The 72089-nt window shown below is 39.7% G+C and overlaps 1 pseudogene; it reads right to left on the reverse strand.

Moving 5' to 3' along the window:
- Nucleotides 1–1901: 1901 nt before the first annotated feature.
- LOC140831437 (uncharacterized) lies at nt 1902–44310 on the reverse strand (annotated as a pseudogene).
- Between the last annotated feature and the right edge of the window lie 27779 nt (nt 44311–72089).

Consider the following 72089-nt stretch of genomic DNA (forward strand, 5'->3'; position numbering starts at 1 on the left):
CAAGTACACATGCTCGTGCATATGCGCGCATACCCTTCACGCATATGTGCCAGGTTCTCTCCCATCTCGCACATATGCGCGCCTCCTGGTCGCATATATGGGTGAGGGGTTCTGTCCTCGAACATAACTCGTGTCTTCTCTATACTTTTCCGGTCTGATCCTTTCCGTCTATAATCACATCAATTATCAATAAATCATTTCAGATTACAAGAACAAAACTCTCTGGCATTACAGACATAAATGATTCGTTGATATTTCTTCATGGGTGACGTCTCCTTATTAGTAAGGCCCCGCCCTTTATCAATGGAGGACCGAAGCCCTTCAATTTTTGTCCAGACTGCCAGCGTCTTCTCAAACACAATCTCTTCTACATGTATTTATAGATGAAAGGATCTCTCGCATATGGACAGTCACTAGGAGTTAAAGAGGCTCTCTGTCCAAGCTTTCAACGGTTCATTATCCTAGATTAGTCTTTAATCCACATGCTTAGGGGGAAAAATGGTTAAGTCATTAATTAAATAGATTTCTCAACCGTTTCCTTCTAACTAAATTATTCATGCGGTTCATTTTACTTGGGCACGATACCTCCACGTCATCTCATAAATAGTTACGCAAAACTTTTTAACTGCCTCTGATTGACGTGACAGCTTTCACTTTTTGAAAATTAAAATAAATTATTTTACCGCCGCCCACGTTGTTCAAAATTTACAAAACACTCTCCACTAACAGTCCTCCACGTGGACTGACTAGTGATAATCTGAACCGCAAATACATACTCTTCATTTGCAACCATACTGAGCTTACCTTGCTATTACAAACTCTATCGCACATTCATCTAACCTACAGGTACTTAGTTCGAACACTAGAGATAAATCAAGAAAATGGCTGCCTCAATTGCTCAGAATACAATCGCTGTTAACTTCGCATCTGTATTTGCCATGCCCAACAAAGAAATGAAAGCCATGTTTCGCACAATTGAACAATCTGGGCTTCGCTCTTTTACGGGCTGCAGCTTCAAATACTCAGACACACTACTCAAGGAATTCTTCGAGTCTGCGCACATGAAGAACGGCGAAATTATTTGCGTCTTCCAAAACAAAAAAATTCTGTTCACACAGAAGATGTTTGCTGAATTTTTCAGTCTAACAGCGGAAGGAGTAACTGATTTCTCTACACTACCTAATGGATATATTGATATCTGGCGTAGTGCCTTCTTAGACACCGACTCTCCAATCTCTCATCCAACCTGTCAAAAACGAGACTTAAAGATCGCATTCAGATTGCTGGAAGATATTGTTGCCAAAGGATTGCTTGCCAAAGCTGGTTCTTATGATAAAATCACTTTGGAGAAATTTCTGTTTATGGGCCACTATCTCATCCAACCTGAAAGTTAACTGGTCTGACGTTCTCTTCAGTATATTGGTGGCCATGATCAATAAAGAAAATCAATCCCAAGGCTTTGCGGTTCCCATCTGCCATATGCTACTTGATGCTGGGGTTCAACCGGTTCACATGATTGAAGTTGGCAAAACTAAGCTCTTCACCTGTGTATCGGTTGAAAAATTTATCAAAAAGAATCGATCTGCCGAGGAGATAGTCTCATTCAAAACTAAAATCGGAGAAGAGTTTGTCAAACAAAAGAAATCATTCACAACCGCTTCGACTGCCAAGGAAACAAAGAGGAAGCTGGTTCTGAAAACAAGCTCTGATGATGAATCCAAAGATAATGTTCCAGTTGCCCAAGTCTTTAGAAAGAAGAGAACTGGAAAACCAGCAAAGATCAAACTGGTCAAGCATCTTTCTGTCCCTCTGATCCCTTCTCCAAACCCTGCAATCTCTGTTACTATAAGGGATTAAAATTAGAGAGACAGCAATTGAGTCCTTTTATTCTGGACTTCCCATCATTCTCTCCTCAGATATAGGAAAACAGGTGATGATTGAGAACCCATCTTGAAACAACGCACTTCGTACGGCCATCGTACTCGCAAGCGAACGCGTGAATGAGGCTGTTCAGAAAAAGATCAAATTGTGTGTAATGCCCGAGATTTATTTCATGTTAATTTGCGATTATTGATTTATGATTTGATATGATTATGAAGGATCATTCCGAGACACGAATTGAGGTAACATGTAAGATTCAATGTGCGAGGACAGTACCCCTCGCGCATATGCACGGCACTGATGCGCGAAGCAGGCAGAGGACCTCGCACATATGCGCGAAGGAGGTGCGTACATATGCTCGAGCTGTGCAGGAACTGTAAGGGCTTGAGATTTATTAGTCTTCATTGATGTGAGACTCGGAATATATGAGTATGCATGATATAAAAAGAGAAGCACTAAGTGATTATAGATGAATCGGGTCGGACCGTTAGAGACGAGGAAAGAGATAAAAAACGAGTGTGCGAGATGAACTCTCGCGCATATCCGCTACTTTTCCCGGCGCATATGCGCGAAAAGTACAGAGGGGTTGGTGCACATGCGCGAACAGATCCGCGCACATGCGCGAAGGGTCCAGAGGGCTTCGCGCATATGCGCGAAGTGTTGATGCCAAGACATTATGTCTCGCGCATATGCTCGAGAAGTCCAGCAAGCACATTAAGTTGACACATGGCTTGGACCTATATAATGTACAAAATCTTCATTCTTCATGCATCAGAGACCACCGAGAGAAGGGAAAATGCAGAAGAAACTCCTCACTCTATTTAATCTTAGCTAGAACCACTCTAATTTTGCACTAGAAAAATTAGAGCATTTTTCTTTGAGAAGTGTATTGTTTCTTCAACAATTGAAGAACAAAAATTGGAGGAGAATAATGAATAGTATTTTCGACACTATTCATCCCTTGGAGAGAGGGAGAGACATTTTCGAAAAAGTTGAGTCTAGAATGAGGAAGGATGACTAGTCTTGGTTGTGGGAAAAGCTAAAACACTTTTTAGCATCCCAAGCCTAGAACCTTGAAAAAGTTGTCTCCCAACATTTCATCTCCCCATGCACATTCTATATGGGCTTGTAACATTTACAAGGCCCATGGACTTTTATTTAAATGTCTCAAACATATTTCAGCCCATTTAAAGTTTACTTGATTTTACTCAAGTCCACTAGTTTAATAATTATTTTTAATTGGGCTCTACTAGACCCAATGTTATTTAATTAATCCAACACTTGAATTAATTTAATTACTTGGACTCTACTAGGCCCACTAGTGTTTAATTAATTCAACACTTGAATTAATTTAATTTAGTCCATAATAATGTTTATGAAAATCACAATTTTCAAATACATTATTTATTTGGCCAACTTTTAATTTAAGAACACATTCATAAATTAAAAGTTACATTTCTCTCATAGAAGTCATACTTCTATTTTTCTTTACACTTATAAACTCATTTATAAGTCGTTCAACACATTGAACTAGTTTCTCCTTTATAGAAGTCATACTTCTAATTTTCCTTACGCTTATAAACTCCTTTATAAGCCGTTCAACACATTGAACTATTTTTACTTCTCAACGGGTTCTAGAAAGCCAGCACTTGTGTGGCTCTCAATGGTTCATTGATACAACTAGCCGTGGGTTCACATCTCCATGTGATTCGGACTAAACATGTCCTTATATGAGCATACCCCAATTGCTCCATTCTTACTTATCAACCCTTTGATAACAAGAACGTCAGAACTCAAGTCTGATAGTACCCAACCAACCATGTTAAACGCCTAGCAACATCGCTTACATGATTCCCTAGGTATCAAATGATAGTGCCTGCAAGAACCATTCAATTATGGTTAGCGTACAGTACGGTCCCTTCAACTCATATATCCCGACCGATTCGACAACCATTGGTTTATCGAGAGTTGTCAATGAATCGATACTATGTGTCATGTCGTAGTTGCATCAATGGTGTAATCTATGAAACCCCTTTCATAATTACCACCATACTCTGGCCAGAGATTTCAACCTACATACACATGATAACACATAGGATATCCATACCCGAAGGTAAGCGGTGAATCCCCGACTACAATACATCGACTCCTATGTGTTTCGACAGAACACCCAACCTTGCCACCTGATGACCCCATGAGAGTCGGCAAACAAGTCAAAGTGTAATTCTAGCACATAGAGTCTCAATGTTGTCCCGGGTCATAAGGACTAATGGTGTACAACCATAAACTAGGACGTTTCCACTAGATAAGTGAGAACCACTTGGAAAGTCCTTTTATGGAGGGTTGTTCAGTGCACTCAACAAGGAGCACCTATCTGCATGTTCGGACATCACAATGTCCCCTACCAATGAAACATGGTACTCACATCGCAGATACTAGTCTCGAACTCGAGCGGCCTATATCCTTCTTAGTGGCGGCTGAATCGACTAGGAACCGTTTAGAATATACAGTATTCCAAATATGAGTTTCATGATACTCATCATATGAGCATCTCATATTCTTTCTACTATTTGTATATTCAAGGGCTTTATTTATGCAACTAGCATGGGTATACAGATAAAGATGTGCCAAAATAATAATTTCAAATATTACTAAAATAAATATTGCTTATACATAGAGTTTCATTGTGAACACTCGGCCAACACTTGGCTCGACGGGCACCTACTCGAACAATCTCCCACTTGCACTAGAGCCAACTACCCATATGCTTTAAACCCATTGATTCACGATGCTTGTCGAATAATGGTCCAGGTAAAGCTTAGCTAGTGGATCAACAACATTATCTGCGGAGCCGACTATGTCAAAAGACACTTCTCTACTTTCCACAATCTCTCCGAGGATGTGGTACTTTCTCAATACATGTTTGGACTTCTGATGAGACCTGGGCTCCTTTGCTTGAGCTAAAGCTCCCGTGTTGTCAAACAACACCGGGACAGGAGCAACTCAATTAGGAATGACGTCCAACTCTTTGACAAAATTCCTTATCCAAACAGCCTCCCTTGCTGCATCTGATGCAGCAATGTATTCGGCCTCTGTGCTGGAATCCGCAGTATTGTCTTGCTTGGAACTCTTCCAAGAGACAGCAGCACCATTGAGCATGAATACAAAACTAGAGGTAGACTTCGAGTCATCGATATCGCTTTGGAAGCTAGAGTCGGTATAGCCTTCCAATTTCAGTTCTCCACCCCATAGACCAAGAACAATTTATTGGTCCTTCTCAACTACTTGAGGATGTCTTTCACAGCTTTCCAGTGTGGAAGACCAGGGTTCGATTGATATCTACTCACTACACTTAGTGCAAAAGCCACGTCAGGACGTGTAGATATCATCTCATACATGATGCTACCAATCGCAGATGCATAAGGAATGCTTTGTCATCGCCGCTATCTCTGCATCGGTCTTGAAAGACAGACTTGGATAGGGACACGCCATGACACATTGGTAGATGTCCTCTCTTGGACTTATCCATCGAGAACCGCTTCACGATGGTATCAATGTATGTGGACTGGGTGAGACCAAGCAATCTTTTCGATCTATCTCTAATAGATCTGTATCCCAATACAAAAGATGCTTCACCCAAGTCCTGCATCGAGAACTTACTCGCTAACCATATCTTAGTTGATTTCAACATTCCTACATCATTCCCAATGAGTAGAATGTCATCAACATAAAGCACCAGGAATGTCACAACACTCCCACTGACCTTCTTATACACACAGGGTTCCTCAGGATTCTTAGTAAATCAAACTCTTTGATTGTACTATATAATCTAAGGTTCCAACTCCCAGATGCCTTCTTTATACCATAAATAGATCTCTGAAGTTTGCATACCATATGCTCACTTCCGACAGATGTAAACCCTTCAGGTTGAGACATGTAAATCACTTTCTTAATATCCCCATTAAGAAAGGATGTCTTGACATCCATCTGCCATATCTCATAGTCATACTATGCAGCTATGGCTAGCAATATCCTTATAGACTTGAACATTGCAACTGATGAAAAAAGGTTTCCTCAAAGTCAACTCCTTGTCTTTGAGTATATCCGTTTGCCACCAATCGCGCCTTGAAGGTCAATACCTTCCCATCCGCCCCAAGTCCCTATGGGAACCGTTCCCTCAGGTGGATCTATAAGATCCCACACTTGGTTCGAATGCATGGAATTCATCTCAGATTCCACAGATTCAAGCCATTTGGATGAATCGGCATCAGATAACGCTTCCTTGAATGTCCTTGGATCACATCCATGGTTAGTGTGGGGACCCGGGCTCTAATTCTTGATCTTGGGATTAATTGGATCTATGTTATAAAAAGTGGGTCAAATTTTTGCTTTTTACATTAAATCAACTGTAACTAAACAAACATAAGTTCTTAATTTAATTTACAATGTGAAACATAAAATACATGTCTTGGTCTATATACAACTAGTGTTCACTATCATCTAAACTCAAATTATAGTACAAGTCTAACAAAAGAACCACTAGTCCTCTGCTGCGCCCGAGATCACCACGCTATCACGATCATCGTTGTCTCGACCCAGATCCTGCCCCACCTGTTGTTAGGCACACATACAGACATAACAACAGCCGGAAAACCGGTGAGAACAAATCCCAGTATAAACATGTATACATGCATTAAAACAGTCTAAACACATGAAACATGCTAATATGAATATCATTCATATATAATTATGCAATGCGAATCTAATCATGTCTAAACTCGACTCGACTAGAACTCTAGGGATCTCGGTGTGAATAAGACGATCTATCACCTACCCACCCAATCGGGGTGACGGTATGTCTTATTCCTAGACTTCGGCCTGATCTGTATCCGCGTCTACAATAGGGGCGGTGATCTTCCCCTAAGCTGTGATATCGCCGAACGTCTAGAAGTCTGGATGATCTCTCAGACTTTCCTATCTTAATGCATGAATACAAAATCTGTAAACAAGCATGATCATCTTAATGCAATGCAACATGATCTGTAAACAAAGCATAGCAAGATTTGCATACAAGTTCTAGAAACAATTCTATAACAATCATAATCATATCAAGATATAGATAATAAAACAAGTATGTGATTTTGGTTGGGAAACTCAAATGTGATCTCCTTTGAGTCGTGATTCCCCAAATAAAACATGTACTATACCTTCTTGTCGCTCGTAGGGAATGAAGTCTCGTATTCTCGATATTGAATCTGTCAAACCAAATCTGAAATGACATAAATACAATGCACCATATCAACTTTTAACTCAAACGAATACACCTATTGATCAATATTCAATCCCGGTATAAATCAATGGCGTAACGGCGGATTTTCGACACACCGATCACTCCAACTCTCGCATATATTCACAATCCATAGTCTCAACTCATAATCATCATCATAAGCACATGAGAGTATTCAAAATCTGCATACTTAATTCTAAATATGCTGGAAGAATAGTAACGATATCGTATGACATCCGATAATCGATCCGTTTACGGTTCTACAACATCTACCATCTCAAGAACATAGTATGAAGTTCAATTCATCATTTTCCCATCACATAAATATCAAAACATGCTGGAATTGAATGAAACTTACATTACTTTGTAGCTAATAATGAGAGGAGCTCAAAACCGCAATCGGATTAAAGTTTGGATGTATAAATCTTACAAAATCACAATTTTAAGTGAAGGAGAAACTTTGGGAGCTTTTTCTGAATCCTTCCCCTTTCTCTCGGTGGTTGCTACTGAAATGAGGAGAAAAGAGGACACCTCTATTTATACCTAGCATGTCTAAGTATACATGGCATGTTCTTTGAAGTACACGTCTCGTGCATATGCGCGACATCACCCGCGCATATGCGCGAGACCTACTGGTCTCGGCAATGCAGAATTTAACACTTCGCGCATATGCGCCACTTTTCTCGCGCATATGCGCCATTGTCACTGGAGGTGTCGTGCATATGCGCCGCTTCTTTCCGCGCATATGCGCCAATGCTACTGTAGATGTCGCGCATATGCACCACTTCTTTCCGCGCATATGCGCCAACTGTTCTGTCCAAATTTTAAGATTTTCTCCTTTTTTTCCATGTATTTCTTATTCTCATCTTACTTAACACTCCTCATTATATATATATGCATACTCATATATTCCGAGTATTATGTCAATGAGAACTATTAATCTCGAGCCTTACATTTCTCCCCCTCTAATAAATGATTTCGCCCTCGAAATCGCAGGCAAATTATCGAACATACATGACAAGTAATATAATAAATACTGAAAATTTACTTACATCATGTAAATAATTCAGGATGTTTCTGTTGCATATCCGCTTCTGTTTCCCAAGTCGCTTCTTCTATGCCATGACGACTCCATTGGACTTTCACTAGCGGAATAGTCTTCGTCCTGAGCTTCTTTTCTTTCCGATCAAGAATTTGTATAGGTTGCTCGACATAGCTCAAGGTCTGATCAAGTTCAGCTTCTTCAAGTTGAATGACATGAGAAGCATCTGGCATATATCTTCGCAACATTGATACATGGAACACGTCATGTATTCCGGATAGAGAAGGAGGAAGAGCAAGTCTATAAGCTCGATCGCCAATCTTCTCAAGAATTTCGTAAGGACCAATGTATCGAGGAGATAATTTTCCGCGTTTGCCAAATCTTACAACGCCTCTGAAAGGAGAAATCTTTAAGAATACTCTATCTCCTGCCTCAAATACAAACGGTCTACGTCGGATATTGGCGTACTTTGCTTGTCTATCCTGTGCTGTCTTCACTCTTTTCTGAATAACTTTCACCTTCTCAGTCATGTCACGAATCATGTCTGGCCCCAGTTCTGGTACTTCTGAGATATCATACCAATATAGCGGAGATCTGCACTTCTTGTCATACAAAGCTTCAAACGGTGCCATCTCGATACTCGTCTGGTAGCTATTATTGTAAGAAAATTCGCAAAGAGGTAGGGAATCTTGCCAACTAATGCCAAAATCTAGCACAACGGCTCTCAACATATCCTCTAGTGTCTGGATAGTCCTTTCTGACTGTACGTCTGTCTGAGGGTGATAAGCAGTACTCAGGTGTAATGTCGTACCCAAAGCCTGCAGTAAGCTGTGCCAAAAGTGAGAAGTGAATCGTGGATCACGATCTGATACGATAGACTTCGGCACTCCATGCAATCTGACTACCTCTCGAATATATATCTCCGCCATCTGATCTTGTCTATATGTCATTCTGTACGGATTGAAACAAGCAGATTTGGTCAGTCGATCAATGACGACACAAATCGCATCACAGTCTCTAGATGATCGAGGTAACTTCGTCACAAAATCCATGGAAATGTGGTCCCATTTCCATTCTGGAATAGATAAACTCTGAAGTAAACCTCCTGGCTTCTTTATACCTAGCATGTCTAAGTACAAAAATCAAATATTTATACCTAGCATGTCTAAGTACACATGGCTTGTTGTAGAACTAAATTATTAATACCTAGATAGTCGGAGTGGCTTACTATCTGTATCAAATTTTAACCCAGACAAGCAGCATTTCTCAACTAAATTATTAACACCTATCGTCGATAAGGACAAGGCACCTACCTTTCGACTTAAGGCATCTGCTGCTGCATTCGACTTTCCTGGATAATATTTGATTTCACAATCAAAATCTTTTAGTAGATCAAGCCATCTACGCTGCCTCATGTTCAGTTCTGACTGAGAAAATAGATACTTCAGGCTTTTGTGATCGGAGTAAATCTCAAATTTTTCGCCGTAGAGATAATGACGCCAGATCTTTAATGCAAATACGATAGCCGCCAATTCCAGATCATGAATGGGGTATCGTACTTCATGTGGCTTCAGTTGTCTCGAGGCGTATGCGATCACATGACCTCGCTGCATAAGTACACATCCCAAAGCTCTGTGAGAGGCATCACAATAGACAACGAAATCACCCGTACCTGAAGGTATCGTCAACACTGGAGCACTAGTCAGCCTTTTCTTCAGTTATAAGAAGCTAGACTCACACTCCTCTGACCAAACGAAGGGCATATTCTTCTGTGTCAATTGTGTGATTGACTTTGCAATACTGGAGAAATCTTGAATAAATCTTCGGTAGTATCCTGCCAGACCCATGAAACTGCGTATTTCTGGTACCGAAGCCGGTCTTGGCCAATTGATCACAGCTTCTACTTTACTCGGATCAACAGAAATACCATCTCCAGAAATGATATGCCCCAAGAATACAACTCGATTCAGCCAAAACTCACACTTTGACAATTTCGCATACAGTTGCTCGTTTCTCAACGTTTGCAAGACAATTCTGAGATGCTCTGCATGCTCATTTCTGTTCTTCGAATACACCAAAATATCATCAATGAAGACAATCACAAATTCATCCAAATATCTCTGAAACACTTGGTTCATCAAGCCCATAAATACCGCAGGAGCATTTGTTAAACCTAAAAGGCATGACAATAAATTCGTAATGTCCATACCTGGTTCGAAATGTTGTCTTCGGTATATCTACATCTCGAGCTCTGAGCTGATGATATCCGGATCGCAAATCAATCTTAGAATAAACAGAAGATCCCTGTAATTGATCAAAGAGATCGTCAATTCTAGGCAAAGGATATTTGTTCTTGATCGTTGCCTTATTCAATTGCCGGTAGTCTATACACAATCGCATCGAACCGTCTTTCTTTCGTACAAACAGCACCGGAGCGCCCCAAGGAGATACACTAGGTCTGATATATCCCTTGGCCAGAAGATCTTCTAACTGTACTTTCAATTCTTTTAGTTCGATGGGTGCCATCCTATACGGAGCTCTCGAAATAGGGACGGTACCTGGTACAAGATCAATACTAAAATCTACCTCTCGCACCGGAGGTAATCTTGGGATCTCATCTGGAGAAATATCTGCAAATTCCCGTACTACTGGCAGATCCGCCAATGCCGGGCTCGACTTCGGCATATCTACAGCATAAATAAAGAAACCATCTGCTCCTTTTTGTAACAATCTGTTCATAGTAAGAGCCGAAATCAAGGGTAATCCGAGATCTGGAACCCTTCCCGTAGAATTTCACTCGTCTGTCATCTCGGGTCTGAATCCTGACAATCTTATGGAAACAATCTACAGTGGCTCTGTACTTCGTTAGCATGTCAATACCGACTATACAATCAAAATCAGCTAGACCCAACACTATACAATTTAGGTCAATCTCATGCCCCTCAAACTCTAGAATGCAATGTCTAACTGTAGTTACAGATATCAATCCACTTCCAACGGAGAATTAATAGACACAACATCTAGCAAAGACTCAACAGGCAAGGAATGCAATAATGCAAATCGTTCTGAGATGAATGTATGCGATGCACCTGTATCTATCAAGATATAAGCAGGATAACCATAAAGAGAGCAGTTACCTGCTATAACATCATCTGGTGCATCTTGTGCTTGCTCTTCTGTCAATGCAAACACTTGAGCCTGTTGCCTCGGAGGTTGACTCACTGTCTGACTACCTCGAGCTCTGGGTTGAGTCTGTATCTGCGGTGGCTGAAAGGAGTGAACAGATGAAGCTTGCCTCTCAGGCTGAGCTACGGATGCAGATGACCCTGCACCTTGAAATCTCTGTGAGCTTCTCTGGGAACACACTTTGGCGAAGTGCCCCTGTTGTCTACATATGTTACATCTCCCTGTCACTCCCTGGCACTGTTCAGTCGCATGTCTACCCCCACAAGAACTGCAGTAGACACCTGTATACCTGGTACTCTGATCAAAACTACTCTGTCTGGATCCACTGGAGCTTGACGAACTGCTCCCTAGGTCTTTTGAACTGCTTCCCTTTTGCTTTCAACTGATCATTTCGCCCGCTGCTACTACCGCCACTATCAAATCTAAGAGGAGGTTGTGCTGGAGGTAGTGGTGGTCTCGGACTCGGAGCAACATACGGAGCACTCCGTTGCCTAAGCAATCCTGCTTCTGCTCCTTTGGCACGGTTCAATGCCTCAGCGAAATTGTTGGGTCTTCCAGTATTTACCAACGTAAAGATATCGGGATTTAAGCCATTTATGAACTGATCTGCCACGGCTTCATCACTACCTGAAACATGAGGTGCAAAACGAAGCAAGGAAGAAAATTTAGCGACGTACTCTTCGATGTTCAGTTGCCCTTGCCTCAAATTTGCAAATTCAGCGCCTTTATCTTTACGGTAGGATATAGGAAAGAATCGCAGATAGAACTCTGTCTTGAACGTTTTCCATGTAATCTCCGTGCCACGCTGTTCCAATGCTCTTTTTATGTTCAACCACCAATTCTTAGCCACATCTTGCAGTTGATGGCCAATGAGTTTCACTCTTTTCTCATCATTGTATTCTAAAGATTCGAACAACATCTCGATATCCTCCAACCAGCTTTCACATTCGATGGCGTTTTCTGTACCCCTTAAGGTAGGTGGTCTGAAGGACTGAAATTGTTTTAACAGAGTCTCCATGGGTGTAGCAGTAATGTCCATCGGATCCCCGGATGTGCTACCCTGTTCTGGTGCTGTGGGTCGTAGAGGCACTGCTGCTCTTCTAGGAGGCATGTATCTGCTATTCAACAAATTAGTATACAAGCTATACAAACTGTCTCAGCCCTCCTCTGATCATTTACCTCTGATCCAGAATCGGTTCTGAATTCAGTTTATTACACGCTGTAATCAATCAGATAACAAACAACATGTAATAAAGAAAGCAATAAACATGCTAGCACATCATAAGCAAGGAAGAAGACTCGATCTACCCCGCTCATTCTATCTTATCTCAATCTAAAGGATCTATCGCTCTGATACCACCTGTTGTGGGGACCCGGGCTCTAATTCTTGTTCCTGGGATTAATTGGATCTATGTTATAAAAAGTGGGTCAAATTTTTGCTTTTTACATTAAATCAACTGTAACTAAACAAACATAAGTTCTTAATTTAATTAACAATATGAAACATAAAATACATGTCTTGGTCTATATACAACTAGTGTTCACTATCATCTAAACTCAAATGATAGTACAAGTCTAACAAAAGAACCACTAGTCCTCTGCTGCGCCCGAGATCACCACGCTATCACGATCATCTTTGTCTCGACCCAGATCCTGCCCCACCTGTTGTTAGGCACACATACAGACATAACAACAGCCGGAAAATCGGTGAGAACAAATCCCAGTATAAACATGTATACATGCATTAAAACAGTCTAAACACATGAAACATGCTAATATGAATATCATTCATATATAATTATGCAATGCGAATCTAATCATGTCTAAACTCGACTTGACTAGAACTCTAGGGATCCCGGTGTGAATAAGACGATCTATCACCTACCCTCCCAATCGGGGTGACGGTATGTCTTATTCCTTGACTTCGGCCTGATCTGTATCCGCGTCTACAATAGGGGCGGTGATCTTCCCTTAAGCTGTGATATCGCCGAACGTCTAGAAGTCTGGATGATCTCTCAGACTTTCCTATCTTAATGCATGAATACAAAATCTGTAAACAAGCATGATCATCTTAATGCAATGCAACATGATCTGTAAACAAAGCATAGCAAGATTTGCATACAAGTTCTAGAAACAATTCTATAACAATCATAATCATATCAAGATATAGATAATAAAACAAGTATGTGATTTTCGTTGGGAAACTCAAATGTGATCTCCTTTGAGTCGTGATTCCCCAAACAAAACATGTATTATACCTTCTTGTCGCTCGTTGGGAATGAAGTCTCGTATTCTCGATATTGAATCTGTCAAACCAAATCTGAAATGACATAAATACAATGCACCATATCAACTTCTAACTCAAACGAATACACCTATTGATCAATATTCAATCTCGGTATAAATCAACGGCGTAACGGCGGATTTTCGACACACCGATCACTCCAACTCTCGCATATATTCACAATCCATAGTCTCAACTCATAATCATCATCATAAGCACATGAGAGTATTCAAAAGCTGCATACTTAATTCTAAATATGCTGGAAGAATAGTAACGATATCGTATGACATCCGATAATCGATCCGTTTACGGTTCTACAACATCTACCATCTCAAGAACATAGTATGAAGTTCAATTCATCATTTTCCCATCACATAAATATCAAAACATGCTGGAATTGAATGAAACTTACATTACTTTGTAGCTAATAATGAGAGGAGCTCAAAACCGCAATCGGATTAAAGTTTGGATGTATAAATCTTATAAAATTACAATTTTAAGTGAAGGAGAAACTTTGGGAGCTTTTTCTGAATCCTTCCCCTTTCTCTCGGTGGTTGCTACTGAAATGAGGAGAAAAGAGGACACCTCTATTTATACCTAGCATGTCTAAGTACACATGGCTTGTTCTTTGAAGTACACGTCTCGCGCATATGCGCGACATCACCCGCGCATATGCGCGAGACCTACTGGTCTCGGCAATGCATAATTTAACACTTCGCGCATATGCGCCACTTTTCTCGCGCATATGCGCCATTGTCACTGGAGGTGTCGCGCATATGCGCCGCTTCTTTCCGCGCATATGCGCCAATGCTACTGTAGATGTCGCGCATATGCGCCACTTCTTTCCGCGCATATGCGCCAACTGTTCTGTCCAAATTTTAAGATTTTCTCCTTTTTTTCCATGTATTTCTTATTCTCATCTCACTTAACACTCCTCATTATATATATATATGCATACTCATATATTCCGAGTATTATGTCCATGAGAACTATTAATCTCGAGCCTTACAGTTAGGCTCATCATGGCCCTCTTCAAGAAGCTGACCATACCTCATAGGTGGTCTCGAGACTTTCTCGGATCTTTTAGGAGCTTGTATCTCCTCTCTTGGTTCTTCGGGTGTGGGTTCTACAATTGTGGGTGTCTCTCGAACCTCTTCGAGTTCTATTATCTCCCCTTTTCTATCCAATAGAAATTCCTTTTCCAAAAAGGTTGAATTCCTAGAAACAAACACTTTTGTTTCTTGGAGATGATAGAAATGATATCCAACTTAATTCCTCTGATATCCCACAAAGTAACATAAAATGGATCAACTATCCAATTTATCTCCCACTACCTGCTTCACATAAGCAGGGCTCCCCATATTCTAAGATAAGAATATTTGGGAGGCTTACCCATCCATATCTCATATGGTGTTTGCCTTTGAATGGACATTTAGTGGAATATCTTTCAATTTTAAGTTATAGAGATCGTTTTCAAGTTCACCAGTACCAATCAAACATTCATTCATGTAAATGTTGCAAACACCTTTGCAAAATAAACAAGAATATCCATTTTTATCACAATAGAAATGGAAATAATGTTTTCGCCAAAAAGGTACAAACAAAACATCTCTTAAAATTAACTTAAAATCATTGTTCAACAATAAGTAAACATTTCTTAAGGTCTTGGCAGCAACTCTTGCTCCATAGCCATTCTCTAGAAGGTCACACCTTCCTTGAGCTTTCTACTTCTTCCCATCACCTGTAACTCATTACAGATATGTGAGTCACAACCGGTATCTAATACCGAAGAAGTAGAGTTAATTGAAATGTTTACTTCAATATAGAACATACCAGTTTCCAGAACTCTTCTGGGCCAGATATTCCTTGCAATTTCGCCTCCAATGTCCAGGCTTCTTGCAGTGATGTCAAACATCAACAGTCTTGTCAGCCTTAACTGGTGTGGCTGCCTCAACGGGATTCAGAGATTGCCTCATCAAGGGCACGTTCTTCTTGGGACGTTGGAAAGAACTCTTCTTTCCCTTCCCATGTAGATCAATCTTCGTACCAGATGAAGAACCCACATAAAGAACCAACTTCTCTTTCTTGATGGTGGATTCAAACGTAACAAGCATGTTCACCAACTCCTCAAGGGTCGGTTCCATCTTGTTCATGTTGAAGTTCACCACAAAAGGATCAAATGAGCTAGGCAGCGATAAGAGCAACACGTCGGTGGTCAACTCCGAAGGCAAGATCAGATCCATGCCAACGAGATTGTCCACGAGCCCGATCATCTTTAGGCCATGCTCATGGGCCGAGGCCCCATCTCGCATGCGCATAGTGATCAGCTCCTTGACGGTAGCATGTCTAAGAGGCCGTTTTTGCTCACCAAAGAGCTCCTTGAGATGCAAATGAATGTCTGCAGCACTCTTTGCATCCTCAAAATGCCTCTGCAGCTCATTATTCATAGAAGTCAGCATATAACACCTGGCTATCAAGTCATGGTCACACCATTCCTTGTAAGCTTGCAATTCCTCAGGAGTGCAGTCAGTCGGAGCCTCGACAGGGGGCGACTCAGTCAGTGTATATGCTACCCTTTCCGAATTCAAGACGGTTTTTATGTTTCTTAGCCAAGTGAGGTAATTAGGTCCAGTTAATATGTGTTTGTCGAGTATTATGGATATCGGATTGCGAATCGAAGACATTGTCAATTTGTACTGAAAAGTGAAAACAGATAAATGTTGGTGACTATTTTAAAATATTTAGTAAGATATCAAGTATGGACTTTTACTTCATAAATATTTGCTCCCACTGTTTTGACATCTTTCACTACCCTCTAGTGAAAACGGGAAACTCATTTTCTCAGTAGGTACGTAAGGTCCAATTAGCGAATTATGATCCCGAATAATATCAGCCAATCACAATTCCTAAAAGGTAGTTTCCAATTGCATCACAATGCAATCCTCTACGTAAACTTTTGTCTCACGTTTGATTAGGACCCAATATTGACGTCGTTCATCTTTACGTGTCAAGCCTTACCCATCGATGTTGAACCTTAATGGACGGTCGCCATGAGTTCCCTCAATTATCTGAGCCGAAGTCATGAGAGTTCCACGTAGTTCACATCACCATGTCAAATGGATGTCACAGCTTTCCGGTACTAAGGGCCCCCCCCAATAATATGAGCCGAGCCCCGAGTACGGGTAGCGATTCGTCATGCACCCATTTGTCGATGGAAGACATGGAAATTATAAACAAATTTATAATTCCCCTTTTCGGGCTTGATATTAATTTTGAATCTTATTCAAAATGAGGGTTTTTAATTTTGAAAGGTCTCATCATTAATTTTATTTTAAAAGCTCGCCATGTTTGATCGTATGTTTGTCGGATTCATGCAACTTTGTTATTATCATAGTAATAACGCACATACTCATTATTTATAACATATCATGCATATATTATAAACAATAAACAAAACAAGGATGATCAATCGCCCCAATACTAACGGACCGTGTGAGCTAAACACGGGCCTAGGTCCAATCCTAGGGAAATGCACGGGATGCAAATGCAACTATTACATAAGCTTCCAATATTTACATGTCTTCGATCTTCATAATCATCATGGCCACCATCTTCCAATCTTGATCATCCACTATCCTAATATTTACAAATAAATATCCATGGCAAATAGGGACATCTCATGGGGGTGGGAACGGACCATAAACCAAGCCCTCTTTATAAATTGATAATTATTACAATCATTCAACACAAAATATCCTAGCATACACCTAGCAAATTGGGCTTGGGCTTTTGATCATCCTTCATGCATAATATCACATTTCATACACCATCAATTAATTATCACAATAATTAATTGATCCAATATTATATATCTTGATCCAATCACTAACCGCCACGATTATAAACTAAATTAACAAAGTATACAAACACCTTTGTCTACTTTCAAATTAATTTATTTATAACCGAATTTCTTGTAAATCACCATTTACTATAAATAATTAAAGTCCAACTTAAATTATTTATTTCATGAGAAAATATTTGCAACTTTTGTAATTTTAAACTTAAGGGCCTAAAAACTCATTTTTCACCAAAAACATTTTTGGCCCATTTAAAATTCACAAATATGTTAGTCATCCAATGACCCAACAACTCAAGGCCCATGACACTTGGATGATTCAAAACACCTTTTGAAAACCCTAGTCGTCATCGCCGTCGCCGGAGCTCCGTCGCCGGATTCCGGCAACACAAATTTTTTTTTTTTTATTAAATTGAAGGGGCTGTTTCGGGCAGCCCCTCGGGCAGCCCAAGCTGCCCGAAATGGGCAGCAACTTGCTGCACAAAACCCGCCCCAATCCGGCTTTGAATTCGTTGCAAAATTTTGTTCTCATGTGGTTAGAAATCAATCTCAACATAATATCTTGTAGTTGCTACACAAAATCGTAACCATAGCTCGGATACCACTTGAAAGGGGATCGGTTACGGTGACCGGAAGCGCAACGGAAGTTTAAAAAATCAAATTTTTATGTAAATTTTCGGCCACCTCATGATAATGTGTAGCAAATACAATAAACACCAAAAATGACATTCATAGTGTGTTTAGAAAAATTACCTATCAATCACAAGGATTGATGTATGGCTCCAACTAATGTGTAAACACCTTAGCTCTTCAATGGTAGAAAATATCCTCAAGCTTCCTTTGAGCCCGCCTTGCTCAAATATTAAGCCCACCACCAACTAGCTAGAACCACTCTAATTTTGCACTAGAAAAATTAGAGCATTTTTCTTTGAGAAGTGTACTGTTTCTTCAACAATTGAAGAACAAAAATTGGAGGAGAATAATGAATAGTATTTTCGGCACTATTCATCCCTTGGAGAGAGGGAGAGACATTTTCGAAAAAGTTGAGTCTAGAATGAGGGAGGATGACTAGTCTTGGTTGTGGGAAAAGCTAAAACACTTTTTAGCATCCCAAGCCTAGAACCTTGAAAAAGTTGTCTCCCAACCTTTCATCTCCCCATGCACATTCTATATGGGCTTGTAACATTTACAAGGCCCATGGAATTTTATTTAAATATCTCAAACATATTTGAGCCCATTTAAAGTTTACTTGATTTTACTCAAGTCCACTAGTTTAATAATTATTTTTAATTTGGCTCTACTAGACCCAATGTTATTTAATTAATCCAACACTTGAATTAATTTAATTACTTGGACTCTACTAGGCCCACTAGTGTTTAATTAATTCAACACTTGAATTAATTTAATTTAGTCCATAATAATGTTTATGAAAATCACAATTTTCAAATACATTATTTATTTGGCCAACTTTTAATTTAAGAACACATTCATAAATTAAAAGTTACATTTCTCTCATAGAAGTCATACTTCTATTTTTCTTTACACTTATAAACTCATTTATAAGTCGTTCAACACATTGAACTAGTTTCTCCTTTATAGAAGTCATACTTCTAATTTTCCTTACGCTTATAAACTCCTTTATAAGCCGTTCAACACATTGAACTATTTTTACTTCTCAACGAGTTCTAGAAAGCCAGCACTTGTGTGGCCCTCAATGGTTCATTGATACAACTAGCCGTGGGTTCACATCTCCATGTGATTCGGACTAAACATGTCCTTATATGAGCATACCCCAATTGCTCCATTCTTACTTATCAACCCTTTGATAACAAGAACGTCAGAACTCAAGTCTGATAGTACCCAACCAACCATGTTAAACGCCTAGCAACATCGCTTACATGATTTCCTAGGTATCAAATGATAGTGCCTGCAAGAACCATTCAATTATGGTTAGCGTACAGTACGGTCCCTTCAACTCATATATCCCGACCGATTCGACAACCATTGGTTTATCGAGAGTTGTCAATGAATCGATACTATGTGTCATGTCGTAGTTGCATCAATGGTGTAATCTATGAAACCCCTTTCATAATTACCACCATACTCTGGCCAGAGATTTCAACCTACATACACATGATAACACATAGGATATCCATACCCGAAGGTAAGCGGTGAATCCCCGACTACAATGCATCGACTCCTATGTGTTTCGACAGAACACCCAACCTTGCCACCTGATGACCCCATGAGAGTCGGCAAACAAGTCAAAGTGTAATTCTAGCACATAGAGTCTCAATGTTGTCCCGGGTCATAAGGACTAATGGTGTACAACCATAAACTAGGACGTTTCCACTCGATAAGTGAGAACCACTTGGAAAGTCCTTTTATGGAGGGTTGTTCAGTGCACTCTACAAGGAGCACCTATCTGCATGTTCGGACATCACAATGTCCCCTACCAATGAAACATGGTACTCACATCGCAGATACTAGTCTCGAACTCGAGCGGCCTATATCCTTCTTAGTGGCGGCTGAATCGACTAGGAACCGTTTAGAATATACAGTATTCCAAATATGAGTTTCATGATACTCATCATATGAGCATCTCATATTCTTTCTACTATTTGTATATTCAAGGGCTTTATCTATGCAACTAGCATGGGTATACAGATAAAGATGTGCCAAAATAATAATTTCAAATATTACTAAAATAAATATTGCTTATACATAGAGTTTCATTGTGAACACTCGGCCAACACTTGGCTCGACGGGCACCTACTCCAACAATCTCCCACTTGCACTAGAGCCAACTACCCATATGCTTTAAACCCATTGATTAACGATGCTTGTCGAATAATGGTCTAAGTAAAGGCTTAGCTAGTGGATCAACAACATTATCTGCGGAGCCGACTATGTCAAAAGACACTTCTCTACTTTCCACAATCTCTCCGAGGATGTGGTACTTTCTCAATACATGTTTGGACTTCTGATGAGACCTGGGCTCCTTTGCTTGAGCTAAAGCTTCCGTGTTGTCACACAACACCGGGACAGGAGCAACTCAATTAGGAATGACGTCCAACTCTTTGACAAAATTCCTTATCCAAACAGCCTCCCTTGCTGCATCCGATGCAGCAATGTATTCGGCCTCTGTGCTGGAATCCGCAGTATTGTCTTGCTTGGAACTCTTCCAAGAGACAGCAGCACTATTGAGCATGAATACAAAACCAGAGGTAGACTTCGAGTCATCGATATCGCTTTGGAAGCTAGAGTCGGTATAGCCTTCCAATTTCAGTTCTCCACCCCATAGACCAAGAACAATTTATTGGTCCTTCTCAACTACTTGAGGATGTCTTTCACAGCTTTCCAGTGTGGAAGACCAGGGTTCGATTGATATCTACTCACTACACTTAGTGCAAAAGCCACGTCAGGACGTGTAGATATCATCTTATACATGATGCTACCAATCGCAGATGCATAAGGAATGCTTTGTCATCGCCGCTATCTCTGCATCGGTCTTGAAAGACAGACTTGGATAGGGACACGCCATGACACATTGGTAGATGTCCTCTCTTGGACTTATCCATCGAGAACCGCTTCACGATGGTATCAATGTATGTGGACTGGGTGAGACCAAGCAATCTTTTCGATCTATCTCTATAGATCTGTATCCCAATACAAAAGATGCTTCACCCAAGTCCTGCATCGAGAACTTACTCGCTCACCATATCTTAGTTGATTGCAACATTCCTACATCATTCCCAATGAGTAGAATGTCATCAACATAAAGCACCAGGAATGTCACAACACTCCCACTGACCTTTTTATACACACAGGGTTCCTCAGGATTCTTAGTAAATCAAACTCTTTGATTGTACTATATAATCTAAGGTTCCAACTCCCAGATGCCTTCTTTAGACCATAAATAGATCTCTGAAGTTTGCATACCATATGCTCACTTCCGACAGATGTAAACCCTTCAGGTTGAGACATGTAAATCACTTTCTTAATATCCCCATTAAGAAAGGCTGTCTTGACATCCATCTGCCATATCTCATAGTCATACTATGCAGCTATGGCTAGCAATATCCTTATAGACTTGAACATTGCAACTGGTGAAAAAAGGTTTCCTCAAAGTCAACTCAGCTAGCTACAGTGTACATCTCAAATGTTTCCTCACACAAGGGCTTGTGCTCTCAACTAGCTGATATATTCATGCTAAGTGCCCATGCTTTGAATCCACTTCCAAAGCTCTTGTTTGATCTTCAAGATGTTGTATTTATAAGCCCCAACAATGATATATACGTTAGATACAAGAATATGACCGTTGGGAATGTTTCTGTACTGTTTCAGGAAGTGCAACGGTCAAATTCGTCTTGCTGGAAAATTTCCCGACTGGTCAACTCTGGTCAACTCAACTGGTCAATCAGTTCAACTGGTTCAGTTGGACTGGTTCAACTGGTCTGGTTCAGTTCAACTGGTTCATTTCAGCTGGTCTGGTTCAACTGGTCTTCAGCTGATCTGGTTCAGTTCAACTGGTTCAGTTGGTTGGTCAACTGGTCAGCAGCTGGTTCAGTTTCAGCTGGTGTGCTGAAATCAGTCTAGCTGATTTCAGTTTGTGCAGAACCAGTAGCTTCATCGTCATTTATCAGCATCGTAAGCTTCGATTCAGACTTTGACTTATAAGAATGATTTGTAGATCTTTGTCTTATCTTTCCAACGCATACTGAATCGCTTCGTTTCGATAACCGAGCTGACATATATGACCAAAATACCGCAGTTGCTCAAACCCAACTGATTGCTGTTTTCGTGCAGTCAGTTCGTCACTTCAGCGATCAGTTATCCCTTGATAACATTCGATTTTGCCCAACTGACGTGAATATGACTTGTTCCAAATTGAGTTTTCTGATCAGTCTAGTTGGCGGATTGTCGTTTGGATCATCCAGCTGAGAGATATCATCAAAATACAGAAACTTGCCAGAAATTCAGTTTGTGCAGAATTCAGTTTCAGCTTGCTTCTTGTGTTTGCAACTTCACACTTGAGTAAATATGTTAGAAACACAATAACAAGTTTTGTTAACATCAAAATCAAGATTACGAACATGAAATGTTCCAACAATCTCCCCCTTTTTGATGATCACAAAACTTGGATAAACAATCAACTCAACTAACATATTTCTCCCCCTTTTTGTGTGAATCAAAAAGTCATATTTTCAAAAAAAAATTAAACAAAATTTTCTCCCCCTCAATAAATAATCTACTCATTAAAATTATAATGAGTTCTCCCCCTATATTTTTGAAATTTTGAAAAATTTAAAAGAAGAGGGGTAACTAACCAATTTTCTCCATGGCTCATTTTCTGCTGCAGCACATATGCTCTGTTTTCCACGAATAAACTGTATTTTCTCGTGCATAATTAAGCTGCAAATTTTATACCGCTGTAAACCTCTATGAGTCTAGTTTGCAACGCAAAAAGCGGTTCGTCATTTGGACACTCGAGCAAGGAGATATGCCATTTTTCCCACGGTCGCTGCAAGCTGCGCGAAAATTCAGTTTTGCATATATATGTGTAAAAAATCTGAAATTTTGAATTTTAAACATCAAAATCAGTTTCAATGTTCTTTCAAGAACAACCCGCTCTGATACCAATTGATAGAATCGATTATGGGGGTAATCGTTGAGCTAAAATAGCTCGGTTCTTGAAATATTGAACACCGATGAATTAAATCGAGTTTGGTGTTCAAACCAAGCGGAAAATACTCGAAATAATCCTTCGTAGAAACCGAATAAATATTTTGTAAACCATTTAAAATATATGCACGTTGAATGAGTTAAAATATTCAGTTGAAGCATTTTATCAAACACTTGGTGTACAATATTTTGGTATTTGAAGAACACATAAAATGCTTCAACAATGCATCTTTAAAACTATGGAAATCATAAGTAAATGCAATAAATAAATAGACACGAATTTGTTTATGGATGTTCGGAGATTTCAAACACTCCTACGTCACCCCTTCTTCCCCTTGGGAAGGATCCACTAGAGGACTTTGATTTATACAACTCATTGTACAAACCCATTCAGCTAGGACTTACCCACTGCCTAAAACTGAACTCCTAGCACTCAAGATTGTAGGCAGCACCTCACAATCAGCATATTGTTTAATGTCTCATATGCAAAGACTACAAACACAATGTTTTACGTCTTTGTGTAAAGACTCACTCAACTAAACTTTTCAGCTCAAACTCTCTGTATATGTGTGAGTGATTGTGTGTGAGGAATTTATCAGTTACAGTGTACATCTCAAATGTTTCCTCACACAAGGGCTTGTGCTCTCAACTAGCTGATATATTCATGCTAAGTGCCCATGCTTTGAATCCACTTCCAAAGCTCTTGTTTGATCTTCAAGATGTTGTATTTATAAGCCCCAACAATGATATATACGTTAGATACAAGAATATGACCGTTGGGAATGTTTCTGTACTGTTTCAGGAAGTGCAACGGTCAAATTCGTCTTGCTGAAAAATTTCCCGACTGGTCAACTCTGGTCAACTCAACTGGTCAATCAGTGCAACTGGTTCAGTTGGTCTGGTTCAGTTCAACTGGTTCAGTTGGACTGGTTCAACTGGTCTGGCTCAGTTCAACTGGTTCATTTCAGCTGGTCTGGTTCAACTGTTCTTCAGCTGATCTGGTTCAGTTCAACTGGTTCAGTTGGTTGGTCAACTGGTCAGCAGCTGGTTCAGTTTCAGCTGGTGTGCTGAAATCAGTCTAGCTGATTTCAGTTTGTGCAGAACCAGTAGCTTCATCGTCATTTATCAGCATCGCAAGCTTCGATTCAGACTTTGACTTATAAGAATGATTTGTAGATCTTTGTCTTATCTTTCCAACGCCTACTGAATCGCTTCGTTTCGATAACCGAGCTGAGAGATATGACCAAAATACCGCAGCTGCTCAAACCCAACTGATTGATGTTTTCGTGCAGTCAGTTCGTCACTTCAGCGATCCGTTAGCCCTTGATAACATTCGATTTTGCCCAACTGACGTGAAATATGACTTGTTCCAAATTGAGGTTTCTGATCAGTCCAGTTGGCGGATTGTCGTTTGGATCATCCAGCTGAGAGATATCATCAAAATACAGAAGCTTGCCAGAAATTCAGTTTGTGCAGAATTCAGTTTCAGCTTGCTTCTTGTGTTTGCAACTTCACACTTGAGTAAATATGTTAGAAACACAATAACAAGTTTTGTTAACATCAAAATCAAGATTACGAACATGAAATGTTCCAACACATCAGATAACGCTTCCTTGAATGTCCTTGGATCCCATCCATGGTTAGTGTGGGGACCCGGGCTCTAATTCTTGTTCTTGGGATTAATTGGATCTATGTTATAAAAAGTGGGTCAAATTTTTGCTTTTTACATTAAATCAACTGTAACTAAACAAACATAAGTTCTTAATTTAATTTACAATATGAAACATAAAATACATGTCTTGGTCTATATACAACTAGTGTTCACTATCATCTAAACTCAAATGATAGTACAAGTCTAACAAAAGAACCACTAGTCCTCTGCTGCGCCCGAGATCACCACGCTATCACGATCATCGTTGTCTCGACCCAGATCCTGCCCCACCTGTTGTTAGGCACACATACAGACATAACAACAGCCGGAAAACCGGTGAGAACAAATCCCAGTATAAACATGTATACATGCATTAAAACAGTCTAAACACATGAAACATGCTAATATGAATATCATTCATATATAATTATGCAATGCGAATCTAATCATGTCTAAACTCGACTCGACTAGAACTCTAGGGATCCCGGTGTGAATAAGACGATCTATCACCTACCCACCCAATCGGGGTGACGGTATGTCTTATTCCTAGACTTCGGCCTGATCTGTATCCGCGTCTACAATAGGGGCGGTGATCTTCCCCTAAGCTGTGATATCGCTGAACGTCTAGAAGTCTGGATGATCTCTCAGACTTTCCTATCTTAATACATGAATACAAAATCTGTAAACAAGCATGATCATCTTAATGCAATGCAACATGATCTGTAAACAAAGCATAGCAAGATTTGCATACATGTTCTAGAAACAATTCTATAACAATCATAATCATATCAAGAAATAGATAATAAAACAAGTATGTGATTTTGGTTGGGAAACTCAAATGTGATATCCTTTGAGTCGTGATTCCCCAAACGAAACATGTACTATATTTTCTTGTCGCTCGTAGGGAATGAAGTCTCGTATTCTCGATATTGAATCTGTCAAACCAAATCTGAAATGACATAAATACAATGCACCATATCAACTTCTAACTCAAACGAATACACCTATTGATCAATATTCAATCCCGGTATAAATCAACGGCGTAACGGCGGATTTTCGACACACCGATCACTCCAACTCTCGCATATATTCACAATCCATAGTCTCAACTCATAATCATCATCATAAGCACATGAGAGTATTCAAAATCTGCATACTTAATTCTAAATATGCTGGAAGAATAGTAACGATATCGTATGACATCCGATAATCGATCCGTTTACGGTTCTACAACATCTACCATCTCAAGAACATAGTATGAAGTTCAATTCATCATTTTACCATCACATAAATATCAAAACATGCTGGAATTGAATGAAACTTACATTACTTTGTAGCTAATAATGAGAGGAGCTCAAAACCGCAATCGGATTAAAGTTTGGATGTACAAATCTTACAAAATCACAATTTTAAGTGAAGGAGAAACTTTGGGAGCTTTTTCTGAATCCTTCCCCTTTCTCTCGGTGGTTGCTACTGAAATGAGGAGAAAAGAGGACACCTCTATTTATACCTAGCATGTCTAAGTACACATGGCTTGTTCTTTGAAGTACACGTCTCGCGCATATGCGCGACATCACCCGCGCATATGCGCGAGACCTACTGGTCTCGGCAATGCAGAATTTAACACTTCGCGCATATGCGCCACTTTTCTCGCGCATATGCGCCATTGTCACTGGATGTGTCGCGCATATGCGCCGCTTCTTTCCGCGCATATGCGCCAATGCTACTGTAGATGTCGCGCATATGCGCCACTTCTTTCCGCGCATATGCGCCACTTCTAAGAAATGATTTCGCCCTTGAAATCGCAGGCAAATTATCGAACATACATGACAAGTAATATAATAAATACTGAAAATTTACTTACATCATGTAAATAATTCAAGATGTTTTTGTTGCATATCCGCTTCTGTTTCCCAAGTCGCTTCTTCTATGCCATGACGACTCCATTGGACTTTCACTAGCGGAATAGTCTTCGTCCTGAGCTTCTTTTCTTTCCGATCAAGAATTTGTATAGGTTGCTCGACATAGCTCAAGGTCTGATCAAGTTCAGCTTCGTCAAGTTGAATGACATGAGAAGCATCTGGCATATATCTTCGCAACATTGATACATGGAACACGTCATGTATTCCGGATAGAGAAGGAGGAAGAGCAAGTCTATAAGCTCGATCGCCAATCTTCTCAAGAATTTCGTAAGGACCAATGTATCGAGGAGATAATTTTCCGCGTTTGCCAAATCTTACAACGCCTCTGAAAGGAGAAATCTTTAAGAATACTCTATCTCCTGCCTCAAATACTAACGGTCTACGTCGGATATTGGCGTACTTTGCTTGTCTATCTTGTGCTGTCTTCATTCTTTTCTGAATAACTTTCACCTTCTCAGTCATGTCACGAATCATGTCTGGCCCCAGTTCTGGTACTTCTGAGATATCATCCCAATATAGCGGAGATCTGCACTTCTTGCCATACAAAGCTTCAAACGGTGCCATCTCGATACTCGTCTGGTAGCTATTATTGTAAGAAAATTCGCAAAGAGGTAGGGAATCTTGCCAACTAATGCCAAAATCTAGCACAACGGCTCTCAACATATCCTCTAGTGTCTGGATAGTCCGTTCTGACTGTCCGTCTGTCTGAGGGTGATAAGCAGTACTCAGGTGTAATGTCGTACCCAAAGCCTGCTGTAAGCTGTGCCAAAAGTGAGAAGTGAATCGTGGATCACGATCTGATACGATAGACTTCGGCACTCCATGCAATCTGACTACCTCTCGAATATATATCTCCGCCATCTGATCTTGTCTATATGTCATTCTGTACTGATTGAAACAAGCAGATTTGGTCAATCGATCAATGATGACCCAAATCGCATCACAGTCTCTAGATGATCGAGGTAACTTCGTCACAAAATCCATGGAAATGTGGTCCCATTTCCATTCTGGAATAGATAAACTCTGAAGTAAACCTCCTGGCTTCTTTCTTTCAGCTTTTACTTGTCGCCAGTTCAAACACTTAGACACAAATTCTGCAATATCTGATTTCATTTGTTTCCACCAGAATTGTGTCTTCAAGTCATTATACATCTTCCTGCCACCAGGATGAATGCTGAACCGACTACAATGTGCCTCTGACAGAATCTGCTGTCTCAACTCTGCAACATCTGGTACCACAAGACGGTTATTCACGTACAGCACATGATCATGTACATGATATTCTGACATATGCCCTGATCTGACCATTTGAATCGATCTTTGCACGTTCTGATCTCTTCTCTGTGCTTCTTTGATCCTCATAATCAAATCAGGTTCAACTTGGATCGTAGCTAGTCGGAGTGGCTTACTATCTGTATCAAATTTTAACCCAGACAAGCAGCATTTCTCAACTAAATTATTAACACCTATCGTCGATAAGGACAAGGCACCTACCTTTCGACTTAAGGCATCTGCTGCTGCATTCGACTTTCCTGGATAATATTTGATTCCACAATCAAAATCTTTTAGTAGATCAAGCCATCTACGCTGCCTCATGTTCAGTTCTGACTGAGAAAATAGATACTTCAGGCTTTTGTGATCGGAGTAAATCTCAAATTTTTCGCCGTAGAGATAATGACGCCAGATCTTTAATGCAAATACGATAGCCACCAATTCCATATCATGAATGGGGTATCGTACTTCATGTGGCTTCAGTTGTCTCGAGGCGTATGCGATCACATGACCTCGCTGCATAAGTACACATCCCAAACCTCTGTGAGAGGCATCACAATAGACAACGAAATCACCCGTACCTGAAGGTATCGTCAACACTGGAGCACTAGTCAGCCTTTTCTTCAGTTATAAGAAGCTAGACTCACACTCCTCTGACCAAACGAAGGGCATATTCTTCTGTGTCAATTGTGTGATTGACTTTGCAATACTAGAGAAATCTTGAATAAATCTTCGGTAGTATCCTGCCAGACCCATGAAACTGCGTATTTCTGGTACCGAAGCCGGTCTTGGCCAATTGATCACAGCTTCTACTTTACTCGGATCAACAGAAATACCATCTCCAGAAATGATATGCCCCAAGAATACAACTCGATTCAGCCAAAACTCACACTTTGACAATTTCGCATACAGTTGCTCGTTTCTCAACGTTTGCAAGACAATTCTGAGATGCTCTGCATGCTCATTTCTGTTCTTCGAATACACCAAAATATCATCAATGAAGACAATCACAAATTCATCCAAATATCTCTGAAACACTTGGTTCATCAAGCCCATAAATACCGCAGGAGCATTTGTTAAACCAAAAGGCATGACAATAAATTCGTAATGTCCATACCTGGTTCGAAATGTTGTCTTCGGTATATCTACATCTCGAACTCTGAGCTGATGATATCCGGATCGCATATCAATCTTAGAATAAACAGAAGATCCCTGTAATTGATCAAAGAGATCGTCAATTCTAGGCAAAGGATATTTGTTCTTGATCGTTGCCTTATTCAATTGCCGGTAGTCTATACACAATCGCATCGAACCGTCTTTCTTTCGTACAAACAGCACCGGAGCGCCCCAAGGAGATACACTAGGTCTGATATATCCCTTGGCCAGAAGATCTTCTAACTATACTTTCAATTCTTTTAGTTCGATGGGTGCCATCCTATACGGAGCTCTCGAAATAGGGACGGTACCTGGTACAAGATCAATACTAAAATCTACCTCTCGCACCGGAGGTAATCCTGGGATCTCATCTGGAAAAATATCTGCAAATTCCCGTACTACTGGCAGATCCGCCAATGCCGGGCTCGACTTCTGCATATCTACAGCATAAATAAAGAAACCATCTGCTCCTTTTTGTAACAATCTGTTCATAGTAAGAGCCGAAATCAAGGGAATCCGAGATCTGGAACCCTTCCCGTAGAATTTCCACTCGTCTGTCATCTCGGATCTGAATCTGACAATCTTATGGAAACAATCTACAGTGGCTCTGTACTTCGTTAGCATGTCAATACCGACTATACAATCAAAATCAGCTAGACCCAACACTATACAATCTAGGTCAATCTCATGCCCCTCAAACTCTAGAATGCAATGTCTAACTGTAGTTACAGATATCAATCCACTTCCCAACGGAGAATTAATAGACACAACATCTAGCAAAGACTCAACAGGCAAGGAATGCAATAATGCAAATCGTTCTGAGATGAATGTATGCGATGCACCTGTATCTATCAAGATATAAGCAGGATAACCATAAAGAGAGCAGTTACCTGCTATAACATCATCTGGTGCATCTTGTGCTTGCTCTTCTGTCAATGCAAACACTTGAGCCTGTTGCCTCGGAGGTTGACTCACTGTCTGACTACCTCGAGCTCTGGGTTGAGTCTGTATCTGCGGTGGCTGAAAGGAGTGAACAGATGAAGCTTGCCTCTCAGGCTGAGCTACGGATGCAGATGACCCTGCACCTTGAAATCTCTGTGAGCTTCTCTGGGGACACACTTTGGCGAAGTGCCCCTGTTGTCTACATATGTTACATCTCCCTGTCACTCCCTGGCACTGTTCAGTCGCATGTCTACCCTCACAAGAACTGCAGTAGACACCTGTATACCTGGTACTCTGATCAAAACTACTCTGTCTGGATCCACTGGAGCTTGACGAACTGCTCCCAGGTCTTTTGAACTGCTTCCCTTTTGCTTTCAACTGATCCTTTCGCCCGCTGCTACTACCGCCACTATCAAATCTAAGAGGAGGTTGTGCTGGAGGTAGTGGTGGTCTCGGACTCGGAGCAACATACGGAGCACTCCGTTGCCTAAGCAATCCTGCTTCTGCTCCTTTGGCACGGTTCAATGCCTCAGCGAAATTGTTGGGTCTTCCAGTATTTACCAACGTAGAGATATCGGGATTTAAGCCATTTATGAACTGATCTGCCACGGCTTCATCACTACCTGAAACATGAGGTGCAAAACGAAGCAAGGAAGAAAATTTAGCGATGTACTCTTCGATGTTCAGTTGCCCTTGCCTCAAATTTTCAAATTCAGCGCCTTTATCTTTACGGTAGGATATAGGAAAGAATCGCAGATAAAACTCTGTCTTGAACGTTTTCCATGTAATCTCCGTGCCACGCTGTTCCAATGCTCTTTTTATGTTCAACCACCAATTCTTAGCCACATCTTGCAGTTGATGGCCAATGAGTTTCACTCTTTTCTCATCATTGTATTCTAAAGATTCGAACAACATCTCGATATCCTCCAACCAGCTTTCACATTCGATGGCGTTTTCTGTACCCCTTAAGGTAGGTGGTTGTTGCGACTTTGATTGTTGCACTCCCAAGAGCAGGTTGTCCACAAGTAGTATAATTCGGTGAGTCCGAATATCGTATCCACAGGGAAGCTAAGGTAATTACAAGTCCACTACAATGTCTTTTTGTTTTTGTTTTTGTTTCTTTTTAATTTTAATTGAATCTTTAATGGGTAAATTTTAATTGTTCAAATTTAAATTTAAGTAGTTGAGATTAAAGGATCCACTCTTGGTATTTTAATAAAGTTAACATTAACGAACAATATTGAAATCCACTTAATAAAATGGTTCCAATATATTAAATAATCATATTTATATTATGTTATAAATTATAATCTTATAAGTACATAATAAATACCAAAACTTATAAATGTGGTCAAGTATTTATTGTGCTATATATATTTGTAAACACTAAATCAAGGTTCCCACTTTAAATGGTTGGTAAAACCAAACAAACATTTAAATGGTACCAATAAATTAATACTATAATATATTCATATATAATAAATCAAGGAATCCAAGTTAAATGGTTGGTAAAACCAAACTAACATTTAAATGGTTCCAAGAATTTAATATTATAATATATTTATATATAATAACTCAAGGCATCCATTTTAAATGGTTGGTAATACCAAACTAACATTTAAATGGTTCCAAGAATTTAGTGTAACATATAGCAACAATAAATCAAAACTCCCACTTATAAGTAGGGTATAAAAATGCTTAAAGAAATAAATATAACATAAACAATAAATAATGATTAAATAATATAAAACATAGATTCTTACCTTATAATAACCTTATTATCATGCCAAGAGCTTCACCTTATCATCTCAACTTTAGGAAGTTAGCTATTCATTATTCAAAGTGTAAAACTTTGAATATGAAATTAACATGCTAATTATATTTAAATGAAGAAATAAAAGAAAAATATAGAGAGAAATATTATGAACTCAAAGATTTGTTCATAGAATGAGGGATATCTCAATACATTACAATGCACCCCTATTTATAGCCAAATTTGGGGAGACAACCACAAATAAAATATTATTTTTTACACATAAGTCTTCATTGGTGTTCCAAGAAATTAATATTATATTGCACATCACTTTTGACAAGCATCTTCTCCGAATTTTCTTCTTCACATAAAATGAAACATGTGGATAATTGAGTTGTCTAGTTGTGGTATTTTTTTCAGAATATTTGACCAAGTAGTTTGAGAGATATGGTCAAAATACTAGAGCATGGTAAAACTGCCACTCCTTCGGTAACTTTAATTGTTGCTTAATTTGATCCCAATTGTGAGAGGATTTTTATCTCATGCTTGCCACCAATATTGTAGATATTAACATCAACTTTCTACAGGTCCAAGAATCATCTTAATCCCATTTGCAACGCCAAGGTTATTCTTGTTTTATCGAACCTGTAAAAATAGTAAAAACTTATAATTACACAACAACTTATATTTTATACAATTTATTATAAAACATATAATATTTAAAAATTTAATAAAACAAAAACTATATATTTATATTATAAAACATTTAATTAATGTACAATTTTTATGTTTATCACACCTCCCAACCAGCTTATTGCTAGTCCCTAGCAATTTAAGCGTTAATAGCAATACAAAACATATTGATTAATTTAAATAGAAATGTAATCAGAACTATCTAAGTGTTTAAATAAAATTTGAAAACTGTCAAAGTTATATCAAGATCATCATAATTATAATTTATGAAATAATTTGAGATGATTAATTCAAAGCTTATTTTAGGTAGTTAAATGTACACGGCCTTCAGAAATTCCTAGTAACAGTCTCAACTCCATATCCTCACAGGTTAATAAATGTTTCAATTTATGGCAACGATTTCTCTCATGGAGTTGGAATACAGATAAATGCTCAGAAAAATGGTTTACAGAATGCAGACAGACAAACGAGCCAAACTAATCAAAAGATAGAAAATCAATTGATTTAAAATCCAGTTGTTCTTATTATATTTTTTTTTCCTGATTTTTTTTTTTTTTACATCATGGAATCAGACTAAGTTTATGCTTTTTGACCACATATTTATTTAATTTGTACAATGTATTTCTCTCTTTCTTTTTTTATTTTTTTTTTTATTTTTTTATTCTTATGAGAGAAAAATGGGTCGCAGCATATAACTTAAAAATTACATAGATCTTCAACATCTTTCTTTTGTATTTTTCTTTTTTTTTCTTTTTTTTTTCAGGAAATATATATTTTTTTTTTCAAAATAAGAACTCAAGATCTAAACAATAGATAGTCTCTCTCATGATCAATAAAGGCTCGAAAGCTGTTTTCTCAGTCCTCTCCACTCACTCACAAAATATGTGTGAGTTCAAAAATTTTAGGCACTCTTATAAGGTATATCTTGGGCCATATACTTTACTACCTAATTTTATCACAATGGTTAATCACTCAAAAAGATTTCATAAATCATATTTTTATATTGATCAGAATATTAAAAATGACCTTTTTTCAAATAAAATTTAAACATTCTTAAATAGATTAATGCATGTTCTAATTTAAATCTTTCAAATATGTAATGTATGACATTTTTGCAAAAAATTACTAAGGTACAAACAATAAACATGGTTTTATTTTAAAATAATATTTAATTTTTTTTTAAATTTGTTTTTTTTTTTTTTTTATATGTGTTCTCCCCCCAATCAGAATATGACATTATCCCTAATGTCAAAATAGCTATTAATAAAGAGTACATAATGAAAGAGATATCACCTGGAACTTTATTGAAGATAACAAACTGAAACAAACGCAAACCAATCCACGACTTTTGAATCAATGATCCAACTTCCTTTTCTTACTGCTTGATTGCGACCAATTGATCTTTGTTATCATCGGATCAGGCTTATGAACAAAAGCTTCCAAATCATCAATTAATTGATCGGCAGTCGAAGCACAGATGAGCATCCGTCGTGAATTTTCTGAAATGAAATTCTGTTCCACAGCTTTATCAAGAAATGTCAACAAACTGTCATAATAATTATTGATATTCAACAAGCCCACGGGTTTATTATGGATATTAAGTTGTGCCCAAGAAACAGTGTGAAAAATTTCTTCTAATGTACCAAAACCACCTGGTAGTGCGATAAAAGCATCAGAATTTTCAATCATTTGAGTGATTCTTTCATACATAGAAGAAACTTTTAATTCCTCCCCAATCGTAACACCTGTAATATTTCCTTCAGCTAAAGCTATAGGAATAATACCCAATACCTGACTACCTCCAAGATGAGCAGATGTTGAAACAGATCCCATTAACCCAATATTACCTCCCCCATATACCAAGTGAATTTTTCTCTCAGCCAATATCTTTCCAAGATTATTCGCTGCTTCTACAAACACTTCATTTTTTCCAGGACTCGACCCACAAAATACACAAATATTTTTCAATGTTTGTGCAGAGGATCCAGTCATGTTTTTACTTTCCTTTTTTTTTTAATTTTCCTCTGGTTTTACGTCCAGAAACGGCTTCAACGCCTTCTATGAGTCGAGGATATGCTTCCCATCCAATTTTCTTATAAATTGGCAAACAGGGTCTTTTTTAGTCAGATTCCCAAGACTATGACGCTCATCATGAAATTGTTTCCATAAACGGAGAAGTTCAATATGCACATGTCCACTAGAATGCGTCTCAAGAGTCAATAAGATGTTATCTAAAGACTCCTTACTCAGCCCATTCTTAATGAAATCAATTTTATCTTCTCTGTTATTGGAAACACATCCCAAAGATCTGCATCGTTTGTCACAAGTCCATCTTGCACACTTATGACAAACCCCTAAACTTTTGGCCCTTCGTTTTTTCGCATAAGTGCTTTTTCCTAATCCAGGCAAATACCGAATAAGCAATGATTGTGGAACTTCTCCTCCTAATCGGACCTTAGCTTCTATTACAAGACGAATATCTTCTGGAATTCTTTTTGCATTAGTAATCTCAATCTTTCACACCTTCCTGCATAAATTTTTCTTAGAACATTTTCAGAAACAGAGGGAAAATATTTACAAATTTTTGAGAGAAATTTCATCCATTTTGAAAAGAAAAGAAATGATTTTTTTTTTTTTAAATTTTTGTATCAGCAATTGTGGGAAACTGATTTAACCGACTATGAGAGTCACGGAGTACCGTTATCCGCCATTTAACCGGGAAAATAAAAAGATTAAGAAAACCTGAAATTAAAACAAACAATAATCAAATGCAACACAAAAAAAAAAATCAAGGATCAGAAAGGGAAATAAACTCTTCTTGAAAGATTTCATTTTCCAAAAATGGTTTAAGCCTTTGTCCATTCACTTTAAAAACATCACCATTTTTAGGATTTTCAATATCCACAGCTCCATAAGGATACACATGCTTTATAACATATGGGCCTGTCCATCTTGATCGTAATTTTCCTGGGAATATGTGAAGTCGAGAATTATAAAGCAAAACTTTTTTACCAATCTCAAAAGATTTTCTAAGAATTGTTTTATCATGAAATGATTTGATTTTTGCTTTATAAATCCTTGAATTCTCATACGCATCATTTCTGAGTTCATCAAGTTCATTAAGTTGCAATTTACGCAATTTGTTGGCATCATCCATGCTTGAATTTAAAGTTTTTATCGCCCAATAAGCTTTATGTTCCAATTCCACAGGCAAATGACAATGTTTTCCATAAACCAACCTATAGGGAGACATATTCAATGATGTTTTAAAAGCTGTTCGATATGCCCACAGTGCATCATTAAGTCGCAGAGACCAGTCTTTTCTATTTGAGTTAACAGTTTTTTCCAAAATTTGCTTTATCTCCCTATTAGCTAATTCAACTTGTCCATTTGTTTGAGGATGATAAGGAGTTGTTACTTTGTGAGTAATACCATATTTTTTCATTAATGAAGCAAATGGTTTATTAACAAAGTGAGTTCCCCCATCACTTATCATAGCTCGAGGAATTCCGAATCTACTAAAAATATTTTCTTTCAAAAATTTGATGACGATTTTATGATCATTTGTTCGACATGGAATTGCCTCTATCCATTTGGAAACATAATCAACTGCAACTAAAATATACAAGTATCCAAACGACGGTGGAAAAGGTCCCATAAAATCTATTCCCCAACAATCAAATATTTCAATTTCAATGATAGGATTCAAAGGCATCATGTTTCTTTTTGAAATCGCACCCAATTTTTGACAATTTTCACAGATCTTGCAGATTTCGTGGGTGTCTTTAAACAAAGTGGGCCAATAAAATCCACACTGCAAGATTTTTGCAGCTGTTTTCTTTGAAGAAAAATGTCCCCCGCATGCTTCTGAATGACAAAATTTAATGACACTACTTACCTCATTGTCGGGTATGCAACGTCGAAAAATTTGATCCGGACAATACTTGAACAGATACGGATCATCCCAATAAAAGTTTTTTACCTCATTCAAAAATTTTCTTTTATCTTGGGAACTCCATTGCGGTGGCATTTTTCCTGTCACAAGAAAATTTACTATGTTAGCAAACCAAGGTGTAGTAGTAACTGAAAATAGATGTTCATCAGGAAAATTATCGTTAATTGGTGTCATTTCAAAAGATGATCCTGTTACTAGTCTCGATAAATGATCGGCTACGACATTCTCGGTTCCTTTTTTATCTTTGATTACAATGTCAAATTCTTGGAGCAACAAAATCCATCGTATCAGTCGTGGCTTTGCATCCTGTTTGGTCAACAAATATCTAATAGCAGAATGATCAGTAAACACGATAGTTGTTGATCCAATCAAATAAGAACGAAATTTATCTAATGCAAATATTACAGCAAGTAGCTCTTTTTCAGTTGTGGAGTAATTCATTTGAGCATTGTTTAAAGTTCTACTTGCATAATATATCACATAAGGCTTACCGTTTCTTCTTTGACCCAATACTGCACCGACTGCATAATCACTCGCATCGCACATGATTTCAAATGGTAAAGACCAATCAGGAGGTTGCATGATAGGAGCTGATGTTAAATGTCGAATGATTTTATCAAAAGCATTTTGACATTCTTGAGTCCACTCAAATGCACTGTCTTTTGTTAAGAGGTTACAAATGGGTTTAGAGATTAAACTAAAGTCCTTTATAAACCTCCTATAAAATCCAGCATGTCCCAAAAATGAGCGAATTTCTTTAATGGTTTTTGGAGGGGGTAAATTGGCAATGACATCAACTTTTGCTTTATCGACTTCAATTCCATGAGATGACACGACATGTCCCAAAACAATTCCAGAAGTAATCATGTAATGACATTTTTCCCAATTTAAAATAAGACCTTTTTCCTCGCATCTTTTTAAAACTTTTTCCAAATTTTCAAGACAATTATCAAATGTATTCCCAAAAACAGTTAAATCATCCATAAAAATTTCCAAACAATTTTCAACCATGTCGCAGAAAATGCTTAGCATACATCTTTGAAATGTTGCTGGGGCATTGCATAAACCAAATGGCATCCTTCTGAATGCAAATGTTCCAAAAGGACATGTGAATGTAGTTTTTTCTTGATCTTCGAGTGCAATGGGAATTTGATAATAGCCTGAATATCCGTCAAGAAAACAGTAGTAGGGATGACCTGCTACTCTTTCTAAAATTTGATCCAAAAATGGTAATGGAAAATGATCTTTTCTAGTGGCGTCATTTAATTTTCTATAATCAATACACATCCGCCAACTAGATGGGACTCGACTTGTTAACAATTCACCTTTTTCATTTTTTATCACTGTGATGCCAGATTTTTTTGGAACTACTTGTGTTGGGCTTACCCACTTACTATCAGAAATAGGGTAGATAATTCCAACATCAAGTAGTTTGAGAACTTCAGTTTTCACAACATCTTTCATGTGTGGATTTAATCTCCTTTGTGGTTGTTGAGATGTTTTTGCATTTTCTTCTAAGTGAATTTTGTGTGTGCAAATTAGTGGATTAATGCCCTTAAGATCTTTTAGTGTCCAACCAATTGCATTTTTATGTCTTTTAAGCATATCAACTAATTTACCTTCTTGATTACTTGAGAGTTTGGAAGAAATTACCACCGGATATGTTTCATCTTCTCCAAGAAATGCATACTTCAATTCTTCTGGCAAGGGTTTTAACTCCAATACTGGTGGTTCGTCTTTGTTCTCATATTTTTCATCAAATTCTTTCTCTGATCCTGGTAACGAGTGATACCTGAAAAAATCGTCAAGATCAATTTCAATATTTTCTTTAACAGTTTCAATTGAACAAATATCTAATTGATCACGAGTACTCCCTTCTTGAATGTTTTCTTCCACAAGAGTTTCAATAAGATTTTCATCTTCACTTTCATCTCCTTTGTCATGTGGTTGCTTACAAAGATTAAAAACATTGAGCTCCAAGGTCATGTTACCAAATGACAACTTCATTATTCCATTCCTGCAATTTATAAGAGCATTAGAAGTTGCTAAAAATGGACGACCTAAAATTACAGGAATTGCATTACAAGCTTCAATAGGTTGTGTATCTAAAACTATGAAATCGACAGGATATACAAAGTTATCAACTTGGACCAACACGTCTTCTACCATACCTCTTGGCACTTTAACAGATCTATCAGCAAGTAAAAGTGTTACCGAAGTAGGTTTTAACTCGCCTAGATTGAGTTCTTGATAAACTGAATATGGAAGTAAATTCACACTAGCTCCAAGGTCAAGCAAGGCTTTTTTAATCTTTCGTTCTCCAATAATACACGAAATAGTAGGACAACCAGGGTCTTTGTATTTCAAAGCATTATTATTTTGAATGATTGCACTTACTTGTTCGGCTAAAAATGCTTTCTTTTTCACATTCAATTTTCTTTTCACAGTGCACAAGTCTTTCAAAAATTTGGCATATGATGGTACCTGTTTTATTGCATCTAATAAAGGAATATTAACTTTTACTTGTTTAAAAATATCATATATATCAGAATTCAAATTTGATTTTTTTGTATTTTTCAATGCATGAGGGAATGGTGGTGACACTGTCTGTTGAACCTCCTCTTCGCAAGTTATGGGTTCCACTTCCTTACCCTTTGGAGTTGATTTATCATCATCTTCACAAGGTTCAAGAATGGATTTTTCCACAACCTTACCACTTCGAAGGGTAATAACAGATTTTACCTGATCCATCGGTTGAGTTCCAGAAGTTCCAATTTGTGTATGATGATCCTTGGGATTAGGCAGAGGTTGTGAAGGAAATTTACCTTTTTCATGAACATTAAGTGCAGATGCAAATTTAGCAAGAGTATCTTTCAAGTCTGTCATGGTTTGAGCAGTTTGAGTATTGATAGACTCTTGCTTTGCAATGAAAGAATTCAATGTATCTTCCAAATTTCTTTTCGGCGGAGGAACATAAGGTGCATAATTTTGAAAATTTTGTTGATTTTGAAAATGTGGTTGCGGAAATTGTGCAGCATTATCATTCCTCCAACTAAAATTTGGATGATTTCGCCAACCTGGATTGTAATTTTGAGAAAATGGTTCAAAATTTGGCCTTTTGAAATTGTTCAAAACATTGGCTTGCTCATGGAGACATTCTTTAAAAGAGGGCAAAGTGGGACAATCTTTTGTAAAATGATCACTTGTATCACAGATGTGACACACAATTTCTTGAACAGATTTTAATTGACCATTCTTTTTCAATTCAAGTGCCTCAACTTTTCTTGCCAAAGAGGTAAATCTAGCTTGAAGATCATGTTCATCTTTGAGAGTGTACATACCTCCACCAGATGTAGGAGATTGAATCTTGTTTGATGGTTCGATTGTACCTATAGTGTCCCAATTTTGAGCATTTTCAGCTAATGAATCGAGATACTCAATTGCCTCGTTCGGATCTTTATCTTCAAATGTTCCATTACACATAAATTCAACCATTTGCCTATCTTTAGGTGTTAAGCCTTCATAAAATTGAGAAACAACTCTCCAAATTTCAAAACCATGATGTGGACAAAGATTAAGCAATTCTTTGTATCTATCCCAACACTGATAAAAAGTTTCTCCTTGTTTTTGAGTGAAAGTGATGATTTGCCTTTTGAAAGAATTTGTTCTATGAGATGGAAAAAACTTTTTCAAAAATTGTTGTTGCAATTCATCCCAAGTTCGAATGGATCCCGATCTAAGATTTTGTAGCCAAGTTTTAGCTTTATCTTTTAAAGAAAAAGGAAAAAGCTTAAGGCGAATGGTGTTCATGCTACAATTTAGATCATTATATGTGTTGCACACTTCTTCAAACTCTCGTAAATGCATGTATGGATTTTCAGAATCTAAGCCATGAAAGTTGGGTAAAAGTTGGATAATACCAGGCTTAAAATTGAAATGAGATGCATCAGGGGGAAAAACTAGACATGAAGGTGCACTAGTACGTGTAGGATTCATGTGATCTCTAAGTGTTCTTCGTCTATCATGATCATGTTGAGATTGAATTTCATCTTCATTTTCTTGGATGGGTTCTTCCGCCATGTTTTGTAAAAATAAAGGGTTATTTCGAATGAGTCGACCACTAAGTGTACGTGACCAAATGCTCATGCAAATGCAAAACAAAAAGAAAAAAAAAAAAACACACAAAAGCAATAAAAAGAAAAATAAACTTTAAACAATATTAAATAGACTTGAAATTAAATTATACTTCCCCGGCAACGGCGCCAAAAACTTGTTGCGACTTTGATTGTTGCACTCCCAAGAGCAGGTTGTCCACAAGTAGTATAATTCGGTGAGTCCGAATATCGTATCCACAGGGAAGCTAAGGTAATTACAAGTCCACTACAATGTCTTTTTGTTTTTGTTTTTGTTTCTTTTTAATTTTAATTGAATCTTTAATGGGTAAATTTTAATTGTTCAAATTTAAATTTAAGTAGTTGAGATTAAAGGATCCACTCTTGGTATTTTAATAAAGTTAACATTAACGAACAATATTGAAATCCACTTAATAAAATGGTTCCAATATATTAAATAATCATATTTATATTATGTTATAAATTATAATCTTATAAGTACATAATATATACCAAAACTTATAAATGTGGTCAAGTATTTATTGTGCTATATATATTTGTAAACACTAAATCAAGGTTCCCACTTTAAATGGTTGGTAAAACCAAACAAACATTTAAATGGTACCAATAAATTAATACTATAATATATTCATATATAATAAATCAAGGAATCCAAGTTAAATGGTTGGTAAAACCAAACTAACATTTAAATGGTTCCAAGAATTTAATATTATAATATATTTATATATAATAACTCAAGGCATCCATTTTAAATGGTTGGTAATACCAAACTAACATTTAAATGGTTCCAAGAATTTAGTGTAACATATAGCAACAATAAATCAAAACTCCCACTTATAAGTAGGGTATAAAAATGCTTAAAGAAATAAATATAACATAAACAATAAATAATGATTAAATAATATAAAACATAGATTCTTACCTTATAATAACCTTATTATCATGCCAAGAGCTTCACCTTATCATCTCAACTTTATGAAGTTAGCTATTCATTATTCAAAGTGTAAAACTTTGAATATGAAATTAACATGCTAATTATATTTAAATGAAGAAATAAAAGAAAAATATAGAGAGAAATATTATGAACTCAAAGATTTGTTCATAGAATGAGGGATATCTCAATACATTACAATGCACCCCTATTTATAGCCAAATTTGGGGAGACAACCACAAATAAAATATTATTTTTTACACATAAGTCTTCATTGGTGTTCCAAGAAATTAATATTATATTGCACATCACTTTTGACAAGCATCTTCTCCGAATTTTCTTCTTCACATAAAATGAAACATGTGGATAATTGAGTTGTCTAGTTGTGGTATTTTTTTCAGAATATTTGACCAAGTAGTTTGAGAGATATGGTCAAAATACTAGAGCATGGTAAAACTGCCACTCCTTCGGTAACTTTAATTGTTGCTTAATTTGATCCCAATTGTGAGAGGATTTTTATCTCATGCTTGCCACCAATATTGTAGATATTAACATCAACTTTCTACAGGTCCAAGAATCATCTTAATCCCATTTGCAACGCCAAGGTTATTCTTGTTTTATCGAACCTGTAAAAATAGTAAAAACTTATAATTACACAACAACTTATATTTTATACAATTTATTATAAAACATATAATATTTAAAAATTTAATAAAACAAAAACTATATATTTATATTATAAAACATTTAATTAATGTACAATTTTTATGTTTATCAGTGGTCTGAAGGACTGAAATCGTTTTAACAGAGTCTCCATGGGTGTAGCAGTAACGTCCATCGGATCCCCGGATGTGCTACCCTGTTCTAATGTTGTGGGTCGTAGAGGCACTGCTGCTCTTCTAGGAGGCATGTATCTGCTATTCAACAAATTAGTATACAAGCTATACAAACTGTCTCAGCCCTCCTCTGATCATTTACCTTTGATCCAGAATCGGTTCTGATTCAGTTTATTACACGCTGTAATCAATCAGATAACAAAGAACATGTAATAAAGAAAGCAATAAACATGCTAGCACATCATAAGCAAGAAAGAAGACTCGATCTACCCCGCTCATTCTATCTTATCTCAATCTAAAGGATCTATCGCTCTGATACCACCTGTTGTGGGGACCCGGGCTCTAATTCTTGTTCTTGGGATTAATTGGATCTATGTTATAAAAAGTGGGTCAAATTTTTGCTTTTTACATTAAATCAACTGTAACTAAACAAACATAAGTTCTTAATTTAATTTACAATATGAAACATAAAATACATGTCTTGGTCTATACAACTAGTGTTCACTACCATCTAAACTCAAATGATAGTACAAGTCTAACAAAAGAACCACTAGTCCTCTGCTGCGCCCGAGATCACCACGCTATCACGATCATCGTTGTCTCGACCCAGATCCTGCCCCACCTGTTGTTAGGCACACATACAGACATAACAACAGCCGGAAAACCGGTGAGAACAAATCCCAGTATAAACATGTATACATGCATTAAAACAGTCTAAACACATGAAACATGCTAATATGAATATCATTCATATATAATTATGCAATGCGAATCTAATCATGTCTAAACTCGACTCGACTAGAACTCTAGGGATCCCGGTGTGAATAAGACGATCTATCACCTACCCTCCCAATCGGGGTGACGGTATGTCTTATTCCTAGACTTCGGCCTGATCTGTATCCGCGTCTACAATAGGGGCGGTGATCTTCCCCTAAGCTGTGATATCGCCGAACGTCTAGAAGTCTGGATGATCTCTCAGACTTTCCTATCTTATGCATGAATACAAAATCTGTAAAGAAGCATGATCATCTTAATGCAATGCAACATGATCTGTAACAAAGCATAGCAAGATTTGCATACAAGTTCTAGAAACAATTCTATAACAATCATAATCATATCAAGATATAGATAATAAAACAAGTATGTGATTTTCGTTGGGAAACTCAAATGTGATCTCCTTTGAGTCGTGATTCCCCAAACAAAACATGTACTATACCTTCTTGTCGCTCGTAGGGAATGAAGTCTCGTATTCTCGATATTGAATCTGTCAAACCAAATCTGAAATGAAATAAATACAATGCACCATATCAACTTCTAACTCAAACGAATACACCTATTGATCAATATTCAATCCCGGTATAAATCAACGGCGTAACGGCGGATTTTCGACACACCGATCACTCCAACTCTCGCATATATTCACAATTCATAGTCTCAACTCATAATCATCATCATAAGCACATGAGAGTATTCAAAATCTGCATACTTAATTCTAAATATGCTGGAAGAATAGTAACGATATCGTATGACATCCGATAATCGATCCGTTTACGTTTCTACAACATCTACCATCTCAAGAACATAGTATGAAGTTCAATTCATCATTTTCCCATCACATAAATATCAAAACATGCTGGAATTGAATGAAACTTACATTACTTTGTAGCTAATAATGAGAGGAGCTCAAAACCGCAATCGGATTAAAGTTTGGATGTATAAATCTTACAAAATCACAATTTTAAGTGAAGGAGAAACTTTGGGAGCTTTTTCTGAATCCTTCCCCTTTCTCTCGGTGGTTGCTACTGAAATGAGGAGAAAAGAGGACACCTCTATTTATACCTAGCATGTCTAAGTACACATGGCTTGTTCTTTGAAGTACATGTCTCGCGCATATGCGCGACATCACCCGCGCATATGCGCGAGACCTACTGGTCTCGGCAATGCAGAATTTAACACTTCGCGCATATGCGCCACTTTTCTCGCGCATATGCGCCATTGTCACTGGAGGTGTCGCGCATATGCGCCGCTTCTTTCCGCGCATATGCGCCAATGCTACTGTAGATGTCGCGCATATGCGCCACTTCTTTCCGCGCATATGCGCCAATTGTTCTGTCCAAATTTTAAGATTTTCTCCTTTTTTTCCATGTATTTCTTATTCTCATCTCACTTAACACTCCTCATTATATATATATGCATACTCATATATTCCGAGTATTATGTCAGTGAGAACTATTAATCTCGAGCCTTACAGTTAGGCTCATCATGGCCCTCTTCAAGAAGCTGACCATACCTCATAGGTGGTCTCGAGACTTTCTCGGATCTTTTAGGAGCTTGTATCTCCTCTCTTGGCTCTTCTGGTGTGGGTTCTACAATTGTGGGTGTCTCTCGAACCTCTTCGAGTTCTATTATCTCCCTTTTTCTATCCAATAGAAATTCATTTTCCAAAAAGGTTGAATTCCTAGAAACAAACACTTTTGTTTCTTGGGGATGATAGAAATGATATCCAACTTAATTCCTTGGATATCCCACAAAGTAACATAAAATGGATCAACTATCCAATTTATCTCCCACTACCTGCTTCACATAAGCAGGGCTCCCCATATTCTAAGATAAGAATATTTGGGAAACTTACCCATCCATATCTCATATGGTGTTTGCCTTTGAATGGACATTTAGTGGAATATCTTTCAATTTAAAGTTATAGAGATCGTTTTCAAGTTCACCAGTACCAATCAAACATTCATTCATGTAAATGTTGCAAACACCTTTGCAAAATAAACAAGAATATCCATTTTTATCATAACAGAAATGGAAATAATGTTTTCACCAAAAAGGTACAAACAAAACATCTCTTAAAATTAACTTAAAATCATTGTTCAACAATAAGTAAACATTTCTTAAGGTCTTGGCAGCAACTCTTGTTCCATAGCCATTCTCTAGAAGGTCACACCTTCCTTGAGCTTTCTACTTCTTCTCATCACCTGTAACTCATTACAGATATGTGAGTCACAACCGGTATCTAATACCCAAGAAGTAGAGTTAATTGAAATGTTTACTTCAATATAGAACATACCAGTTTCCAGAACTCTTCTGGGCCAGATATTCCTTGCAATTTCGCCTCCAATGTCCAGGCTTCTTGCAGTGATGTCAAACATCAATAGTCTTGTCAGCCTTAACTGGTGTGGCTGCCTCAACGGGATTCGGAGATTGCCTCATCAAGGGCACGTTCTTCTTGGGACGTTGGAAAGAACTCTTCTTTCCCTTCCCATGTGGATCAATCTTCGTATCAGATGAAGAACCCACATAAAGAACCAACTTCTCTTTCTTGATGGTGGATTCAAACGTAACAAGCATGTTCACCAACTCCTCAAGGGTCGGTTCCATCTTGTTCATGTTGAAGTTCACCACAAAAGGATCAAATGAGCTAGGCAGCGATAAGAGCAACACGTCGGTGGTCAACTCCGAAGGCAAGATCAGATCCATGCCAACGAGCTTGTCCACGAGCCCGATCATCTTTAGGCCATGCTCATGGACCGAGGCCCCATCTCGCATGCGCATAGTGATCAGCTCCTTGACGGTAGCATGTCTAAGAGGCCGTGTTTGCTCACCAAAGAGCTCCTTGAGATGCAAATGAATGTCTGCAGCACTCTTTGCATCCTCAAAACGCCTCTGCAGCTCATTATTCATAGAAGTCAGCATATAACACCTGGCTATCAAGTCATGGTCACACCATTCCTTGTAAGCTTACAATTCCTCAGGAGTGCAGTCAGTCGGAGCCTCGACAGGGGGCGACTTAGTCAGTGTATATGCTACCCTTTCCGAATTCAAGACGTTTTTTAGGTTTCTTAGCCAAGTGAGGTAATTAGGTCCAGTTAATATGTGTTTGTCGAGTATTATGGATATCGGATTGCGAATCGAAGATTTTGTCAATTTGTACTGAAAAGTGAAAACAGATAAATGTTGGTGACTATTTTAAAATATTTAGTAAGATATGAAGTTTGGACTTTTACTTCATAAATATTCGCTCCCACTGTTTTGACATCTTTCACTACCCTCTAGTGAAAACGGGAAACTCCTTTCCTCAGTAGGTACGTAAGGTCCAATTAGCGAATTATGATCCCGAATAATATCAGCAAATCACAATTCCTAAAAGGTAGTTTCCAATTGCATCACAATGCAACCCTCTACGTAAACTTTTGTCTCACGTTTGATTAGGAGCCAATATTGACGTCGTTCATCTTTACGTGTCAAGCCTTACCCATCGATGTTGAACCTTAATGGACGGTCGCCATGAGTTCCCTCAATTATCTGAGCCGAAGTCATGGGAGTTCCACGTAGTTCACATCACCATGTCAAATGGATGTCACAGCTTTCCGGTACTAAGGGCCCCCCCAATAATATGAGCCGAGCCCCGAGTACGGGTAGCGATTCGTCATGCACCCATTTGTCGATGGAAGACATGGAAATTATAAACAAATTTATAATTCCCCTTTTCGGGCTTGATATTAATTTTGAATCTTATTCAAAATGAGGGTTTTTATTTTGAAAGGTCTCATCATTAATTTTATTTTAAAAGCTCGCCATGTTTGATCGTATGTTTGCCGGATTCATGCAACTTTGTTATTATCATAGTAATAACGCACATACTCATTATTTATAACATATCATGCATATATTATAAACAATAAACAAAACAAGGATGATCAATCGCCCCAATACTAACGGACCGTGTGAGCTAAACACGGGCCTAGGTCCAATCCTAGGGAAATACACGGGATGCAAATGCAACTATTACATAAGCTTCCAATATTTACATGTCTTCGATCTTCATAATCATCATGGCCACCATCTTCCAATCTTGATCATCCACTATCCTAATATTTACAAATAAATATCCATGGCAAATAGGGATACATCTCATGGGGGTGGGAACGGACCATAAACCAAGCCCACTTTATAAATTGATAATTATTACAATCATTCAACACAAAATATCCTAGCATACACCTAGCAAATTGGGCTTGGGCTTTGATGCATAATATCATATATCATACACCATCAATTAATTATCACAATAATTAATTGATCCAATATTATATATCTTGATCCAATCACTAACCGCCACGATTATAAACTAAATTAACAAAGTATACAAACACCTTTGTCTACTTTCAAATTAATTTATTTATAACCGAATTTCTTGTAAATCACCATTTACTATAAATAATTAAAGTCCAACTTAAATTATTTATTTCATGAGAAAATATTTGCAACTTTTGTAAGTTTAAACTTAAGGGCCAAAAACTCATTTTTCACCAAAAACATTTTGGCCCATTTAAAATTCACAATGTGTTGGCCATCCAATGGCCCAACAACTCAAGGCCCATGACACGTTGATATTCCAAAACACCTTTTGAAACCCTAGTCGTCATCGTCCGTCGCCGGAGCTCCGTCGCCGGATTCCGGCCATACAAAATTTTTTTTTTTTTAATAAAATAGGGGGGGCGGTTCGGCAGCCCTTAGGGCTGCCCTTGCTGCGTTAGGGCAGCCCCTCGGGCAGCCCAGCTGCGCCGAAATGGGCAGCAACAGGCTGGCCCAAAAATCGCCCCAATCCGGCCTTAAATCGTTGCAAATTTTCATCTCAATCGGTTAGAATCGCCCACAATATAATATCCTTGTATATGCTATCCAAAAAACTAGTACCCCTAGCTCATGATACCACTGAAAGGGATCGAATAAGGTGGACCGAAAAACACAACGGAAGCTACAAAATTTTCGAAAATCACATTTCTTGCAAGGGAAATTTCGGCACCATGATAATGTGTAGCAAATACAATAAACACCAAAAATGACATTCATAGTGTGTTTAGAAAAATTACCTATCAATCACAAGGATTGATGTATGGCTCCAACTAATGTGTAAACACCTTAGCTCTTCAATGGTAGAAAATATCCTCAAGCTTCCTTTGAGCCCGCCTTGCTCAAATATTAAGCCCACCACCAACTAGCTAGAACCACTCTAATTTTGCACTAGAAAAATTAGAGCATTTTTCTTTGAGAAGTGTATTGTTTCTTCTACAATTGAAGAACAAAAATTGGAGGAGAATAATGAATAGTATTTTCGGCACTATTCATCCCTTGGAGAGAGGGAGAGACATTTTCGAAAAAGTTGAGTCTAGAATGAGGGAGGATGAATAGTCTTGGTTGTGGGAAAAGCTAAAACACTTTTTAGCATCCCAAGCCTAGAACCTTGAAAAGTTGTCTCCCAACCTTTCATCTCCCCATGCACATTCTATATGGGCTTGTAACATTTAAAACCTTGGACTAAATTTATTATCTCAAACATATTTGAGACTAATTAAACATTACTTGAATTTACCCAAGTCCCACTAGTTAAATAATTATTTTAATTGAGCTCTTCAAGACTCAATATAATTTAATTAATTCACACTTGAATTAATTTAATTATTTGGACTCTACTAGGCCCACTAGTGTTTAATTAATTCAACACTTGAATTAATTTAATTTAGTCCATAATAATGTTTATGAAAATCACAATTTTCAATTACATTATTCACTTGGCCAATTTTAATTTAGGAACACTTCCTTAAATTAAAAGTTACATTTCTCTCATAGAAGTCATACTTCTATTTTTCTTTACACTTATAAACTCATTTATAAGTCGTTCAACACATTGAACTAATTTCTCCTTTATAGAAGTCATACTTCTAATTTTCCTCATGCTTATAAACTCCTTTATAAGCCGTTCACACATTGAACTATTTTTACTTCTCAACGGGATCTAGAAAGCTAGTACTTGTGTGGCCCTCAATGGTTCATTGATACAACTAGCCGTGGGTTCACATCTCCATGTGATTCGGACTAAACATGTCCTTATATGAGCATACCCCAATTGCTCCATTCTTACTTATCAACCCTTTGATAACAAGAACGTCAGAACTCAAGTCTAATAGTACCCAACCAACCATGTTAAACGCCTAGCAACATCGCTTACATGATTCCCTAGGTATCAAATGATAGTGTCTGCAAGAACCATTCAATTATGGTTAGCGTACAGTACGGTCCCTTCAACTCATATATCCCGACCGATTCGACAACCATTGGTTTATCGAGAGTTGTCAATGAATCGATACTATGTGTCATGTCGTAGTTGCATCAATGGTGTAATCTATGAAACCCCTTTCATAATTACCACCATACTCTAGCCAGAGATTTCAACCTACATACACATGATAACACATAGGATATCCATACCCGAAGGTAAGCGGTGAATCCCCGACTACAATGCATCGACTCCTATGTGTTTCGACAGAACACCCAACCTTGCCACCTGATGACCCCATGAGAGTCGGCAAACAAGTCAAAGTGTAATTCTAGCACATAGAGTCTCAATGTTGTCCCGGGTCATAAGGACTAATGGTGTACAACCATAAACTAGGACGTTTCCACTCGATAAGTGAGAACCACTTGGAAAGTCCTTTTATGGAGGGTTGTTCAGTGCACTCAACAAGGAGCACCTATCTGCATGTTCGGACATCACAATGTCCCCTACCAATGAAACATGGTACTCACATCGTAGATACTAGTCTCGAACTCGAGCGGCATATATCCTTCTTAGTGGCGGCTGAATCGACTAGGAACCGTTTAGAATATACAGTATTCCAAATATGAGTTTCATGATACTCATCATATGAGCATCTCATATTCTTTCTACTATTTGTATATTCAAGGGCTTTATCTATACAACTAGCATGGGTATACAGATAAAGATGTGCCAAAATAATAATTTCAAATATTACTAAAATAAAGATTGCTTATACATAGAGTTTCATTGTGAACACTCGGCCAACACTTGGCTCGACGGGCACCTACTCCAACAGACACAACTCAAATGAGATTCAATTTGAGTTTCCCAACAAAATCACATACTAGATTATGTTTATATTTTGAATGTGATGCCTTGTTTATAGATTTATATTCAAGCCTTGAGATAGGAGTCATTGACAGATTTGTCAAACTAGATTTTCGGTAGTATCGTCGCATTGGAGCAGTTCGTCTCCATGTGTAGACATTCGATACAGACATGACCGAAATCTAGGAATGAGACGTACCGTTACCCCGATTGGGAGGGTAGGTAACAGACAGCGACGTCTTATTCAAACCGGGATCCCTAGAGTAGAGTCGAATTGAGTCAAGACAAGATTTGATTGATATTGCATGTTTATATTGATTTGGTTTCATAGACTATGGAACCTATTGCTTTTGATATTCTTCATGATAGTTGTTTTATGATTCATATTTTGTTTATGCATGCATACCATGTTTTATACTGGGATTTGTTCTCACCGGAGTTTTCGGCTGTTGTTATGTCTGTATGTGTGCATAACAACAGGTGGGGCAGGATCTGGGTCATGACAGAGATGAGATCGAGATAGCGTGGTGGCTACGGGCACAGAAGATCACTAGTGGTGTCATACTTGACTTTTATTACTTGTAGTTTGTAAATTGTATTAAACACTAGTTGTATGAATGTACTAGAACAAGATATGTTTATATGTTTGTAGGAATAAATAAAGACCTTATGCTTGTTTATAAACATTTGAATTTATGTTAAAAATCGAAAATTTGACCCACGTTTTATAACAACGATCCGATTAATCCCGTAAAGAACTGAGTTAGAGCCCGGGTCCCAACAACAGGTGGTATCAGAGCAGTAGGTTCTGTAGACTGAGATAGGATAGAATGAGCGAGGTAGATCGAGTCTTCTTCCTTGCTTTTGATGTGCTAGCATGATTTAATGCTTTCCCTATTACGTGTTGTATTTTTATCTGAGTTGATTGCAGCATGTAATTGTAGAGTCTGAATCAGAACCGATTCTGAATCAAAGGTATATGATCAGAGGAGGGCTGAGACAGCTTGTATAGAATTTGTACTAACCTGTTTGAATATCAGATATGCCGCCTAGAAGGATACCACAACCAGCTGCAGGTCAAGTGCCGGAACAGGGTAGTACGTCGGGTACAAAGATGGACGTTACCGCTACACCTATGGAGACTCTGTTGAAGCGGTTTCAGTCATTTCGACCCCCATCACTGAAGGGTACAGAAAATGCAGTAGATTCTGAGAGCTGGCTAGACGATATAGAGATGTTGTTTGAATCTCTTGCCTATACGGATGAACGAAGAGTGAAACTAATCGGGCATCAGTTGCAAGAAGTTGCGAAAAGCTGGTGGTTGACCACAAAAAGAGCCTTAGAACACCGAGGTATCGATATTACTTGGAAAGTATTTAAAGATGAATTTTATCAGCGTTTCTTTCCAGTATCTTATCGAAAAGACAAAGGGGCAGAATTAGCGAATTTAAGACAGGGGCAATTGAACATTGAAGAATATGTTGCCAAGTTCTCTTCCTTGCTTCGGTTTGCACCCCACGTGGCAGGGAATGATGAAGCGGTCGCCGATCAGTTCATCAATGGCTTAAATCCTGACATCTTCACTTTGGTGAACACGAGACAACCCAATACTTTTTCTGATGCACTAAACCGAGCAAAGGGATCAGAGAATGGCTTGATCAGGCAGCGAGGGGCTTCTTATAGTGTTCAGAATCAGAGGCAACCACAGCCCGCCGTTCAGTTTCCACCACCTCCTCCTCGATTTGATAGTGGAAGCAGTAGTGGCAAGAAAGAGTTTTTGAAGGCTAAGGGCAAGCAGTTTAAGAAATCAGGGAGCAGTTCGTCGAGCTCCAGTGGATCCCAACAGAGAGGTCAGGGTCAGAGTTCAGAGTATAGTGGTGTTTATTGCAATTCGTGTAGAGGCAGGCATGCCACTGAGCAGTGTCAGGGAGTTATGGGACGCTGCAATATTTGTAGACAGCAGGGGCACTTCGCCAGAGTTTGTCCCCAAAGAGGTACACAGCTATCCCAGAGTGCCGGGTCATCGGCATCAGTGCCTAAGATTGAGAGACAGACGTCCGTACATTCATTCCAGCCGCCGTCTGTACAGTCCCAGCAGAGATCAGGAGGTAGCCAGACTGTGAGTCAACCTCCTAGACAGCAGGCTAGAGTGTTTGCACTGACCGAAGAGCAAGCCCAGGATGCGCCAGATAATGTTATTGCAGGTAACTGTTTTCTTTGCGGTTATCCTGCATATGTGTTGATAGACACAGGTGCATCGCATACATTCATCTCTGAACGTTTTGCATTTTTACATTCATTACCTGTGGAGTCATTGTCGACCGTAGTATCTATTTCTTCTCCGTTGGGAAGTGGTCTTGTATCTTTGACTACAGTTAGAAATTGTATATTACAGTTCGAGGGTCATGAGATTGACTTAGATTGCATTGTTCTTGGTTTGGCTGATTTTGATTGTATTGTTGGGATTGATATGCTAACCAAGTACAGAGCCACCGTAGACTGTTTCCACAAGATCGTCAAATTCAGACCTGAAATGGCAGAGGAGTGGAAATTCTATGGTAAGGGTTCCAGATCTCGGATTCCCTTAGTATTTGCTTTGATTATGAGGAGATTGTTGCAACAAGGAGCAGAAGGGTTCCTTATTTATTCAGTAGATTTACTAAAGCCGAGCTTGACATTGGCATATTTGCCAGTGGTTTGCGAATTTGCAGATGTATTCCCTGAGGTGATTCCAGGGTTACCTCCAGCTCGAGAGGTAGATTTTAGTATTGATCTCATTCCAGGTACCGTTCCTATATCTCGAGCTCCGTATAGGATGGCGCCGATAGAGTTGAAAGAATTGAAAGCACAGTTAGAAGATCTTCTGACCAAGGGATACATTAGACCGAGTGTGTCTCCTTGGGGCGTACCAGTGCTATTTGTGCGGAAGAAAGACTGTTCTATGCGATTGTGTATTGACTACCGGCAACTGAACAAGGCGACAGGTAAAGAACAAGTACCCATTGCCTCGCATTGATGATTTATTTGATCAGTTGCAGGGATCCTCTGTTTACTCCAAGATTGATTTGAGATCGGGATATCACCAGCTGCGAGTACGAGATATTGATATACCAAAGAAAACATTCCGAACCAGGTATGGACATTACAAATTTATTGTCATGCCTTTTGGGTTAACGAATGCTCCAGCGGTGTTTATGGGGTTGATGAACCGTGTCTTTCAAAGATATTTAGATGAGTTTGTGATTGTTTTTATTGATGACATTCTGGTGTATTCTAAGAGTATGACTGAGCATGCCGATCATTTGAGGATTGTATTGCAGACATTGAGAAAAGAGAGATTGTATGCCAAACTGTCCAGTGTGAATTCTGGTTGAGACAGGTTGTCTTCTTGGGTCATATTATATCTGGAGATGGTATTTCTATGGATCCGAGTAAATTTGAGGGCTGTGATCAGTTGGCCGAGACCGACTTCTGTGCCAGAGATACGCAGTTTCATGGGTCTAGCAGGGTACTATAGACGATTCATTAAAGATTTCTCCAGCATTGCGAAGCCGATTACCCAGTTGACACAGAAGAATACACCATTTGTGTGGTCTGAGGATTGCGAGTCTAGCTTCCTAGAGTTGAAGAAGAGGCTTACCAGTGCACCTGTCTTGATGATTCCTTCAGGTACTGATGATTTCGTGGTATATTGTGATGCATCGAAAAGAGGGCTAGGATGTGTTCTTATGCAGCGGGGTCATGTAATCGCATACGCCTCTAGACAGCTGAAGCCACATGAGACCCGATACCCAATTCATGATCTTGAATTGGCGGCTATCGTATTTGCATTGAATATTTGGCGTCACTATCTCTATGGCGAGAAGTTTGAGATTTACTCTGACCATAAAAGCCTGAAGTATCTGTTTTCTCAGTCAGAGTTGAACATGAGGCAGCGTAGATGGCTTGATCTACTGAAAGATTTTGATTGCAAGATCAAGTACTATCCAGGGAAGTCAAATGCAGCAGCGGACGCCTTGAGTCGAAAGGTATGTTCCTTATCCTTATCGACGATAGGTGTTTCAAATATGATTGAAGATTTTTGCTTGTCGGGTTTAGCATTTGATACAGCTAGTAGACCTATACGACTTGCTTCGATTCAAGTTGAACCAGATTTGATTATACGAATCAAAGAAGCGCAGAGAACCGATCAGAATGTTCAGAAGTCGATTCAGATGGTCAAATCGGGACATCAGTCAGAATATAAGGTACATGATTATATTCTGTACGTGAATAATCGTCTTGTAGTGCCAGATGTTTCAGAGTTGAAACAACAGATATTGTCAGCATCGCACTGTAGTCGGTTCAGTATTCATCCTGGTGGCAGGAAAATGTACAATGACTTGAAGACACAGTTCTGGTGGAAACAGAACCGAATATGTGTCTAAGTGCTTGAATTGCCAACAAGTGAAGGCCGAGAGAAAGAAGCCCTGAGGTTTACTTCAGAGTTTGTCTATTCCTGAATGGAAATGTGATCACATTTCCATGGATTTTGTGACGAAGTTACCTCGATCATCCCGTGGTTGTGATGCGATTTGGGTTGTGATAGACAGATTAACCAAATCAGCTTGTTTTATTCCGTACATAATGACGTACAGACATGATCAGATGGCCGAGCTATATGTCCGAGAGGTAGTCAGATTACATGGTGTGCCGAAGTCTATTGTATCAGATCGTGATCCACGATTCACTTCTCACTTCTGGCACAATTTGCAGCAGGCTTTAGGTACGACATTACACCTTAGTACTGCTTATCATCCCCAGACAGACGGACAGTCAGAGCGGACTATCCAGACTTCAGAGGATATGCTGAGAGCTGTAGTACTAGACTTTGGTACTAGTTGGCAATATTCACTACCTTTGTATGAATTCTCGTACAACAACAGCTATCAGACGAGCATCGAGATGGCACCGTTTGAAGCCTTGTATGGAAAGAAGTGCAGATCTCCGTTGTACTGGGATGATATATCTGAGGTACCAGAACTTGGGCCTGATATGATTCGTGAAATGACTGAGAAGGGGAAGATCATTCAGAAGAGAATGAAGACAGCACAAGATAGGCAAGCCAAGTATGCGAACGTCAGACGTAGACCGTTAGTATTTGCACAGGGAGACAGAGTATTCTTGAAGATTTCCCCTTTCCGAGGCGTTGTCAGATTTGGCAAACGTGGAAAGTTGTCTCCGAGATACATTGGTCCTTACGAGATTCTGGAAAAGATTGGCGATCGAGCTTATCGACTTGCTCTTCCTCCTTCTCTACAGGGGATACACGATGTTTTTCATGTCTCGATGTTACGTAGATATATGCCAGATAGTTCTCATGTCATTCAGCCTGATGAAGCCGAGCTTGATCAGACTTTGAGTTACGTTGAGCAACTGATACAGATTCTTGATAGAAAAGAGAAACAACTCAGAACGAAGACTATTCCGCTTGTGAAAGTTCAGTGGAGTCGTCATGGCATCAAGGAAGCGACTTGGGAAACAGAAGCAGATATGAGACAGAAATATCCCGAGTTATTTACATGATGTGATTATTTCTTTAGTTTTAACTGTATTGCGTTCCATATTTTATTTAATAGATAGCATGCGATTTCGAGGACGAAATCAGTTCTTAGAGGGGGAGAAATGTAAGGGCTTGAGATTTATTAGTCTTCATTGATGTGAGACTCGGAATATATGAGTATTCAAAAATAGAAGCACTAAGTGATTATAGATGAATCGGGTCGGACCGGAAGAGACGAGGAAAGAGATACAAAAGAGTGTGCGAGATGAACTCTCGCGCATATGCGCTACTTTGCCCGGCGCATATGCGCGAAAAGTACAGAGGGGTTGGTGCACATGCGCGAATAGATCCTCGCACATGCGCGAAGGGTCCAGAGGGCTTCGCGCATATGCCCGAGATGAGGCGCGCATATGCGCAAAGTGTTGATGCCGAGACATTATGTCTCGCGCATATGCGCGAGAAGTCCAGCAAGCACATTAAGTTGACAGATGGCTTGGACCTATATAATGTACAAAATCTTCATTCTTAATGCATCAGAGGCCACCGAGAGAAGGGAAAATGCAGAAGAAACTCCTCACTCCATTTAATCTTAAAAATTAGATTGTGAAGAATCCAACCATTCAAATTTCGATCCGACTTCAGTTTCGTACACTTCTTGCTATTGGCTACGAAAGGATGTAAGTAATTGTATGTTTCAACATGTTTTGAAATATATGTGTTGGGAGAATTACGATTTGAGCTCTAGGATATGTTCCTGACGAGGGGCCTGTTCCCCAACACCCATGGACTCTTGGTTCCTCCTCATTGCCTCATCTACTGTACGAGCGATGAATTGGCCCAACTGTTCCAAAGTTAAGTTTCCTACGTTCTCATTAGGACGGGTTTGCTCAACCCTCATCTCGTGCCGGGGCTGCTTAGTTCTTGTCTCTCGACGAGGTTGTTCCTGTCTTGTCTCAACATGAGACTGTTCAGGTCCCCTCTGAAGACGTGATGATGCTGAGGGAGCTCTTCTACTTCCTCTCCTGCCTACCATCTCTACGTCTCAACTCAAGTGTTTCCCACAGACGGCGCCAAGTGATACTCACGGGAAATTTAGGGTCCGCTCCCAGCAAGTGTCACTAATCCAGACGCGTGTTTTGAAGTTACCCTGAGCCTGAAATAACAAAGAAGATAGTTAAGAGGGGGCCAGGAGGGTGACCTGGCGTAGCCCCTCCGACGCTCAAGTCAGTGACTGAGAATATATGGGGGGAGCAGCTAAGGGTGCTGCTGAAAACAATATAGTGAATCCCTAATCATACGCGCAAACCTGATATTTATAGGAGGATACCTGGGCTTCTGATGGGCCCTTCACCTGTGGGCCTCAGATATGGGCCGGGAGTTTGGGCCAGATCTTGATGGGCTCATCCCTGGGGTATCACCAGTCTCCCCCTCCCAAGTCGAACTGAATCGTAGGATCTTCATTGATAATGGGAGGGGGAGACTGGATCAAACTCGAATCCTTCAACTTTCATCTGATCCATCGTGCTCTTAAACAATATATTTACAGAGCTCCCATTATCAATGAAGATCCTTGCCACATCGTAGTTGGCAACGGTGGCCGTCACCACCAAGGCATCGTTACGAGGGGCCACGATGCCTCGAAGGTCCTCCGGCCCGAAGCTGATGACAGGATCTTGGGGTAAGTCTGCAACCCAGGATATTTCAAAATTCTCCAACCTTCTTCCGTGCGCTTTCCGGGCTCGCCCAGAATCTCCATCAGTAGCACCCCCCGAGATCATGTGAATCATTCCCCTCGTGGGGTGGTTATCTTCGTCTGCTCTTCTCCTCGGCTCGACAGGTCCCCGAGGAGCATTCTGACCCTGCCCTTCTCTTCTCGGCTCTCCTACCCTCCGGTTGATCCAAGGAGGACCTCGACCCCGTCTAGGAGACGTGCGAGGTTTTGGTCGGTCCCCGGATGAGGATCCCGCTCTTCTGTCCACTGGAGGCATCCTAACTCCGCCCTCCGCTCCCTGCGACTTCTCCCACCTTCCCTCTGACTCCCTCACCTCCATCACTTTATCACGATTCCTATTAAGAGGAACATGTGACGAGAATGGTCCTCTATTTCTATTTCTGTCCTCCTCTCTTTCCCCCGCACCCTTTTTCCTTCCCCCTTTCTCTGCTCCCTCAGCTCTGCTTCCTCCAGGCCGATTCTCCATCCTTCTGTACCGTTGAGCATCCTCCAAGTTTACATACTTCTCAGCTCGAGCCAACAGATCATCGTAGCTCGACAGAGGCTTCTTGACCAACGACTTAAAAAACTCCCCTCCTCTCAGGCCTTGGGTGAAAGCACTTATCATGATGTCCGGGGTAGCCGCTGGTATCTCCAATGCCGCATTGTTAAAACGCTAGGACAAATTCTCGCAAAGTCTCGGCCTCTTGCTGTTTCATCACGAACAAGCTCAAATAATTTTTCTGATGTCGCTTACTACTGGCAAATCTGTGCAAGAAAGCGACTGAAAAGTCCTCAAAGGAACGAATGGAGTTAGGCTGCAAGGTGTTAAACGACTGCTGGGCTGACCTAACCAACGTGCCCAAGAACACCCGGTATTTCACTCCATCTGTGTACTGATGCAACAAAGCCGCATTCTCAAATCTCCCCAAATGCTCTTCGGGGTCGGTATGTCCATCATATTCTCCAACATTCGGTTGTCGGAAACTCGGGGGAAGTCCTTCCTCCAGAATGGCAAGCGAAAAAGGACTTCCTTTCTTGGGGACCGGCGCTCTGCTTCCCTACCTGTTGTCTCAACATCCGTATTTCCTTCCACATCTCCCCCATCTCACTAATCTCTCCACTTTGTATGGGTGGCGTCTCCTCCACCCTACTCTGGTGGACTTCAATATTTTCCTCATGCTCCTGACGAGGGGCCTGTTCCCCAACACCCATGGACTCATGGTTCCTCCTCATTGCCTCTTCTACTGTACGGGCGATGAATTGGCCCAACTGTTCCAAAGTTAAGTTTCCTACGTTCTCATTAGGACAGGTTTCCTCAACCCTCGTCTCGTGCCGAGGCTGCTCAGTTCTTGTCTCTCGACGAGGTTGTTCCTGTCTTGTCTCAACATGAGACTGTTCAGGTCCCCTCTGAAGACGTGATGATGCTGAGGGAGCTCTTCTACTTCCTCTCCTGCCTACCATCTCTACGTCTCAACTCAAGTGTTTCCCACAGACGGCGCCAAGTGATACTCACGGGAAATTTAGGGTCCGCTCCCAGAAAGTGTCACTAATCCAGACGCGGGTTTTGAAGTTACCCTGAGCCTGAAATAACAAAGAAGATAGTTAAGAGGGGGCCAAGAGGGTGTCCTGGCGTAGCTCCTCCGACGCTCAAGTCAGTGACTGAGAATATATGGGGGGAGCAGCTAAGGGTGCTGCTGAAAACAATATAGTGAATCCCTAATCATACGCTCAAACCTGGTATTTATAGGAGGATACCTGGGCTTCTGATGGGCCCTTCACCTGTGGGCCTCAGATATGGGCCGGGAGTTTGGGCCAGATCTTGATGGGCTCATCCCTGGGGTATCACCAGTCTCCCCCTCCCAAGTCGAACTGAATCGTAGGTTCAAAGTATTATTCTTAATTCTGTCGTCGATGTATTTTACTTTCTGAACTTTCTTATGTACTCCATTGGAACTCAATAAAATCAAGTTCTACTTTTCGAATTTATGAATGTTGGTATATTATGATGGTGTTGATTTTTATTTTCCTACTAAGGCATCGCCTAGTAGAGGAGTAGAGTGGGGCAGGGAAAAATTTTATTTTCCTATTAAGGCATCGCCTAGTAGAGGAGCAGAGTTGGGGCGGAGAGAAATTTTATTTTCCTACTAAGGCATCGCCTAGTAGAGGAGTAGAGTCAGAGGGTGGAGAGAAAATTTTATTTTCCTACTAAGGCATCGCCTAGTAGAAGAGCAGAGTTGAGGCGGAGAGAAATTTTATTTTCCTACTAAGGCATCGCCTAGTAGAGGAGTTAGAGGGTGGAGATGGTGAATTTCTATTTTCCTGCTAAGGTGTCGCCTAGCAGAAGAGTTAGAAGGTGATGGTGTTGATTTCTATTTTCCTACTAAGGCATCGCCTAGTAGAGGAGTTAGAGGGTGGAGATGGTGAATTTCTATTTTCCTGCTAAGGTGTCGCCTAGCAGAGGAGTTAGAAGGTGATGGTGTTGATTTCTATTTTCCTACTAAGGCATCGCCTAGTAGAGGAGTTAGAGGGTGGAGATGGTGAATTTCTATTTTCCTGCTAAGGTGTCGCCTAGCAGAGGAGTTAGAAGGTGATGGTGTTGATTTCTATTTTCCTGCTAAGGTATGACCTAGTAGAGGAGTTAGAGGGTGATGGTGTTGATTTTTATTTTCCTGCTAAGGTGTCACCTAGCAGAGGAGTTAAAGGGTGGAGGTGGTTGATTTTTATTTTCCTGCTAAGGTATGACCTAGTAGAGGAGTTAGAGGGTGATTGTGTTGATTTTATTTTTCCTGCTAAGGTGTCACCTAGCAGAGGAGTTAGAAGGTGGAGATGGTGAATTTATATTTTCCTGCTAAGGTGTCACCTTGCAGAGGAGTTAAAGGGTGGAGGTGGTTGATTTTTATTTTCCTGCTAAGGTATGACCTAGCAGAGGAGTTAGAGGATGATGGTGTTGATTTTTATTTTCCTGCTAAGGTGTCACCTAGCAGAGGAGTTAGAAGGTGGAGATGGTGAATTTCTATTTTCCTGCTAAGGTGTCGCCTAGCAGAGGAGTTAGAAGGGGAAGGTGGTTGATTTTTATTTTCCTGCTAAGGTATGACCTAGCAGAGGAGTTAGAGGATGATGGTGTTGATTTTTATTTTCCTGCTAAGGTGTCACCTAGCAGAGGAGTTAGAAGGTGGAGATGGTGAATTTCTATTTTCCTGCTAAGGTGTCGCCTAGCAGAGGAGTTAGAAGGGGAAGGTGGTTGATTTTTATTTTCCTTCTAAGGTATGACCTAGCAGAGGAGTTAGAGGCTGATGATTTTATTTGCCCTAACAAGTTAATAGTATCAGAGATAGACTCGTGAGAAGCAGTAAATTCAAATGCAAATACTCAAGGTTGCATAAATAAAACGACTTCGTACATGTCAAAAGTGCGCAAAAGGAAATAGCCAAATGTAAACGTCCCAAAAGTCGCATAATCCTATGGAAAATAAAACAATGCAGAAAATAACATAAATAAAGGAGCTCAATCTAGGAATCGGGGGGGAGACTCGATATGAAGCCCTCAAAGTCGATAAAGTCAGTAGGGGCGCCTGGTGGAGGATAGCCCTGAGCATGGAAAAGGCCGACTGCACCCTCGAAACCCACCCCCAGGTAGTGAAAAGCTTTCGGGCCACAGATCTCGACAAATTCTTCGGATTTGAGAAATTCCTCTTTGAAGGAGGAAGCTTCTGCAACGTGTCGCACCTTGGCATCTTCGAGCTCAGCCTGCGAATTCTTTAAATCTGTCTTTAACTTCTGGATCTCTTTAGCTTGGTCCTCTGTCAGTCGCTGGAGCTCGTGTTTCTCTTTCAGAAACTCTTGTTTTTCCTTCAGAAGCTCGTCACCTCGAGCTTGGGACTCCGAAAGCTCCTTAGCATGTGACGCTTTCATCTCATCAATAGTAGCTTGGAGCTATTCACGAAGAGCCATGCCCTCGCGCAAGTCTTGGCAGGCAGTAGATCGAGTGGTGTTGGCACGCTCCACCAACTCCCCTATGTACATCATGCCCTGGGTAAATAGACAAGAGTGAAAAGATGACAAGGAAATCATACATGTATTGGACATTAATCTAGAGAGTAGAAAGAGAAATATACCTCAGTGATGCTGCTGCATGTCCGACGAGTGAGGTCAGACCACCCCAGTGAATTAATGAACGCCGCATCCGCTTCGGAAGGAAGCTGATACATTATCTTTTGAGCCAGTTGAGTAGGACCCCGCCCCACAATGGCTGTATCTGGTGTGTATAGAGGATGTACTCCTGATGCAGGGGGAGGCTCCTCATCTGACCCTGACCCTTCTGGAGAAGAGACCGACACGACTGAGATCTCAGAAATCTTGCGCTTACCAGAATGCGGGACTGACGGGCTAGGATCAGTGGATGCATTTTGCTTGCCAGACGGACGAGGATACTTGGCACGGGGAGGGGGAGAGGAGGCTCGCTTTGGGGCGGAGGAGGAGGAGCCTGTCTTCTTCTTCTTCGCGGCAGTAGGGGAGCTAGCAGGCCTCTTCGCAGTGGTAGAGCAAGAATCTGTTTTCTTTTTCTCAGTAACAGAACAGTCTCCCTTTGTGCCCATCGTGACTGCCGGAATAAGTGACTTCTGGGGTGCCGATGAGGAACTCTCGGCCTTCTTCTTGGAAAGCTCACGGAGAAATAGAGCGTTCATGACTCTAGTACCTGCAAGCAGAGACAAGGAACCGAATAAGAATTTTATCAAGTAACATAATAAACAAAATAAAAACAAGAAGTATGAAAAAATGAGAGTATCTACCAGCATTCTCCTTTAGCTTAATTTCCGCGGGACTTATCCCGGCGTGACACAGAAGATCTTCAGATAGAAGTTTGGGAATGTTAAAGCATCGATCTCCTAGTACACTCATTATCTTCAGATACTCTGTATCTTTCTTATAACTCTTGGAAAATTTTGGTTTAGTGAAAGCAGGGCACCAATCGGTAGAGCAAGTCAATTCCTCGGGTGGCTGTACGAAGAAAAAGTATTTTTTCCAGTCCTTCACATGACTGGGAGCCCCATCGAAAAGTTTGTGGCTAGACCGGGAGGTTACATAAAAAGGTCCATCTTTTGATCTGGACAGAACTAAGAAGTAAGAGAAGGTGGTGCAATTTAAAGGGAGATCTAAGGCCCTGAATAACACGGCGAAACAACTTATTAAACGGAAAGCATTGGGCGTGAGTAAACCTAAATGCACCTGGTAGTACTTGCTTAATTCTTGGAAGAAATCGCACAAAGGGAAACGGAGACCTGCATCAAAGTGATGCTGAAAGAAGGTATAATACCCCTTAGGGGCTAGATAGGGCCGGTCCTCTGGGCTATGAATGATAATCTCGTGGGAGGAAGGAATGTGCCATAAAGTTCTGAGTTTTGTCTCGCTACCGGAAGGGATGTGGGATGACAAATGACCATACCACAAGTTGTCTGCGTTAGATATGTTTATTTGTTGGGTCACGTGACGAACTTCCTTACCCGGACGACTATGAGTGGTGACTTCCTCCTCAGGAGGATCAATGGTAAAATCAGGATCGGCTAGGGAAATCTTACTCTGGCTAGACTCGCTGGAATTGCTAAACCTGCTGGACTCGCTAGACTCGCTAAACCTCTCAGAACCACTCGAAGAATCAGACTCAGAATCGGAATCGGAAGAAGACATATGTGCTAAGGATAATCAAACAGCAAGAGGAGATAACTGACCCGGATGGGACGAGGGAAAAAGTGCTCAAAAGATAAGACCGCAAGAACAAGCGGGCGAGCGTGCGGCTGGGCGCGTGGGGGCGAGCGTGCGCGAGGGGGCGAGCGTGGAGTTCGGCAGGGGCGAGCGTGCTGTGAGCGCGCGGCGAGCTGGCACGCTCGGCTGGGCGAGCGTCCGGAGGGGCTCGGGCGAGCGTGCAGCTGGGCGGGGGCGAGCTGCTGCGGGCGAGCGTGCGGCTGGGCGCGCGGGGGCGAGCGTGCGCGAGGGGGCGAGCGTGCTGTGAGCGCACGGCGAGCTGGCGCGCTCGATTGGGCGAGCGTGCGGAGGGGCTCGGGCGAGCGTGTTGTGGGCACGCGGCGAGCTGGCGCGCTCGGCTGGGCGAGCGTGCGGAGGGGCTCGGGCGAGCATGTTGTGGGCTCGCGGCGAGCTGGCAGGGGCGCTCGGCTGGGGCGAGGCGCGGCGCTCGACAGGGACGCGCGGCTGGGACGAGCTTGCACGGCAGGGCGCTCGGCGAGGGGAGGGGAATTCTGAGGGGGAATAGTAATAATGAAGTATGGAAGGAGTCCTATTTATAAGCCAAGGACCAAATCTTTCCTTTCAGAATCAGATTGCGATTTGATTTGTTTCCAAATCTTGGGAGACAGGAGAACGGCAGGAAAAATGCACAGCCAAATCCCCGCGACCTGACCGGGCAGGTCGATCCCCGTCAGCGGCAAACATCATTCGTTAACGGCAAACGAAATAGATTTTTCTAGTACGGTACGTCCTCATCGTCGATAAACCAAGGACAACACAACTAATCGAACTTTGAACCTACGATTCAGTTCGACTTGGGAGGGGGAGACTGGTGATACCCCAGGGATGAGCCCATCAAGATCTGGCCCAAACTCCCGGCCCATATCTGAGGCCCACAGGTGAAGGGCCCATCAGAAGCCCAGGTATCCTCCTATAAATACCAGGTTTGAGCGTATGATTAGGGATTCACTATATTGTTTTCAGCAGCACCGTTAGCTGCTCCCCCCATATATTCTCAGTCACTGACTTGAGCGTCGGAGGGGCTACGCCAGGACACCCTCCTGGCCCCCTCTTAACTATCTTCTTTGTTATTTCAGGCTCAGGGTAACTTCAAAACCCGCGTCTGGATTAGTGACACTTGCTGGGAGCGGACCCTAAATTTCCCGTGAGTATCAGGGACGAAGAATGATACCGTATACGATTTTTATGAAATTCCAGCTTGTATGAGTTGAGATAATACAAATTTTGGAAGATTATGATTGTTGTATTGATGTTATGACTTGTGGATGATATACTGATTGTTGTTGAGTGATGGGTATCGAAGAAATCATGCCGTTATGCCGTTAAAATTTATACCGAGATTGGTTATTGATAGTATATGTATTGAATTGAGTTGGTGATTGATTTGGTACATATAATGAACATTGCCATTTCAGATTCATTGTACATCAATTCGACTTCGAGACCTCGACATCAATAACGGTTCAACTAGAAAGGTATAATTCATGTTTTGTTTGGGGAAGACACAACTCAAATGACATTCAATTTGAGTTTCCTAACAAAATCACATATTAGATTATGTGTATATTTTGAATGTGATGCCTTGTTTATAGATTTATATTAAAGCCTTGAGATAGGAGTCATTGACAGATTTGTCAAACTAGATGTTCGGTAGTATCGTCGCATTGGAGCAGTTCGTCTCCGTGTGTAGACATTCGATATAGACATGACCGAAATCTAGGAATGAGACGTACCGTTACCCCGATTTGGAGGGTAGGTAACAGACAGCGACGTCTTATTCAAACCGAGATCCCTAGAGTAGAGTCGAATTGAGTCAAGACATGATTTGACTGATATTGCATGTTTATATTGATTTGGTTTCATAGACTATGGAACCTATTGCTTTTGATATTCTTCATGTTAGTTGTTTTCTGATTCATATTTTGTTTATGCATGCATACCATGTTTTATACTGGGATTTGTTCTCACCGAACTTTCCGGCTGTTGTTATGTCTGTATGTGTGCATAACAACAGGTGGGGCAGGATCTGTGTCACGACAGAGATGAGATCGAGATAGCGTGGTGGCTACGGGCATAGAAGATCACTAGTGGTGTCATACTAGACTTGTATTACTTGTAGTTTGTAAATTGTATTAAACACTAGTTGTATGAATGTACTAGAACAAGATATGTTTCTATGTTTGTTGGAATAAATAAAGACCTTATGCTTGTTTATAAACATTTGAATTTATGTTAAAAAGGGAAAATTTGACCCAAGTTTTATAACAACGATCCGATTAATCCCGTAAAGAACTGAGTTAGAGCCCGGGTCCCCACAAGAACTATCTGCCGAGTCCAGAGAACCTCGTGCATATGCACGGAAGAAGGGCGCGCATATGCACGAGCTGCCGAGAGCAACAATGTTGAGACCAGTAGGTCTCGCGCATATATATGTCAAACCTTCAGGTCTTCAGCATTTCAGAACAAGGGATAAACGAGAGCTTCCGGGGAAAAGTTTCAAGTTCTTGATATATATTCAATTTGCGAAAGATCCGGCCGTCAGAATTTCGATCTGAATATATTTCGGTGATCCTCGTGTTAGCGGCTTCAAACGAATGTAAGTTTTACTACGTTTGATATGATTTGAAATTATGGTATTGAAGAAATCGGATATGATTCATATATGATGTTCTTGACATGTTAGACATCGTATAATCGAAATCGGATTGAAGAACAGACACTGTATGAAATTGTTATGATTTTCAGAGTTGATTTGATTGAGATGTGATATCAGATTTTTGTTGTTATTGATTATGAGATGTTGGGATTGATATCTGACTGATATTGTATTGCTGGGTATATTGAGATTGTGCCATTATTCCGTTAAAACAGAATTAGATTGAGTTCTGATTATATCCAGTATTGATTTGAGTGGTGTATTGATATTATACTCCTCGATACTGTCATTTCCAGATTGAGTAATTGACAGATTCAAATTCAAGACTCCGACAGAGCCAGAGATCGACAGAAATAAATGTATAAATCAATGTTAACCGGGAGATCGACTCGAGTCAGATTGGACTTGATTTTCCCAAAAACCACATACCATATTTTATTGCATTGATGTTTGCAATTCATGAGATTGATATGCTTAGTCTATTGAGTTATAGCAAAGCATGTATTGAGTCATATGCTGATGTGCCTAGTCTTTGGATGATGTGCCAAGTCTTTGGCTGAGTCGCCAAGACACTGGACTTTTGGTTTATATCGATATTGTTTAGGAGTTGATTCATTCCTATCGCTGAGATTCGATATATGAGACAATTTCCAGAAACCGGGATCCCTAGATTAGAGATGAGTCGAGTCTGAGATGACGAGTCACTAGTTGATTTTCCAGTTTTATATCGATTCATGTTTTCAGATTTGATACATGTTATTGATAAATAATCTTGCTTTTATATATGTTTTTATATGATTTCATTATTCATTGTTTATACTGGGATGTATTTCTCACCGGAGTTATCGGTGTGTTTGTATGTGTGCATGACAACTGTGGGACAGGATCAGGGTCGAGACGAGGATGAGAGGTTCAAGATTAGAGTGGAGATCCGGACTTAGAGCAGATCTATTTCATTACCTGACATGTAGCGAATGAACAGTAGTTTTGTATAAATCACTTTTGTACAAGACTTGTACATTAGATCTAGATGTGGATCTTGTAATGAAACGGGATTTATTTCATTTGTTGTGCACTCTTCTATTTTTTTTAAAAAAAATTTATGTCCCACATTTCTTAATTGTTACCTTGGATCCTAATAATGATTAAGAAGATGAATTAGGTTTGGGTCCACACAGCAGGTGGTATCAGAGCAGTAGGTTCTAGAACTGTAGGTTCTTGAGGACTAAGATAGAAGCTAGTGAGCAGGGTAGATTGAGTTTTCTTTCCTGCTTTAGCTATGATAGCATGTGTTACTGCTTTGAAAGACATGTTACTTGATTATCTGATTTGATTGGTAATAAGTAATGCCCGGGATTTTATTTGATGATATGAAATTATTGATTTATAATTTGTTGTAATTATGTACGGAAAGAATCGGATCGGGAAAGACGAGAAAATACATGAAATATTGATTTATAATTTGTTGTATGGCGTTTTTCTTGTAGTTAATGTGTGCAAGGAACAGTACCTCTCGTGCATATGCGCGACATAGATGAGCGCATATGCGCGAAGTGGGCAGAGGACCTCGCGCATATGCGGGGAGGGTGCGCGCGCATATGCACGAGCTGTGCGGAAGCTAAGTACAATTCCAGAGAACCTCGCGCATATGCGCGGAGATGAGGCGCGCATATGCGCGAGCTGCCGAGAGGCTTATCGCGGAGACCAGTAGGTCTCGCGCATATGCGCCAGTTGAGGTCGCGCATATGCGCGAGACGTGCTGCACAAACGTGAAGCCACCTAGCCTTCACATGCATCATATATATATCAAAGAACGAAATTGGCCTTCAGAATTCAGTAAGAAAGAAACAAAAACTTCAGAGGAAACTTCAAGTTCTTGATACTAGAATTCAAATTGCGAGAAATCCGTCCATTTGATTTTGAATCCGACTTCGATACCGTGTTCCTATCGACGCAAGCTACAACTGGACGTAAGTTTTCTTAAGTTTTGTTATGTCTTGAAATTATGATATTGTCAGAATCGGATATGATTCATATATGATGTTCTCGACATATTAGACGTTGTATAATCGAAACCGGATTGAAGAACGGATACAGTATATAATTGTTATGATTTTTGGAGTTGATATGATTGAGATTTGATATCAGAATTTTATTGTTATTGATTATGAGTTGTGGTAATTTATATATGTGTATATTTTATTGATGGGGATATTCAGATTGTTCCGTTATGCCGTTGATTTTGAGTTAGATTCAAATTGATTAGATTTGGTATTTAATTGAGCAGTATATTGATATTGTACTTCTTAATATTTTCATTGCCAGATTGAATATTGACAGACTTCGAATTCCAGACTTGAACGTGGTCAGAACTGCTATTAAAGAAAGGTATAAGTCAATGTGGTACCGGGAGAATGCTCGAGTATGATATACTTGAGTTTCCCTAAATCACATACTTATTGTTATTGTGTGCATTGATTTCAATTGATATGCTTGTTCTATTGATTTATAGAAAGCATGTATTAGACGAGTATTAGACGAATGATCTCATGATATAGGTGCCAGATAGTGATGGAATCTTCACTGGCACATTGCCCATTGTCACAAGATAGTGATTTGGCGAAAGTGACAAAGTCTGTGACAGATAGGTCAAGACACCGGATGTCTGGTTATATTGATGTTGAATAGAATTGGAATTTCTTCTATTACTGATATTCGATATGGAATGCCAAAGTTTGGAAACCGGGATCCCTAGACTACGATTGAGTCTAGTCTGAGACGTGGAGTCACAAGTTTGATTGACGATTTTATATTGGTTATGTTTCAGATTTTGATACATTTTACTGATATCTGTACATGCTTTTACATTGTTTATATGATTGTCTGTTTCGTTGATTTATACTGGGATGTATTTCTCACTGGAGTTATCCGGCTGTTTTCGTGTTTGTATGTGTGCATGGCAACAGGTGGGACAGGATCGGGGTCGAGGAAATGAAGAGAGAGATCGTAATTAGAGTGGAGACTACGGACCTTGATTAGAGATAGGGTTTGGAAATTTGATATTTAGTTGTTAAACTTTAGTTTGAATGCTTGTATATAGTACAAGACTTGTACTGTAATACTGACATGTATATTAGAAAGTATTCCATTACGTTCCGCATTTAATACTGTATTTGTAAAAAAAAAATTAGACTTTGTTTATTATAATTGATTAAATTGTCCCAATGATGATTAAGAACCTGATTAGCGTTCGGGTCCCCACAACAGGTGGTATCAGAGCGATAGATCCTTTAGATTGAGATAGGAACTAGTGAGTGGGGTAGATTGAGTTTTCTTTCCTTGCTTTTGATTGCTTGCATGTTCTACTGCTTTATAATGCATGTTTATCTGCTTATCTGATTTGATTTGGAAACATGTGTTATTGAGAATGAATCAGAACCGATTCTTGATCAGCAGTAAGATGATCGGAGGAGGACTAAAACAGATTTGTGGTATTTGGTTGCTAACCTTTTTGATAATCAGATATGCCTCCTCGAAGAGTACCGGAACAGGGTAGCACTTCGAATCCTCCAATGGATGTGACCGCAACACCGATGGAGACATTGTTGAAGAGATTTCAGTCATTCCATCCACCGACTCTGAAGGGTACTGAGACTTCAGTTGATTGCGAGAGTTGGTTTGACGACATTGATGATGCTATTTGAGTCCTTGGATTACACTGATGAGTGGAGATCGAAACTGATTGGGCACCCATTGCATGATGTTGCAAAGAACTGGTGGATTACAACAAAGCGGGCATTGGAGCATCGAGGTACAATTATTAGCTGGAATGTCTTTATAACTGAATTTTATCTGAGATTCTTTCTAGTGTCGTATAGAAAGGACAAGGGAGCAGAGTTTGCGAATTTGAGACAGTGTCAGCTGAACATCGAGGAATATGTGGCCAAGTTCTCTACACTGCTACGATTTTCTTCACATGTGGCCGAGAATGACGAAGCCGTTGCTGATCAGTTCATTAATGGCCTGAACCCGGAAATCTTTACCCTGGTGAATACCGGGAGACCGAATAATTTTACTGATGCTTTGAACAGAGCTAATGGAGTCGAAGCCGGTCTGATGAGAGAGAGAGGAGCTTCGTTTGTGCCACCAGCACCGAGACCACAGATGCCTCCACCATCTCCCAGATTTGAGAATGGCAGTGGTAGTGGAAAGAAAGAATTTATGAAAGCTAGAGGGAAGCAGTTCAAAAGATCTTGAAGCAATTCATCCAGTTCTAGTGGCTCGAGACAGACCGGTCAGGGCCAGAGTTATACAGGACCTTACTGTAGCACTTGTGGAGGGAAACATTCCACAGAGCAGTGCCAAGGACTGTTTGGCACTTGTCGTATTTGTAGACAACAGGGACATTTTGCTCGAGTTTGTCCCCAAAGAGATACTCAGAGGTCACAGGGTGCCGAGTCATCTGGATCAATAGCTCAGACTGGTAGACGACCATCTGCAGTTCACTCTTTCAGCCAGCACCATCTCAGTCACAGCCGAGGCCAGGAGGAAGCCAGACAGTTAGCCAGCCTCCTAGACAGCAGGTCAGAGTATTTGCTTTGACAGAGGATCAGGCTCAGGAGGCACCTGACGATGTTGTTGCAGGTAACTGTTTTATTTCTGGGTATCCTGCATATGTATTGATATATACTGGTGCATCGCATACATTCATATCTGAGCGATTTGCCTTGATGCATTCATTACCTGTTGAGTAATTATCTGCTGTAGTGTCTGTCTCTTCTACTTTGGGGGCAGGTTTGATATCAGTAAATTCTGTGAAACATTGTATGCTACAGTATGATGGGCATGAGATTGAGATAGATTGTATTGTGCTTGGGTTGTCTAATTTTGATTGTATTATCGGTATTGATATGTTAACCAAGTACAGAGCCACTGTTGATTGTTTCCACAAGATTGTTAGATTCAGACCGGAGATGGCTGATGAGTGGAAATTCTACGGTAAGGATTCTAGATCTAGAATTCCTTTTATATCCGTATTATCTATGATTAGATTGTTACAGAAAGGAGCGGAGGGATTCCTTGTCTATTCAGTTGATTTATAGAAATCGAGTCCAACATTGGCGGATTTACCAGTGGTGTGTGAGTTTGCTGATGTCTTCGCAGATGAGATTCCTTGTTTGCCTCCGATTCGAGATATAGACTTCAGCATTGAGTTGATGCTAGGTACAGTTCCGATTTCGAGGGCTCCGTACAGTTCCGATTTTGAGTTGATATGATTGAGATTTTCGGAGTTGATATGATTGAGATTTGATATCAGAATTGTATTGTTATTGATTATGAGTTGTGGTAATTGATATGTGGATATTTTATTGACGGGGATATTCAGATTGTTCCGTTATGCCCTTGATTTTGAGTTAGATTCAGATTGATCAGATTTGGTATTGAATTGAGCAGTATATTGATATTTTACTTCTTAATATTCTCATTGCCAGATTGAGTATTGACAGACTTCGAATTCCAGACTTGAACGTGGTCAGAACTGCTATTAAAGAAAGGTATAAGTCAATGTGGTACTGCGAGAATGACTCGAGTATGATATACTTGAGTTTCCCTAAATCACATACTTATTGTTATTGTGTGCATTGATTTGAATTGATATGCTTGTTCTATTGATTTATAGAAAGCATGTATTAGACGAGTATTAGACGAATGATCTTGTGACATAGGTGCTAGATAGTGATGGAATTGTCACAAGATAGTAATTTGGCGAAAGTGCCAAAGTCTGTTACGGATAGGTCAAGACACCGGATGTCTGGTTATATCGATGTTGAATAGAATTAGAATTTCTTCTATTACTGATATTCGATATGGAATGCCAACGTCTGGAAACCGGGATCCCTAGACTAGGATTGAGTCTAGTCTGAGACGTGGAGTCACGAGTCTGATTGACGATTTTATATTGGTTATGTTTCAGATTTTGATACATGTTACTGATATCTGTACATGATTTTATACTGTTTA

This window comes from Primulina eburnea, chromosome 5 (assembly GCF_022965805.1).
Source record: "Primulina eburnea isolate SZY01 chromosome 5, ASM2296580v1, whole genome shotgun sequence".
Taxonomy (NCBI): Eukaryota; Viridiplantae; Streptophyta; class Magnoliopsida; order Lamiales; family Gesneriaceae; genus Primulina; species Primulina eburnea.